The sequence below is a fragment of the Chrysochloris asiatica genome, unplaced genomic scaffold (assembly GCF_000296735.1).
Source record: "Chrysochloris asiatica unplaced genomic scaffold, ChrAsi1.0 scaffold00059, whole genome shotgun sequence".
Taxonomy (NCBI): Eukaryota; Metazoa; Chordata; class Mammalia; order Afrosoricida; family Chrysochloridae; genus Chrysochloris; species Chrysochloris asiatica.
This window is the reverse complement of record NW_006408577.1, coordinates 13,109,765-13,167,294: the sequence shown is the minus strand read 5'-3', so window position 1 is coordinate 13,167,294 and position 57,530 is coordinate 13,109,765. Positions and strand designations below refer to the sequence as shown.

Below are 57,530 nucleotides of genomic sequence, written 5' to 3'. Positions count from 1 at the left end.
TTTTCAATAACCTCATATGGATGCAAAAGCTGGACAGTGAACAAGGAAGATCGTAGAAGAATTGATGCCTTTGAGTTGTGGTATTGGAGAAGAATACTGAAAGTGCCATGGACTGCCAAAAGAACCAATAGATCTGTTTTGGAAGAAGGACAACCAGAGTGCTCCTTGGAGGCCAAGATGGCTAAATTTCGTCTCTCATACTTTGTACATATTGTCAGGAGGGAACAGTCGCTGGAGAAGGATGTCATGCTGGGTAAGACGGAGGGTCAGAGAAAGAAAGGAAGACCCACAACGAGATGGATCAGCCAGGTGGCATCATTGATGGTGCCAAGTGTGGCAGCTGTAGTAAGGTTGGCCCAGGATCGGACATTGTTTCATTCTGCTGTGCATGGGGTCACCATAAGTCGGTTCCGACTCCATGGCACCTGACATCAACAACAATAACAATAGTGACCCCATGCACAATAACAAAACACTGTATGGTCCTGTGCCATCGTCACAACTGTTGTTATGTTTGAGCCCATTATTGCTTCCACAGTATCAATCCATCTCATTGGGTGTCTTCCTTTTTTTTTTTTTTGTTGAACCTCAACTTTACCAAGCATGTTGTCCTTCTCCAGGGACTGGTACCTCCTGATAACATGAACAAAATATGAGAAATTGAATCTTGCTATCCTGGCTTCTAAGGAGCATTCTGAATGTCCTCCTGTCAATACAGATTGATTTGCTTTTCTGTCAATCCATAGTACTTTTAATATTTTTCTCAAACACCATGTTTCAAATGCATTGATTCTTCTGCTATCTTACTGATTCATTGTCCCACTCTCACATGCAGTCCTCAAACTCATATCTTTTCTTTTAAAAAGAAATAAACAGTTCTTTTGTATCAGATTTGCCTAATACAATATGTTGATAGATTTTTTGACTGTTACTTTCTTGAGTGTTGATTGTGGATCCAGACAAAATGAAGTCTTTCACAACTTCAATCTTTTCTCCATTTATAATGATGGTATTTTGCCACATCCGGCAATGGCTATTCCTTGCGACACACACAGAGAGAGTAAACCCGAGTAGAGGAAACAGGAGATTAGAAAAAGAGCAAGACACAAGACACAAAAGAGTTAAGTAAAGTTGGGACCAGGTGAGACACAGTGACTAACCATTTAGAAGTGGTCTACCTCTCTTTCCTGTATGTCAGTCTGTAAACTCTGTGGAAACCTGTTTACCATGGATGACCCTATTGGTATTAAATGTATCAGTAACATAACTTCCAATTCACAACACACAACACAATACTACAAACTGACAGATGAGTGGGTGCTAACTAGCCAGCAACAAATATATTATTGAGTTAACCTGTCTGTAGCCAACCACTGATCACGGAGACATGTTTTTAATCACATAGTTTTGGGAATAAACCTATGCAGATATTAACTGGAACTCTAGTAATGCTTTTTGACTTACTCTCCTCGTACACTAGTAACAAATAGCATAAACCAACTTTTACTGACCTAAGTACAAATGTAATTTATAGATTTTCTCTTAAATTCAGAGAAACACATAAACAGAATCAAATGCTAGGCATTCTGAACCACCTTCAGAGTGATGCCCCAGAATCAGCCTGGTGAAGTGATCATTAATAAGAGGAATTAAATGCTATTTCTGCCACTACTGATTGAACTTTTATTTTTGAAATCCAGCTATTGTTGCCCCTACTACAGCTGTAAACACACACAAAAAATTGGTTCTCTTTTCTCCTTGTTCTCTGAATCATTACCATAGGCATTATAGGAGGAAAAATTATTCCTCCAAATGCATACATATCTTAATCCCTGGAAGCTGTGAGAATATTATATTATATATCAAGGAGAAATTAAGACTGCAAATAGAATTGAGGTTGCTCATCATCTGACTTTAAAATAGGAAGGTTATCTGGACATCAAGTATATTTGCAGGAAATTCAGGATTTCCATAACTAACCTGTATTAGGAAACAAATAAAACTGAGCAAACATTTTAGTTGTAACTGCAAGAACATGAGCTACTGATATGGCCATTATAATATTGATTATTCATATATGTATATTATATGAATATTTTACATATGTTGTTGTTTTTGTTAAATGCCATCAAGTTGATTCTGACTCATGGGGACACTGTATAGGGTTTCCAAGGAGTTACTGGTGAGTTTGAACTGCCAAACTTCTGATACAAATTGACCTTGTAGACCAGTGTTTATCCTACAGTGATACCCTAGGATATTTTATATATTTGTTGTTGTTGTTGTTAAGTGCTGTTGAGTTGGTTTCCACTCATAGTGACCCTGTATAGGGTTTCTGAGGAGCAGTTGGTGAGTTTTAACCATGTACCTTGCCGTTCAAACTGACCTTATTCCTGATTGAAATCACATGGATCTACATAACGGATAGAGGGAAGAAAGAGGGTTAGTGTCAGGTGATGTAATGTGACACTCAACTGACCACTGCTGATTTTTAAGTTAAAGGGGTCCTAAGTCCAAGAAAGTGGGCAGCCTCTTGGAAAAGGCAAGATGTCATATTCCTTTTTACAACCTCTAGAAAGGAATGCAGGTTTACTGACACATTCACCCTAGCCCAGGGACCCACTTCAGACTTCGGATCTCCAGAAATACCAAATAGTAGATGTTTTAGTAACTTGTTTATAGTAACTTGTTACAGCAGCAATAGAAAACTAATAAAACTATCAGCACATTGAATCTATTACGTATGAGTTATGGATTGATTTGTGTTCCTTAAAATGATTTGTTGAAGTCCTGATCCCCAGGACTTGTGAATGCAACTTTATTTGTAAATAGGGTCATTGTAGATATAATTCATTAATATGAGGTTCTGAGATCCCTAACTAATATGACTGGTGTGCTTATAAGAACAGAGCAAAAAATGCCACGTGAAGACACAAGGACATATACAAAGAAAGATGGCCATGCAGAAGGGGAGACAATGACTGGAGTGATGCATCTATAAATCAAAGAACTCCCAGTAATGTGGTCACCAACAGAGTTAGGAAGAGTCAAGACAGGATTCTGCCCAAATCCTCAAATGGAACGTGGCCCTACTGACATCTTAATTTCAGACTTTTAGCCTCCCAAACTCGGAGAGAATAAACTTGTTTTGTTGTTTTAAATCATTTCATTTATGATACCTTGTTACGGAAACCCTAGGAAATTAATATAGTGTTTGGTTCTGATTTGTCAGATTTAAGAGTAACATGCCTAAACCCAAATTGTAAAACCTATGTATGACCCTTGTGGCTTCTAATCCAAATCGAGACTCCCTGACAGAATTTCTTAAGATTTCCATGGTTGTCAGCAAACAAATCGAAACAAGGAAGTAAATCAAACAAACGTACACATTTTAACTATAGCTTATTCATTAATTTGAATATTGTTGTTATGTGCCGTTGAGTCGATTCCGACTCATAGCGACCCTGTACAGGGTTTCCGAGGCTGTAAATCTTTACGGGAGCAGAAAGCCTCATCTTTCTCCCAAGGAACAGCTGGTAGTTTCGACTTTGCGCGGTTTGCAGCCCGACTCGTAACACTACGCTGTTAGACTACAATAATATTAGATCTATATATACTAAATAAGCTACCCTCTATCTAAATTAAAATGGAAAGAGAATATATTTCATGTATTTCCCTTTGTCTAAAATAAAACTCAAACTGATCAAATTTGTTAATTCATACTATTGACTATGGAGTCCTGGTGCAGACTGCTAAACACAAGGCTGGCAGTTCAAACTCACCAGTTGTCCCTTGGAAACCCTATACAGAGTTGCTATGAGTTGGAGAACTGACTCGACTCACTTAATAATAACGGAGCTTTGGTAGTGTAGTGGTTATGAATGGGGCTGTGAACCTTAAGGCCAGCAGTTCGAAACTACCAGCCGCTCCGCGGGAGAAAGATGAGGCTTTCTGCTCCCGTAAAGATTTACAGCCTCCGAAACCCTGTACAGGGTCACTATGGGTCGGAACCGACTCAACGGCACTTAACAACAACAACAATTGTGTGGTGCTATAGGATACACACTGGACTGAAAGTCCCAAGGTCAGCTGTTCAAACCTACCAGCTGCTCCTCAGAAACCCTACATAGAGTTGCTATGGGTCAGCATCTACTCAACAGTACTTAGCAACAACAATTGGTCAGTAGTTATTTCTCTCTCGTGTGTGTGTATGTGTATATACATGAAATGCTTCTTTGAAACTGCTAACATTGGTATCCTCTGGGTTAGAGGCTAAGTGGATTAGAGTTTTGACAACTGACTGATAGGATTTGTATTCTTGTTATTATTTCTAACAATATATGGAATGGATGAATTTCTCTCTATATAAAGCCAAATGTGCAAGACCTTACTATTTTTATTTATAGTAACTCAAGATTAAGAATATAGTGGTGGAGAAATAGCTGATCCAAGAAAATAGTGAGCCAGTGTATGGTTATGGTAGACTAAGCCTAAATTTATAAAAATTCTTAGTATTGGCTTGTTTTGGCAGACCCAATTGATTTCATGATAAATTGTGAGTTATCTTTGTCTCTGATTACTCCCCTTTTGAGAAAACCTTTATTATTCTATATAATAGTATATATATGTATGTATGTGTGTGTGTATTGTTATTGTTGTTAAGTGCCATCGAGTCGGTTCCAACCCATAGCGACCCTGTATAGGGTTTCCAAGGAGCGACTGGTGAGCTTGAACCACCGACCTTGTAGTTCAATCGCTTTTGCAGTCTGGTGCTTTAACCCACAGCACCACACCAAGACTCTGTGATGTGGAGTCAGTTCTGACTCATAGCGACCCTACCCAGAGTTTCCAAGGCTGTAAATCTTTACGGGAGCAGAAAGCCTCATCTTTCACTCGTGGAACTGCTGGTAGTTTTGAACTGCTGACCTTGAGGTTTGCAGCCTGATTCGTAACCACTATGCTACCGAGCTCCATATATATATAATTTATTATGCTACCATTTTCAAACGTTCCCCTTTTCCAACAGAATACCCTCAGTTTCCAATATGTATTAAGCATTCCATTAAGTATGACCTAGAAAAAGCTACATGGTTCTCCAGTGAATATTATCTCTAATCTAAACATAGGTTATTCCCCTAATGCATCTGAGCATTACAAATTTCATATATTAGAATTCAATATGGTTGTCAAGAAAGTTCCTAAGGTTCTTAAGCCCCTTCCAAGACTAAGACTCAATGGGAATATACTAGCAGACATGTGCTCTGACTGGGACCACGTTGGCTAGCGATAAGGGGAAGGGAGGGAAAAACAGCAATGAAGCTGTGAGCTAAGCCCTACCATGTTCAATAGACTTCTATGAACCCGGGTGGAGACCTGATTGTCCAGCAGTATGGCAAGACCTGGGAACTCTTGGGCCCAGAGTCAATGACATAGCCACAGAGTACTAGAGTGGAGAGTGAAGTGTCCAGGTGATAAAACGAGAGGGCATATGTACAAGAACACCCATACTTGCAGATAATACCCTCTTGACCTGGTTTCAATGGCTGAATTATCAGTACTCAACTAGAAGAAAAAAGAAAAGGAAAAAAAGAGTAATCTGATACAATTTGATGACGTTGACCTACACTTACGGATGCAGTAGCTCAAAAGAGGGAACAAATATTTACAGTGAGGATCATTCCCACACCCTCCACACACAGAGTAGACAGGTATGGGCAACTTGGATGGGGGTACTACAAAGGCAAGAAGTGACTGGCTTACAAGCTTTCAATAGGTAGCCTGGATTCAGAGGGAATGGAGGAAGGTAGAATCTCCACAGAGTAGTATCCAGTCTGTCTGGCGGGGCTGATGAAAGGAGATGGGGATGGTGCTCATGTGGCACAATCGTGAATAATTGCTATCAGGACTCACTGTGAGGGTTGGAAATGGAAAGGTAGATATTTTGTATCAAAAGGAGGGGAGTGGTTGACTTTGCAGTCCAAGAGCAGAAGCCCCGGCACTATCAAGGGAGAAAAGAGGAGTGCTGGACCCTACCCAAAGAAACACTGACACCAGAGGTGGAGGCAGAGATGATGTAATGGAGAGATGGAGCAACTGGGGACTTTAGAACCAGAGAGGGAGAGGGGCTGTGTGCTGATGACCAGTGGGCAAGCTTGCGGTGTATACCCTTTGGTTGCTTGATGATGCATTGAGGAGATTGTAACCATGGCAATGAAACAATATAGGATAGGATGGTATAAAGTTAATGTTCTCCCATGTAAACTATTACATAATTCATAATAAAACATTAAAAAAAAAAAAAAAAAGAAAGTGGCTAAGGTTCTTGAGTGTAGACGTGCATTTGTTAAATCTATGAAAATGACAAAAAACAGGAATGTTTCATTATGATATTTTATTATGGGTGTCTGTAAGAAAAAAGATCAACAACCACATACAAGTTTACAAAGTTTCAAATTTCAACACATTCTCCATGTTATTGTGACAAATGCATAATTTGTTTTGTTTTGTTGTTGTTGACTTTTGCAGAATGAAGAGAGTACTCTGAAGTGGCATGCCAATCAAACTTTTTTACAGGAGACATGCATGAACATGTGCACCTATATTTGAATGCAAGTCAACAATTCTGATCTAGAGTTTTAAAAGTGAAAGGAAATTAGCACCAAAACATGTGTCTCTAAAGTCTTCCCAGATATTGGTAATCTTGACCAGCAATGACAGGAAAAGAGAGAAGCACCTTAAAAGTATTTGCTATCCAAGACTAAAATAATTAAATTCTTGCACTACCCTCTAGCCTTTTCCCCTACCATTATTTTAGGAAATAAATCAATGAAATTCAAAATGCTGGCAACTTATACAATTTTTTTTGTTCTTTTGGGACTCAGAATTCATCTGTACTTCTGACCAGGTTGAGGTAGTTGAAACAGGGAGGTCTTTAAAATTTCATGTTTGACTATTCAGAATGAATGGTTATCTTTTATTAGTGAGCATAGTCATTGCTCCACAGATGGGCTAGGATTCAAATAATGTAACACAGTGTTTTTATAAGAGTGTTGAAGTTTATTTATTATAGCACCATTGAGACATTTTGAAATTGGAATTGGTAAAAAAATAGAACAAAAAGCATTTGAATTGTGTTTGGTGTAACAGCAAAAAAAAAAAAAAAAAAAATCCTTTTTTCTCAAATTATATTTTTTCCAAAAATTTTGGAAATAAATAACTGGCATTTAGTTGGTTACTTGTACTGGTTGACAAGATTAGAACAAGAGGAACACATATGGAGTGTGAAATTTTTTGCTGGGTTTTCAGATAGAGTTTAGTTTATAAAAAGCAAACAGGGCCAACGTCCACACCGAACTCTTGATCAGGACCACCAATATCATAGGGTGCAATGTCTATAATAGGTAGTCTCATAGCCTTGCGTGTTCGATATTCGAAGACTGTTTTGCCCCATTCCCCAGTGTGTTTCTGTAAAAAAAAACAGAAAATGTAAGTAATAATTACATTATAATTACTTAAGCAGTTGCTCTGACTGGAAAGTAAAAAAAAAAAAAAAAAAGTGCTGTTCTAGAGAAGTTGCCAGCTTGCCATACCTATTTTCCATACATATAAGGATTGTATTCAAAGCTGTAATTCTTCAATATGGCAAATCATGTTATTAACTAAAAGACCTTGTGGCATTTTAAAATGCAACAGGGTAATCAACATAGGCTAGATCATTTTAGAAATGTCTGAGTCACATCAGTACTATAGCCACTTTCCTAAGAAGTGATTGTTCACTCACAATGGGATATTAAAAGTGACTTTCCCGTCTGGCCCAAAATAGCAGAGCATTGATATGAATTTAATCTCTAAAATTAAATTAAAATTTTAATTAATTAAATTTTTGATCTCACTAAAAATTTAAAGCCACATGGAATCCATCCAGATTCCTGATTATTTGGTAAAGTCTGTATTATGGATTTAAATTTCAATTGCTTTAATTTCAATTGGTTTTCATCTGGAGGCAGGTCAACATGGGTGAAGAAAATGTATACTCAATCAGAAATTGCATCAATATGTTTTCAGTAGAATGCTATTTTGAATAATCAAAATCAAAGATTAAGAACCCTATCAAAATCAAAGTATTCATTATATAAATGATTTATTTGGCTGTTTATCAAAAGCATATTATCCTAATCTTTTTATTACTGCTTAAAATATTTATTTTTTCAAGGAATATTTTCTTTCTTTCCTAAATATTTAACATTATTTCTAAACACATAATATAAGTTTTCCCTTCGTGTGTCTACCATCTTTTACTCATAGAAGAGATTCTTTTCTCTTGAGACATGAATTACTCATAAAAGGCACTATTGTTTGTTTATATATGTCTTACATATCTCCTATACTTTTAACTTTTCCATGTGTGCCAGCAAATTTTTATAAAATAGAATAAAGCTTAATTCTCAGAAAATAGCATAATTCATAATTCTGATCTTCAAAGATATTCAGGGATTCCACAGATGGATTGGAGGGACCTCTTAATCTTCAGATGTGATTTTTATTTATATTTGTATATGATTAGTTTCTCTTAAAACAAACATGAGAGGATACATAGCTCTTGCCAGATCCTTAAAGAATTTCAAAGTTATGACAATTTAAGATCTACTGTTTACTTTTTGTGAACAAGTAGATTCTGCAACCCTCTTATATGTGTTTTTCAAAATAGTTTTATTAAACTAGAAATTCTAACTTCATTAAGAATTATGTTTATAAAAATGTTGTTACTTACAGTGCAACCATCCTCCAGAACTGTGTATGTGAATTTGCTACTTCCTTCAGCTTTAAATTCTCCTTCATTTGACCCCATCAGCTTCAGGGCTTTCTTTACATTCCCATTGGCCTGATCCATGTATGCAATGCTATTCTTACAGTGGTAGGTAATGTTCTGGGAGGCTTTGCTTGAGAGAAGTCGGAGGAATGCAAGCTGGACATCAAGTATATCTTCAGGAAGTTCAGGATTGCCATAACTAAACTGTAATAGGGAACAAATAAAGCTTGATCAAACATTTTAGTTGTAACTGCAAGAATATGAGTTACTGATATGGCCATTATAATATTGATTATTCACAGGCTTTAGATATGAATATTTTACATATGTTGTTGTTATTGTTAAGTGACTTCAAGTTGGTTCCGACACATAGCGACCCTGTTTCCAAGGAGTGGCTGGTGAGTTTGAACTGCCGACCTTGTGGTACAAACCGACCTTTGTGGTACAAATGGACCAGTGCTTAGCCTAAAGCAACACTCTTGGATATTTTATATGTAAGTTGTTGTTAAGTGCCGTCGAGTTGGTTTCCACTCATAGTGACCCTGTATGGAGTTTCCGAGGAACTGCTGGTCAGTTTTAACCACCTACCTTGTGGTTCAAACCAACATTATGGTCAAGTACTTATCCTACAGCACCACACCGAGACTCCATAATATATTTTAGTCACATGTATAAACTATCATATTAGAATAGATAGGCTTTAATAATTAAAATAAAAGTGTTGGAATGTAAAGTATAATTTAATCTAGCTTTACTTTTAACAATAGACAAAGCACCTTGAGTAGGTACAGAATAGGGGTTCTGAGTAGCAGCTGTTGGGTTTGAACCACTAACCTGCAGAGAGCAATTCAGTGCTTATTCTTAGCAGCACACCTACTAAAGTGTAGTTAAGTGAATATATACAATCACCTGACTCATATTAATTAACTTAGCTTTTTGATGAATAAATAGGAGAAGCAACAAAAATCATGTAAATCAGGATGATGTAGCTAAATACATTATTTTTCACCTGAAATCCACCAGCCATGGTCTCTCCAAACCAAATGTGTTTCTTCTCAGTACCAGATTCTGACCACCAGTTCTTACGTGGAACATTCAAAGGACTGGCATTTATGCATGTTTCCCCAGTTTCCATATTACAGAATACTTTGATAGCATCCAACTTGCAACCTTGGTTAGGATCAACCCAATATTCTCCTGAATTGTTACAAAACAGAAAATGGTAATTGGTTATAAAATACAGTAATCAGATTTGGATCTGAATGATTTTGTTTGTTGACCTGTTAAGGTATTCATCAAGTTGATTGTTAATATATTTGTCATTCAGATGTTTATAAATTATATCATTATACAGAAGTATTTTCAGGTGGAATTGGTGAAGTATTAAACACTAGCTATAATAATTAGAAAGCATAAAAATAAAAATAACATTTTGACTTTGAGCACTAATGATATATTAAGCTAAGACATTTTGAATGGCATACAGTATTTTCTTTTTTTTTAAAAAGATGACTTACTAGTCTAACCTGGATTTATATAAAAATGTCTAACCATAAAATTTCTGTATTTAATGGTTATCCTCTATCTTAACTTCCAGAACTTACTCAATGAAAAAACAATGTTCCCTGTGAAGGCACTTGAAAGTTTGAAATAATCTTGCCTTTAAAATAGAATTAATCCCATATATGCAAACCTCTAGACTATTAGACTATTGTATATAATGTTATGCAATACTCTGGCATTTTCCAGTGAACTGCCAATTAATTTGAAAAAAAAACAAAAACAGAAAGAATTTAGATCAACATTTAAATTGTAAATTGTGCTTGCCTTATATTCCATATATATCTAGTATAGGTTGTTTTATTAGTCACGTAACTGTATGATAATCTTCATACCAAACTGAATTGTGCTAACATTGCTATAAAATTATATTTACATTTTTCTGTATCTGTAATCTTTTAAGTTAGTTATACGACATTTTTAGTTCACTAGCAAAGCTCACTTTTTAAAATACTGCCAAGCAGTTTCAATTTAACATACAAAAAGTATTATTCCTGTTAGAAAATACTTCCATTCTTAGAAAAAGTTTTCTCTTCCTCAAATTATACTATAAGCAGCTCTCTCTGTAATTCTGTTGCCATGAGCATGAAAGACTCCCCAACCTACCACTCTGGAGTTCAGGATGACAGAATTTCAGGTCTCTGCAGTTCCGAGCAGGGTTTTTGCGAGAGCCATCAGGGCTAATGAGGTTTTCTATTTGCCCATTAATTGATTTGAGTGAAGACATAATCTCTTCAGTGTTGATTTTCAAATCCATTGGGTCATCTCCATAATATGGGGAAAACCCACCAGCCTTTTCACCTCCAACACCAGAGATGGCAGCAGCACCACCACAGCATGGCCCAGGGGCCCCAGGAGGTCCAGGAGGGCCTGGTTGTCCTGGATGGCCAGGGGAGCCCTAGGAAGGGTAAGAACATCCATCACCGAGGTGTACTTGTTTGGTCTCCACCAAAAGAATGTTTGTTATCACAAGAGAATGCATTAAACATGTTGTTGTATAGATTTATTTTATTTGGATTTTTATGTGATCAAATGATAATTTACAATAACTTTAATTTGCTACCATGAAATTAGTAGTGCTCTATTATATAGGAGTAAGAGATGTAAGCTCACAAATTTTATTCTATCAGATTTTCCTTTTGTATAAATGCAAATAATTCATGAAGCACAGTTCTAAAGCTGCCATGGCTCAAAAGATAACACCAGGATCTCTAGATTTTGACCCCAGAATCTAGCTTTGTTTCTTTGAGCTTTTCATTTCACTTATTTGTGTGTCAGTTGCCATGTGTATAATCTGGGATGATAACTTCTATGCCATTTATCCCATAGGGTTGATTAGGATGCTATTAGGGGTGATAGTATCAGTAGTATAATAGGAATCATGGATGCTGTTTGAGAGGCAAAATACACTACATAAATGCAAAACATTATGATTCTCATTCCAGCTTTAAATGTCTTCTTTTGTGAGATCAACATTGATCTAGCTGATTTGGTTAACTGACAAGAATACTACTAGTATTGTCATTGCTGTTAAGTGCCATTGAGTTGGTTCCAACTTATAGTAACACTGTATAGGGTTTCTGAGGCTTTAAACCTTTTCTGGAGCAGAAAGCCTCATCTTTCTCCCATGGAATGACTGGTAGTTTGGAACTGCTGACCTAGAGGTTAGTAGCCTAACTTATAATCGCTATGCTACCAGAGTTCCTTTTACATATATTTATAAATATATATATTTGCCTATTGTCACACTGTGGTAGACAAAGTCCCAGTGTGGTCATTGTTCATTTTCTAAATCAAATCAGGTAATTATACTATATAGAACTCAACATCTAAAGTTTAAAATGCGGCACAGTGATTCTAAACATTTGAAACAAATTGAATACACATATTTATCAGTGATGCCTTACCTCTGACCCTCTTTCACCCCTATTACCCCGAGGTCCTGGTGGTCCAATGGGACCTGGATGTCCACTTGTTCCGTCTTTGCCAGGGGAGCCACCGGGTCCAACAGGTCCCTAGGAAATTATCACGATATTACAATGCTAGAATATATTCCTAAATGCAAACATTTGAAAATGTGGACATCCCAGTTTCTTTCTGTGGTACTTACTCTGGGGCCTGCAGGTCCTGGACTACCAATTGCACCTTGGTGACCAGAAGGACCCTGGAAGGAAAGGAATTGTGACTATGAGTAATTTTCCTTACTTTCATGAGTAAAAATTTTTTGAACAATTTGAAGTTGTTGTTGCTATTAGGTGCTGTGACATCAGTTCCATAGTGACCCTGGATAGGGTTTCTGAGGTTATAAATCTTTTGTAGGACCAGAAAGCCTCATCTTTCTCCCATGGAGCAGCTGGTGAACTTGAACTACCAACTTTGTGGTCAACAATCCAGTGTTTATCCTACAGAGCCAGAGTATTCTGTTCAACAGTTTGTTATTGTTGTTAAGTGTCCTTGAATCGGTTCCAATTCATGGTGACCCTGTATAGGGTTTCCAAGGAGTGGCTTCTTGTTGTTTTTGTTAAGTGCCATAGAGTCGGTACCGAATCATAGTGACCCCCTACAGGGTTTCTGAGGAGCAGCTGGTGAGCTTGAACTGTAGACCTTTCCGCTCAAACCGACCTTGCAGTTCAGTGCATTACCCTGCAGCGCCATACCAGGAAATCATATATTCAGGATATGATTAAGAAACATAGAAATTATGATGACATATGGTTTCCTCTTTTCCTCAACCTTCTCATTGTCTTATGCCAACTGTTTTTTCAAATTAACCTTCTATCCCATTTTGCATCTCTTCTAGCATATATATTTGTTGTTGTTAAGCACAGGTTCAGACTCAAGGTAACCCTGTAACAGGAGTTCTGAGAAGTTGCTGGTCGGTTGGAACTACAGACCTTGCAGTTAGCAGTCCAGTTCTTATCAAAATTCCTGTTGTTCCTAAAATCTCTATAGTGTACAAATCAGGCAACTAGTTGCCTAATTAATTAGTTAATAGGCATTGTAGAGGGCTTTCTGACAAAATGGGTGTACTTACTGGAGACCCTGGTGCACCCGGAGCGCCAGGCAATCCTCGGTGTCCTTTGATGCCATTAAAACCACGTTCACCTGTTTCCCCTTTATCACCACGTGGACCTTGAGGACCCTTTAGAAATACATTTTAAATTAAAGTCATACACATATGAGCACAATGGAAAAATAACATTGATGTAAAAACTGTGCCATTTTTATGGTATTTTATTGACTAGAAATCAATATCAGCATATACTTTGTACATAGAATAATAAATATGGTTTTTGTAGTTGTTTGATTTTTGACAGTTAAAAGCATAGGATATCAATTAGTAATGTTTATATGACTGTCCAGAAGAATTTTTAGACCTTAAATTACTTTCTCAATCATCAAGGGAAGTTTAAATTCTATTCCATAGTGAAAGCATTTTGTCATCCCCCTTTCCTGAATATGCCAGAAAACAAAACATTCCCTACCCCTTAGGATGAGTTTAAAAAACAAAAACTTACAGCAGGACCTCGGGAACCAGCAGGACCTGGAGCCCCAGATGGACCAGCTGGGCCCTAAAACGAAAACAAATGAACAAAATGATAAACTCACATAGAAGTGTGTTATTTGTTGACAAAATTTTATTTTCAAAAGTTAATAATTTTGTTGTGATTGAATTATATATAATATGCATATTATTTAGAATTGTAATAGTTGGAATTTATTTTCTCATTCACAATCCTTTCCCTATTTATATTTTCCCAGAATTCTAAACAGGTAAACTGAATAAAAGGCCTAATAACTCACCCTTGCATTTATCTAGGTAATAGAAATTTGATATGATTAATAGTGTTTTAAATTTTAGTAATGAACTCTTCATTGACCACCACCAGAAAATTATAATATATTCTTTGTTGCCATAGTTGCTTAAGAAATGACTAGTATAAAAACTACAAAACAAAAAATAGCAGTTCTTATGTTTAGCATCTCTGACAGTCTATCTTTTATTTACTAATCTCTTTACTGAGGAAAATATTCAAGAAAGGTAGTTATATTAGAACTTACAGACTCTCCTCTTTCACCACCCTTTCCAGCTGGACCAACAGGACCTGGTGGGCCTGGATGACCAGGAGAACCTGGAACACCAGGAGGACCACTTTCACCACGATCACCCTGTAGGCAAAGTTACAGATCAAATATAAATTTGGTGAGCAGTCATTACTTTAATTGGATGACTCTTTTGTATATATGGTTGCTATACCTTGGTACCAGGAGATCCATCTCGACCTGGAAGGCCATCTGATCCAGGGTTTCCCTAAAAATGGGGAAAGAAATCAAACTCTTTGAAACTATGAATTCTCAATGGAGGCAATATTATCCTGAAGAGAATACAATTTGGGTTTTGGTGGGAGGGGTGGTGAAAATTCATAGCTATTACAATGATGTGTGGCCCTTAAAAGGGTAACAGTATCCAAACCACTTACAATATATAGCTGCAGTCCTAAAATTTTATGGAATAGGAGAAGTGATTAAGAAAAAAGGTCTAAAAGAACTCCTTGTTGGTAAGTACCATCAAGTCACTCTAACTCATAATGACCTTAGGGAGGGTTTCTGAAAAGGGGCTGTTGGATTTGAACCACTGACCTTGTGGTTAGCAGTCCAGTGTTTATCTTACACTGAATCCCCAGAACTCCAAATAACTCCTTAATGGGGAGATAACTAATACATTGTGTGAAACAATCATCTAAGATGATAATTGTTAAGTGTCTTCAAGTCAATTCTCACTCACTCATAGTGAGCTTTCCACACTAATTTGTTTCCCTACTTAGCTAGAGGCCATATTCTTCTCCTTCTCCTGTATTGTTCATTCAATAAATACTAATGATCATGCACATTTAAGGCTATTCTAAGTTGTAATTAAAAGAACATCTATTATTTAGCAAAGAAAGGGGAATTTTGGCATGTAGCATTATTTACCCTCTTAGAAATTAAGATCCCCCTAATTAACCTCTACTTAAGAAAATGTTCAAATTTTAACTGACTGGCAGGACATTTATTAAGAGGTAGGACTTACATCTCTTCCAGGTTCGCCTGATGTACCAGCCAGACCAGGAAGACCCTGAGGGCCAGGAGGACCACGTTCTCCATTGATACCACTGGGCCCTGGTTTCCCATTTTCACCCTGTATAGAAAGAAATGAAATAAATTTTGCTTTAGTTTAAAAAATACATTTGTATGGCATTATCCGATGTCTTTATTTTTCAGGGAAATACCTTTTCTTCAATTTTGTTTGAATTTATTACCAAAACTATCACTACTATGCTAGAAAATCTTTTCAGAAACAAGGATTTTTTATAATTTGCCAAGTGATTTTGCACACCAAAATTCTGGGTAATCTTATTTAGAATACATTATAATAGGAGATGTGTAAGTGGTGCTGTGATTGTGTGTCATGAAGTCAGTTCTGACTCTTAGCAACCCTGTTTCGGAGGCTCTAAATCATTACGGAAACAGAAAGCCTCATCTTTCTGTTTCTGTAACGATTTAGTTCTCAAGCTGCTGACCTTGAGATTAGCAGCTTGACTTGTAACCACCAAGCTACCAGATATGTGTAAGTACACATTTATAATAATAGACACTGTAAGAAAAAAATAATGCTAAGCATTCATAAAACTATAGATTTATGTTACTCATTTGAGTTAGGTTTCATGGAACATTTGGATCTATCTGAAGAATACATATTTACTTCGTGTTGTTGTTAAGTGCCATGGGCTCAGTTCAGACTCATAGCGACCCTGTACAGGATTTCTGAAGAGCAGCTTCAGAAATAGCTATGAGTTTTCACCACCCCTCCCACCAAAACCCAGGTGGGTTTGAATTGAACTGAATTGAATACATTGAAATGTTGATTTCCAATTTCATTATAATATCTTACATTTTATTGAAACAGGTTCTCAAAATGTCCAAATGACAATCCTAGTGAAAAGCATGATTGTTATTACCTCACTTGCTAAATGGGCATTTAAGATACTAATCACTAAGATATTATTGTAATATTACTTAAAGAAAATCAATTATGTAAAATGACTTGAGTTGATGGATAAGTGGCATCAGTTAGAGGCATTTATAATTCAATGTTGTTGTTTAGTGCTGTGGAGTCAGTTCTGACTCATAGAGACACTGTGTAGGGTTTCTGAGGCTTTAAATCTTTGCAGAAGTAGCCTTATCTTTCTTCAGCTATAATTCGATATGACACTATGGCTTTTCCCTTTGATACCAGCAGTCAACAAGCTGAAGTATGGCCACAAGTTTCCTGATAGAGGTTTTAGAGATAGCAAGATGGCTTTCTCTAATATTAATTTGTCTGTGTTATATTCAACAGAGTCCTGGTATGGTGCTGCAGGATAAGCACTGGAACTACCAATCACAAGGTTGGCAGTTCATATCTACCAGCCACTCCTTGGAAATCCTGTATAGGGTTGACTCAAGTTGGAATCAACTCGATAGCACTTAATAGCAGCAAATTCAAGATTGGCCTAAGATGTCCACTGTTTTCATGAGCTGGAGACATTTAATAAAAGCCTTTGGATAATTTACATCTATGGCAGGAAAACCTGTTCATTACATGCTTGATATAGTCAATGATCTCTGAAGACTATCAGCAGAAACAAGAATCCAATGAAAATGACTACACTTACCTTGATGCCTTGTGGGCCAACATTTCCTCTAGCACCTGGTGTGCCTGGTAGTCCTACAAAACCCCGTGGTCCAACAGTCCCTGAAAGTCCAAGTGGGCCTGGAGCTCCCTGTGGTGACAAATAATGATGTCTTAGCTTTTCTTTACATGACTATATTTTCCTCTACAGAATTTGTGATTTAAAAAAAAAAAAAAAAAAAAAAGTATTGTCAATCCATAGAGCAATGAAGGTCCTCACCGGTGGGCCTTGAGCACCAGGTGATCCTTTTTCACCTGGCTGACCAGCATCACCTTTGGGTCCAGCTGCTCCAGGGTGTCCAGGAGCACCACTGTTACCAGCAGGACCTGGGGGCCCATCTTTGCCCGGAGCACCACTGTTGCCTGGAGGTCCTGGGCTACCCTGAAAACAGATGTTGCAAAATTGAGTATTTTATGATGAAAATGTGATTTTATTTCTCCTACCTTTTATCTACTTTTAACAAATTTTATCAAGGCTTTAGTGAAGAGATAGGTATAAAGGTGTATGTTTCTAACCCTATGCATATATGAATGCTCTTTCTGAAACATATTAATTAATGGGGGAAAAAAGCACTTACACTATTACCAGGAGGACCAGGAGGACCACGGGCACCAGGGAAGCCAGTAGCACCCTGTGAAATGATAATACTTTGTTTGAATTTTAAAAGTTAAGTAGAACAAATAACTATCCACTAAACTCTAAATATAAGAAATATGGTATGGTTTGTATTCTACTTTGGAATCATTTATGGTTTGTTTTTCTCTTTTAAAATTATATAAATCATATATTACTGAGTGAATATCACTTTGTGTTCATTTTAGGGCTCTAGTGTCTTAAAAGTAATTTAATACCGGTTAATATCAACAAGTGCTTTTCAATACTAGTTAAAGAGAGTCAGTACTTACAGGACCACCGGGACTACCACGTTCACCTTTGACTCCTTGAGGACCAGGAGGACCCTAAATGACATGTGAGGGGGGAAAATAAGTTCTATAAAAATGCACACACAAATTTGGAAATGCTTTAAAAATTTGAAAAACAGTACTTTTATGACTTAAGTGAGGTTATAGCTAGATAGCTAGAATGGAGAAGGAAACTCAGAAGTGTATTATTGTGAAGATTGTATTCTTGCCACCATGCTAAACAATCTCAGTGTGAAATATTGTTAACCCTGAGCACTTTCCATTAGAAGGCTGAGAGAGCAAGCACACTTACCGCAGGTCCAGCACCTCCAGTGGGTCCTGCAATTCCGGGAGGACCTCCTTCTCCTTTTTCACCAGGAGCACCTCTTTCTCCTTTAGCACCAGGCTCACCATTTTGTCCCTGCAGTCAGAAACAGCAGCACCTTGTCAGTTGGCACCCTTGACTTATCATTATTTTTCTTCAGAAGATAGAATGCTTCAGAAACATGGACAATGAAGTAAGGAAAGAAGACTCACTGAAGACATGACAAAACAAAGTTCATCCGAATATTTCCATGGAAAAAGAAAACTAGCAATCAACTGTAATGTATGTATTATTTGTCACAGGGAGAAAGATTCTCCAAAGTTTATGCATTTGAAAATCAACCCAAAACAAACAAGTTGCCTTCTAGCTGATTCCCACTCATGGTGACCCCACACACGTCTGTGAAAAACTGTGTTGCATAGGGTTTGCACCAGTAAATTCATTTAAGAAAAATATGGCTTATAGAAAATTTTAGTTATATTATTTTATTACTAAAGAACTTTACAGTGCTGTTTAAAACTCATTACCTACACATAAAGGCAGATCAGGCATCTTTTATGGAGGAAGAATAAGGGTAAAGAAATAGATTCAAGGCAGGTCCAGAACTGACACTTAACTAATGAAAGATGATAATTCTGGACTATGTAACACACATGCTTCAATGTTCAGACTTACAGGAGCACCAGGGAAGCCAGCAGGTCCTGGAGGTCCAAGTTCACCTCTCTCACCCTGCAGAAACATGTCCTTGTTAGTCACACTGAGCACACATCATCTCACATAGCACATCATCTTTTCCTTTAGTCAAGAAATGTACAAAGTTAACAAATATAAGTTACAGTTTAACTTTTGAAGACTTCATTTGACAACAAATTATAGAATTGAAAACACCAAAGCCATTTATTCCTTCTACCTCTCATCTTACTTACAAGAAAAACAGTTTGATAACTGTGAAGTGACTAACTTCTAAAAATAAAATATCTTTAAATATGGCTAGAGTACATTGCAAAATCAATCAATTAATTAAAAGAATATTAACTACATATCTGTCCTTAAGTCTCAATGTCCTGAAGACAAAGAATTTTAAATCTAGACATAACTATAAGCACAGATCCTTTGCATTGAAGAAATATTTATTTACAAATATATATAGCTTATACAATTTTTATGCTTTCTTTTTAGGAGTTGAATAGTAAAGAAAGCATGATTTAATATTCTCTTTGGTGAATTTTTGATAGAAGAAAATTAACTTTTCCTTGCATGCCATATGGTCCCTAAAAAAAGTTCTCCAAATTTGAGGTTTAGGGAATCCTAAATCAGAACTGCTAAGGACAGAAACCTGAGTAGCTTCTGTTGGGGTGGGTTTAAAGGAACATGTTGAAAATGTCTTTCACACTTACAGGGCCACCACGAGGTCCCATTGGACCTGGAATTCCAGGACCACCACTTTCACCCTGGAAGAGAGAACAAGAATTAACATTATGGCTACTGTCTGGCATCTAACAAGCCAAAGACATTTTCTTTCCATTTTGCTTCCTTAGTAGTAAACATTACCTTATCTCCATTCTGTCCAGGTGGGCCAGGGGGACCAATGGGACCAACAGGACCCTAAAGAGAAGAGAAATATCATTTTAATATTGAATATTAGGAGCATCATTTTTCATATTAACTAAATAGAAATACATAGATATATTATTCATCTATTAAAATTACAAATAGGATTTTCCCCCCAGCTTGAATGATAAATACTTACTCTGAGAATAAATAATATAGAATTTATGTAAGATTGCATAAATATCATTGTGAAAGACAGTAGAATTCAGCAGCAATTTATTGATTTTTCTCTCTGTTCAGAATTAATTTTTTAAAAACTATTTTTAAAAATTGTTTTGCTCCACTCTTGATCATTCTTCAAAATGCTTCAATAATCCAGTTAAAGCACTACTACATGGGCATTTTTAATATTAAAGTTTTACTTATATTTCATAATTGAAATATTAGGCATCATTTTCTCTTTTTTTTATTGGGATGATGACTTATGGATCTAACCTTTCAGAAGTATTAATTAATTTCTCTAAGACAATTGTAATCAGTATAATAGGCATAAAATGGCTTGATTATCATGTTTCTTTGCTATAGTCCTACCAAGAAAATGTTTAATAATGTGAATATAAATGATTAAAATGTGATAGTTATTTTTTAATTTTTAGTTTTGAAATAGTTATAGAAATAAATATACAGGGAAGTCCTCTGGACCCTTCCCATAGCTTCCCCAATGTTAAATGTTAACAAAAAAACTAAAGTATCAAAATCAAGAAAATGGTATATTTCTGGAGTTTATTCAGATTTCATGCGTTGTACATACACTTATTTGTGTGTGTACCTGTAGCCTTACACAATTTTATCACAGGTGTGCCTGAGCATAACTATCACAATAATCAAGTACTCAACTGAACAATCACTACAAGGCTCCTTTGTGTCAGACCTTTATAGTCAAGCGAACTACTTTTTCTCTATCCTTAGACCCTAACAACTACTAATCTATTTTAGATCTCTAAAATTGACCTAGTTTATGAACATGAATGGTACACAATTGCACATTATGTCTTCTTTGAAGTCTGGCTCTTTTTTTTTTTTTCCTCAGAATAATTTCCTCAAGGTTATACAAGCTGTTGGATGTATAAATAGTCCATTTACTTTCATTGCTAAGTAATATTCCCTGGTATGGATGTATCACAAGATTACAGTGTCTTTGATAATAAATAGCATCTTAATGAACCAGACTGACTATCTTGGATTTTAATGACTCCTTATGACTTTATCTTGTAACCTTCATCTTGTTTTGAGATTTTTCCATTCCTAGATCACTATCAAACTATCAACTGAGAGATATAAACCAGGTATTTTAACAATCAAGACATGTGGGTCTTTTTAACAACCAAAGGTGATAAACTATGATCTAATTTATCAGTATTGTTTTAAATATAAAACAGTTGAGGTAATATAAAATAGTTGAGGTAACAATTGAGGTAGTAAGTAGTGTTTTATATGTAAAACAGTTTAGGTAACAGTTGAAGCCTGTTTCTCTTCAATGTAAATGTGTAGATACTCACCCTTGGGCCATCTTTCCCGGGAGCACCATCAGCACCTGAGCTGCCTGGTTCACCCTGTCCACAAAACCCAAAGTAATAGGATTATATTGTTACTGTCGGGTACCATTAAGTTGATTTTGACTCATAATGACCCCATGTGACAAAGTAGAGCTACCCCATAGGGTTTTGGGGCTTTAAGGGAGCCAATCACCAGATTTTCTTCTATGAGGCTGCTTGGTAGATTTGAACTGCCAAAGTTTTGATTAGCAGTCCATTTTCTTAGCCCTTGTTTCAGCAAGATTATAAGAAAATTATTTTGTTGTAGTTGTTAAGTGCCATCGAGTCGGTTCTGACTTATAGCAACCCTGTATAGGGTTTCCAAGGAATGGCTGGTGAGTTTGAACTGCCGACCTTGTGGTTCAAACTGACCTTGTGGTCCAGTGCTTTATCTTATAGCACCACACCAGGACTCCAGTAAGATTATAAACATATTCTATTAAAACCTGCCAAGTTGAGCAGTCCTTAAGATTTGCTGTGATGAACTAGTCATTCTGACAATTACTCTAAGAATACATTCCAGATTTCATAGAGCATAAAAAATAATTTTGAAAATTGATGACTTCCCAGTAGAGTATCTTCCCTTTAACCTATAAAGTCTGTTTTATTACCCAATAAGGAGAAAACAAGTCAGTACCTTGTCGCCTTTTGGACCTGAACCTCCAGGGCCTCCTCTTTCACCAGGCATCCCTTGAATACCAGGAGACCCAGGAGGACCAGCTGCCCCAGGAGTACCAGAAGGACCCTTAAATGAAAGGCAAAATATTAATCACAATAAGAATATGTTATACATTTTCTAAAATTGATATTAATTGAATTATGTGCAGTTACCTTTCCTCCTTCGGGACCAGGGGGGCCAACTCCACCTCTAGCTCCTGGGGTTCCTGGGGGTCCAGGAGCTCCACGTTCACCAGGGGCACCAGAGTCACCCTGTAGTAGGAAAATCCAGTAGCCACATTAGAAAAACTAAAGCATTAAAACAAAACAATAACACTTCAAGATGTATTATTTTGATGAGGGAAACTATGTTCCCAATGTTTATTTATGAACAGTTTGGATATTATTATAGTTATTAAAGAGCATATGGTTCACTTATTGGAAGAAACTTAAAAGAACTTATCTAATCAAGGAAACTTTAATTTCTTGTCTCCTATTTATCTTTGAAGCATTTACTATTATTTAATTCACAAGGGTGAATATTTTAAAGTTTTTTTACCAAAAGTTTTTCTTTTACAAAATTAGTACAATGCCATGATTTTCTATTTGAAAATTTCAGGCTCATAATAGATTCTATGGTGTTTATTGATGTCATAGAATTAGATTTTTCCTATTGAAGTAAATTTAATGGTTTGGAAATGTCTTTCAGTTTTCTTAAGTGTATTCACCAAACCATTGCAATGGTGCTTTTCTAAAGTGAGGATTTTGGTTTCATATAATAAGTATGTGTCACTAACAAAATTCTCTATACTTTGCTAAAGAAATTAGAGAATGGATTTAATGGCTTACCTTGCCTCCTGGAGTTCCAGGTGAACCAACGTCACCCTTTGGACCCTGAGAGATAAGCATTATATAATTAAATCTATGTAAGAATTCATGCTATAAAAATAAAAATGTAAGCAAAATGCACAGTTGACCTGTTTGCATATAATACAATTTTTCAAATATTGAAAGTAAATATCTTTCTTTAGTTACTTTTATTTTATGGTAAAACTGAAAATATCTGTGTAACAGTTACTCTTTAAATATTTCTTCTTTGTTTTGATAATGAACATTTCAATACTAAATGTTAAAACTCAGATACTATGGCAAGAGGAAACACAAAAGCTAATAATTAATAAATGATTACTACTCATTTTCCTGGTTGTTGAGTTTTGAAAAATGTGTGCAACTTACTGCTTCACCGGGTTTTCCGTTCTCTCCTGGGGGGCCACCAGGACCAGGCAAGCCCTACAAAAAAAAATCACGTTTGTACTGTATAATCACTCCAATCACTGTTAACCAGAAAACTTCTTAGATGTAAACAAGTTTCTACAACTGAGTATTTAATGGTTTTGGGGGTCTCTTTTAGGGATAGAAAAGTTGTGCTACTCAGAATTCAATCACAGAGACATGATAACCAAATCTTATAAAGCTATAGCCATTTTACTTTTTTCTTCCTGTTGCTGTTTTTAAAAATGAATGAATTAACCTAGCAAGATGAATTTAGTTATGTGAATTTATATTGCAATAAAACATCAAGAGAAAGCATATTAGTCTAATCAATTCTTTTAAACAGTATTAATGACATGGAAGATAGCTTTTAACAGTGTCCACCATTTTAATTCAAGATGAAATGTAAACTTAAAACATTAAGCTTAAGTAAATAGTAATCTAGTAGTATAACAACAAATTTGAACACTCAGCTAAGGCAACAAATAATGATAATAAAAGAAAGTATTCAGTTGTCTGATAAAAGAAGGTCCTAATATACATTAAAAAAAATCAGTCCTTACTTGTAATCCAGCTGGACCAGGGGGTCCTGTTTCTCCTTTGTCACCAGATGGTCCCTATGTAGAGAGGTAGGATGAGATGCTCCATTATCCACTGTATTTTCATATTTAATCTGTGCCACTTTCATGGCAGCACACCCATTTCTGAACTTTAAAAGTAATGGTGTGAAGAAGGGTTGTAGGAATGCTACAATGCAGACATGCACAACGCGAATTGAAATAAAGCTAGAATTTAGTTAACTAAGTAAATAAGCTTGCTTTGAAATTGGCTTGGTGATCAATAGTGATATAGTTTCCAAAATTATATAATTTTTGAAGTCTGCACCTTACCCTGTGTCTACCCTACATTTATCTCTGTTTTATGTGAATATACTTACCATTGGTCCTGGGGGACCATGAGGTCCAGTTTCACCATTTTTTCCAGCAGGACCCTAAAGTGAAAGAACAGTTAGAGAAGTAGAGGTAATAAAGGTAACAGATAAATCATATGTTTAGAGATCAGTGAGTACATTTTGTTGTTGTTTAGTGCTGTTGACTAAAAATACATTTATGAGAGCTATGTACCTGAGGTCCAGGTCCTCCAGGGCCACCCCGCTCACCATTCTTGCCAGGAGCACCCTAAAGGAGAAGCATCCAATATTTATGCATTCCCAAGAGTAAATCATGAATCATACTGTTCCCGCATATTTTTCATCTGCCTCCTCCACACATACACATACAGCTACAACTAAATACTGTTTTCTAGAGGTTGTTAGTGTTGTTGATTGCCATCCAACTGATTCTGACTCATGGGAAGTTTTAAAGCTAAACCTATGTAAATATCTCAGAATTCCCAAAAATGTATTTCAGTTCCCTTTTCACTGGCATTTTCATTTTCATATATTTTTCTGCTTCTTGAGGAGAGATCAAGTTTTGGCCAAATCTGCATTTCAATATGTAAATTAAAAAGTTTTTTTCTCTATAATTGTGTATCTAAGAAATTTATGAAGTAACTCACATCATTTCCTTTAGGACCAGGGAAACCCATGACACCAGGCTGACCTCGGGGACCAGATGGACCTGGAGGACCTGGTCTGCCACTTTCTCCTTGACTTCCCTAATAAGAAAAAAGTCACATTAATAAAGGTTTAGTAAAGATCTGACAAAAATACACAAATTACATACATACATGCAGTCTGTATTTCATTAAGTCTGTGAAATGAAATGTTTTAAAGTACATACTGGAGGTCCTGGTTTCCCATCACTGCCTGGGCCTCCTGGGCTTCCGGGCATGCCCTGTATTAAAAAAGTCAGTCAGTAAGTTGATTAATATTATCTCTTTAAAAAAAAATTGTACTGAAAAAATTTTTGTTTTGAGATTTTCACTTACATGTGCAACCCCATATTTTCATATATTGTCTTATGTTTATCAAATGTCTTCATCAAGTGCTCTACTTTCTGTTCTTTATTCATCTATTCTAGTTTGTTTTCTTTAAATAATTTTGTTTGTTTTGTTTTTAACCTTACAAAGGTATAGTCTGACAAGTTATCTTTGATCCTCCTTCATTCACTTTAATCCTTACAATATGAAAATGTCTTTCAAGCAAATGATTTAACACACCCTCATTCCTGGACCTCCGGGTTGACCATCTCGGCCTGGTTCTCCACTAACTCCTCTTGTCCCTGCAGGACCTGGACCACCACGTTCCCCAGCAGGCCCCTATGTGTTGAAATAAATGAATGGATATTTAAAATAGGTTTTATTGACCTAGACATTGACAACCTTTATAATAAAAGAACTTCATTTTTTCTTAAAGAGTGTTGGTGTGTAGCTAACATGATAGGTATAAATGACAGTTATCTATTAGCTTAAAGAGTGTTGGTGTGTAGCTAACATGATAGGTATAAATGACAGTTATCTATTAGCTTGTATTGCCATAGTAGACAAATCTTAAGAGGACTACAATGAATATCTTATGCTTTGGAAAAAACATTATTTAGTTGGCTTAACAACATATGTCTGTGCATATAAAAGTTAAATATCTACTTATGATATAGACTCATATTTGCATATCACTTTAGAGTTTTCAAGAACTTTTAGATATTTTTATATATGTATTCTTTCAATGATGCTAAGATAAATACTTCCTAAATGGCATGTAAGTTACAGGATTTTGAGAGCTTGGCTTACTTTAGTTATAAAGACAGGAAAATGAATGACCAAAGTTGGAAACATTGTTTTACTTAGGAATTTTGTTTTCTAAACTATGATGTATGTCTTTCAGAAATTAAAGGTTTCATTCATAGGAAACTTTATAGAATAAAGTGTTAACTTGTTGCAGTTACAATTAGGAAAATGGAAAATAAAGTTATCTACCTTTTCTCCTGGAAGGCCGTTTGCTCCAGGAGGTCCTCGGAATCCAGGGGCACCCTGAGGATAATGAGAGCCATGTATTTGATTCCAAAGTATTCAAAGTTTTCCATGATTCTTGAGTAGCATTATACTAGAATTCGTTTAAAGCAATAGTTGGGCTTAGATACTCATCTTGAGATAAATTATAGTTGACTGAAGGTGGCATTTATAAGGATGACAGTGATTTTGTTTTTCTGTTAGATGCCTCCATGGAAACATACCCTTTCTCCTGCAGATCCTGGAAGTCCATTTGCACCAGGCTCTCCAGGAGAACCGTCTTTGCCATCTTCACCCTTAGGCCCTGGAATACCTGGAGAACCAGCTTCCCCCTAAGAAAGGATGTCACAATAGAGGGATAATGACTGAACTTGATTGCAAGAATGTTTTCATGTTTACTTCCTAATTATATGTTTCATTTTTCTAAGAGATAAGGACATCTGGTGGGGAGGATTACTTACGCGTTCACCACGTTGTCCTGGTTCTCCTTTGGCACCATTCTTACCCGGTTCACCCTAAGTGAAATGAAATTTGGGCTCAAAACAGGTAAGAAAGATGAATGAAATTATCCCCAGTAATATGTTTCATTTACAGAAACAGAGTGAAAATAATTATAAATTCAACAGAACATGAGGAAAATAATGGCAATTGTTTTTCTTCTTGTAGGAATTAAGCCACATCTTTTATGTACTTATTTATTAATATGAAAAATGAACCACAAAGTTTGGAATATGACCAATATAACATAGAAACATGAATAATGAGGAATAACATTTATCCTCCAAACCACCCTGCATCTTTTAGGCATCAAAGGAAAAATAGGCAACTTACTGCACCACCACGAAGTCCAGGAACACCATTAGTACCAGCTGGTCCTGGAGGACCCCTAGGTCCAATCAGTCCTGGAGCTCCAGGAATGCCAGAAGGACCCTAAAAATAACCCAGTAACACTAACATTAGCCACACTTGACTTCTGAATGCTTAACTTGAGCATTGCAAGTCTATCATTAGGCAAAATAAAAAGGAAACCATGAATGTATGTGTGGACACATACCATTTCACCTTTACCACCAGGACTACCATTACTCCCAGGGGGGCCCTATGGGAAAGAAGACCATATCAATAATAATGCAAGTAGCACACACATATTTGAAGTTGTTTACGTGTTGGTAAGAAATTTACTAGTGAATAAAATGCTTTCTAGAAAGTGGGTGGTTTCTCCAGCTATAAAAATAATGGCAAAGAGATTTATCATTGTCTGAATACAGTAAAGGTGCTATGCACTTGGTTTACATTGTTAATCAATAAATTAATAAGAGATATTTTTGGTCATTTCTTCCCTTAATTATTATGACTGGCAGTTAGTTCAGGGAATGTTTTACAGTGTCTGATAACTTTTCCATCCTCCACTTTATTCTGTGTCAAATAAGCATAAAATTCATAAATTCAAGATGTATAAACCTCAAAACTGACCACTTTTTAGTTTAAATCAGATCAGTATTTATCAGTTAGTAGAATCATTGCAGCACACTTATCAATATGTATTTTTAAGTAGATCATTTTAACTACCAGCAGCAGTAAAACATATGCTGCCTAAGTGTAGATCCATTCTCACTCTCAGCTGACTATGTGCTACTTACAGGAGGCCCTTGAGCACCAGCGTGTCCCTGAGGTCCAGGTTCTCCTCTTTGTCCAGGAGAACCACTTGAACCAGGAGACCCTGCAGGTCCAACTTCACCCTAAGAAATAAAACCTTAAGAAGTCACTTTCTTTTGCCACTTCAAATCACTAAACCAGCTTACTCTTCAGTCTTGTTTAAACCCATTTCTCCCAAAGGCTGAAGTAGTATGACTATATTCTGTAACTGAAGTGAGGAATCATTAATCAAGAGGGCAGAGAAAACTGACAAATACAAAAACTGTTTTGGGGCTTCAAAACATATGTGGAAAATTCCATTTATCCAAAAACTTTGTGGTCCCCTTGTATGTGTATGTGCTTTGCAATTTTCTCCACTTCCTAAAAAGAAGAGGACAGTCAGGAGAGCTGAATGCTTATAACACCAGCTTTCAAATCAAGAACAAGGTTTTAAAGATCTTTATAGATTAAAACATCATTTAGACTGGCAAGAAAAAATCATTATCACGAAGCAATTCACTATTCTTTTATTGTTTATAAGATATCATATTATATTCTTCTATAAAGAAATAAAAATTTATGACCACGGAGTCAATTCCCACTAATAGTGACCCTGCAGAGTAGAAGTGCTCCATAGGGTTTATCTTTAAGGGTTGTAATCTTGACAGAAGCAAACTGCCACATAGGTCTCCCACACATCAGCTGGTGGGTTTGAACTGCTGATCTTTCGGTTAGCAGTGGAATGCTTTAGCTACAGCACCACCAGGGCTCCTATCCTACTATGTTATCGTTGTTGTTAAGTGCCCTCGAGTGGGTTCCAACCCATTGCAACCCTGTATAGGGTTTTCGAGGAGCAGCTGGGGGGTTTGAACCACCAACCTTGTGGTTAAATCACCCTTGCAGTTGAGTGCTTATCCAACAACCACACCAGTACTCCATCCTTCTATGGAAACATATACTTACCTTAGCACCAGGGGAACCAGGGAATCCCGCTGTTCCAGGAGGACCAGGGGGGCCCTGCAAAGTTAAATGCAATTTAAAGAGCCCTTAATATAAATTAAAACTCACCCATACATAAAACAGAAGGCATTTGTGCACATTAATTTTGCAGAATATCCAAACCCATTACTATCAAGTTGATTCTGACACATTGCTACTCCAAAGGACAGATAAGAACTGTCCCATCGCGTTTCCAAGGCTCTAATCTTTTTTTGGAAGTGGACTGTCAGATCTTTCTCCTGGCAGTAATCAATTGTTCATGGATGACTATTGTTTGGAAAAATAATGTGCAAAATAAAAAGAGTGAAATATAAAGTTAGAAAATACGAGTTTCCAATGACATTTGTCATTAGTTCTATAATTTTGTGTAGGTAACTTAGTCCTGAGCATTTGTGCTCTCCTTTATTAAATAAAGATAACATTATGATTTATTTTTCAGAGATGTTTAAATTTTCATATCCAATATTGGATACTAACTAGTATTGTAAGCACCATACAGGTGTTAACAATTAGTCAAGCATGTTTAGGAGTATCAGAGTCTAGATTTTGTTTATGGGGTCAGTACCAGTTGCAATCGAGTATTTATTGACAATGTTGAGTGTATGTTCTATTGTTGTTGTTGTTGTTAAGTACTGTGGAGTCAGGTCTGACTCACAGGGACCCTGGACAGGGTTTCCGAGGTTGTAAATCTTTACGGGAGCAGAAAGCCTCATCTTTCTCCTGTGGAGCAGCTGGTAGTTTTGAACTGCTGACCTTAAGGTTCGCAGCCCGATTCGTAACCACTACACTACCAGAGCTTCTTGTATGTTCTATAACCATATGTGTATATATATAGAGAGAGGAATCTAAGATATATATAGATTCCACAATGAACAATCTCTCATTACCCTAGAGCAAATTAGGGTTAGCTAAAATGTTACTTACCGGTTGGCCATCACTACCTCGAGCACCATCATTGCCTCGAGACCCCTAAAAAGAGAAGTTTGTTTCAAATATTTTCTTAATTCTGACAGATTTATCACAGTTAAAATTCTGACTAACATTCTGAGTCAATTAAATTGAAATTTTCTGAGGAATATTAAAATCTGATTTTTAGAGTCAGATTATAAAAATTCTTATCTAGACAGTAATATTCTAAAGTATGTGCATTAGATTCGGTATTAAAGAACTGAATGTGAATTATGGTTTTACTAACATATGCAAATAAAAAAATTTAAAAGATACTAATTATAAAACATATATGTTTTTCCCTATAATTATGGCCAAAATTATATGACTCTGCATATATTTTTATAGAAAGAACATTGTCCTGCAGACTTTCACAGTTTGGAGATACAGCTGAGGGGTCTATATTTGCCACTCAAGTTGTGTCATTGGTCAACTTCGGTGATGATACTCACTGCAGCTCCAGGAAGCCCAGGTCGTCCCCGTTCACCAGGAGTTCCTCTTGGACCCTGGAAAATAAAACCAAAAGTAGAGTTTTACTTTAAAGCCTGTAAGAGCATGATTTGTGAAGAGGGATGTGATCAGTAAAACTGAAAACTGTATGTATGGAGGGAAGGATAATTACCATTGGTCCAGGAGACCCATTTTCACCAGGAAGACCATTTTCACCCTAGATAAATAAAATATTCTATTATTTCATGTAATAAGACAAGTATTTTTATAGATTTTAGACACATATTATGAATATTATGGAGCTTCACGTAAAAGTACATTTTAACCACTCAAAATTCTGTTCACACTTTATTTTAATTTCTGCATCTTAAAATTTTGAGAATAAATCAGGTGATCAATGGCCCTCTCTGAGATGTTCAATATCAATTTAGCTTCCATGGAAGCTTTTGACTCTATCAGTCATCATTATTCATCTTCTAGAGGCAAAATTCAGGTAATTTCAGAAAATGTTTAACTCCAAAATATGAATCTTAAATAAATTAATACAATTTGTAAAGGAACTAATTTATGAAAAGATTTTTTCTTGTGATTTACCTTTAACCCAGGAGCACCTGTATCACCCTTTTCTCCATTCCGTCCATCAAAGCCCTATGAAATGCATGAGGATAGTAAAAATTATTACAATAGGTTAATCATCCAGATGGCTTAATAAACTTTGCACTGAATTTTTCATACATAGTTTTTACCACCCAGCAAAATTTTTAACTTTGACTTAAGTAATTTAAAAAAATTTTTAAGTTCACTGAAGATATTTGACATTTATGTAACTGCAAAAAGATATGAATTAGTTGGAAAGTATAAGTTCAACTAGGAAATTACTTTAACTATAGAATAAGAAACATCAGCTTCAAATATTTTATTTCAATTAAGTTGCTAGATATTTGGGCAATTGGTTGAGTCTACTTAATGTTTTAGAATAGAATAAAGCTGCAAGACTTAATAAAAAAGCAGCATTATTAATAATGTTTTCATTGTTTCTGGTAATGATGATAAGAAAACTGTTATACTTTGTCAAAGATTTCCATACATTTCAGTACAAAGTTAGTTCGATCATTTTGCATAGAACAGGTAATTGGTTTGTTAAAAATATAAAATCGATAGACTTATTGCACATCTGTTCAAAGATGTTGTTGTTGTTATGTACCGTGGAGTTGGTTCCGACCCATAGCGACCGTGTACAGGGTTTCCGAGGTTGTAAATCTTTATGGGAGCAGAAAGCCTCATCTTTCTCTTGCAGAGCAGCTGGTAGTTTTGAACTGCTGACCGTGAGATTAGCAGCCGATTCGTAACCACTACGCTACCAGAGCTCCTTCAAAGATTCAAAAATTACCATTAGCTAAATGTCAACATATTTTTGAATCACGGAAAATTGGGTGTGAGAATCAACCATTCTGAGGACATTCTGAATTGTCTAGTGAAATTGTCTAGGCAAATAAAGATAGGCAAATGGGACAGATTCTAATCAATGTAGAAAGCGCTACTTACTCTGTGTCCTTTCATACCAGGGAATCCAGGCATGCCGGCAGGACCTTTGATACCCTAAAAATAATTAATAGAAAAAATATTAACTACCTTCAAACAGAATCAAAATCTAGTATCAAAATGATTTCTAAATTTTATTGTATAATAAATTTCAACTAAGGTAATTGCGATTGTTCCAGCTAATTCATTGGATGCTGAAGACTTACCGGAGGTCCAGGCAGGCCTCGCTCTCCAGGTCTTCCTGGTCTACCTGATTCTCCCTAAGTGAAGAAATAGAGATACATAGGTGCTTGTGTATGAAAAAATATAGACAATTAAGGAACTAATCACTTTACATTTTTCTAGACAATGCCTACTCAAAATAGTTGGACTAAAGGTACAATAGAAGAAAAGTACATCGTACAAGGAATGAGGGCTTCTCCCATCTTGGAATAAACTTATAAAGAGATAATGTGGATGTCTCTCCTCACTAATACATTATAACTATCCCTCAACCCAGTGAGAAGAATTTGCTATTGTAAATTAAATGTGAAAGATTCAATTGTTGTTGTTATGTGCTGTGGAGTCGATTCCGACTCATAGCGACCCTGCACAGGGTTTCCAAGGCTGTTAATCTTTATGGGAGCAGAACGCCTTATTTGCAAAATATTAAAAATCCTTAAGCGTTTTCAACTTCATAAGATAGTAATATTAGTTTTTTCCTTATAATAAGCAGAGAGAAGAAACTTATTTCTGCCCTAGTAAGTGTCTGACTAAATCTTCTCAAGATAATTATGAAGCACATTTGGGAATTCTATTAGTCTAGAATTCAATAAATGGCATATCTACTATGAATATATTGTACATATATTCAAAAATGAATATGAGCTAAAATGTTGTTAAGGCAATGACAATTTTTAACTAAGGTTTTCTCTTTGAAATTCTGGCAAATAGTAACTATTGGTTTGAATATTCCAAGCTGAACTTTGTTGTATCTGCATTCAATCCTTAAAAACTTACATCTTTTCCAGCAGGACCAGGTGCACCTAAACTACCAGGAGGACCTGGAGGGCCCTGAAAAGAAGGAAATAATTAAAACATGCAACAGCAACATCAAAACAAAAAACAAATACATTTTTAACTTTTTCTGCCACATCAAGACTTTATTATATATTATGTGTATTCTTGGAAGGAATCTTTTTTAGAAAAATATTTTCAATGATCATCATGAAAATGAGAGAGTTAATATTATACCTAGATTATATCTAATATTTACTGCCTGTTATTACTTACTGCAGGACCAGCTTGTCCATTTTCACCAGGGGGCCCTTGGTATCCTGGAGAACCCTAGAGGATTGAATAATAGGTTAATATTTGAAGGCAACATAATTGCCTAATGGTCATGTACATCATTAAGGCAGTAAGAAATCAGGGTACTCTGCTAGTGTAGATAGCTGATTTGATTGCACTTTGCAGATTGACCTATTTTTCTTTTCCTAACCAGAATAAAGTTAATCTATTCCAATCCACTCCATTGTATTACATTACACTGAAAATGATTTGTTTTGAACTTGAAGTTATATAACAATTAAACATGTGGCTTACTATGAGCAAGCTTTTAATTGCTAATGGTTGTTAATGGAAGGACATTCAAACAGAATTTTAGCATCTTTAAAGGAATGATCAGTTTTTGGGTTAGGGCTTATCTAATTATTTGTAACTATCCATGTTGGGAAAGGAAAAATTAAAATAGGAATTCATAATAACTGTATTTATACAATATGCATGAAGAAGAAAACAGCACTAAGGACCATACTTACAGGGGAGCCAGGATGGCCAGAAATACCAGGAGGACCAGGAGGGCCTGGGGGACCCTGGAATGTAAATTTGAAAGGTAAATGCATTTGAAGTATGTTTTATTCATGCATCAAGGAGATGTCTCTGTTTAGGATTGATATTGGCATCTTAAAAAGAGAATAATTTATTTCATTACTTTATAACTATTCATGAATACGTAGTTTTGTGAGCTCTAAATTAAAATTTCACATAACCAGTTAAAATTACTGCTAAGAAATTGTTAAAAATATTTTTTTTGATTTGAATAACCTCAAAAGATGGCTTCAAAATATGAAAATATCAGTACAAAGTGATACAAGAATCTCTGCAATATTAGGGTGATACTGGTATTGGTGAAGAACCAATGTTTACTAGGAAAACTCATAGCAAAAAATGTTGATTTGCTTACTAAAAAGAAAATCCCATTATCCAATTTTCTCTAAGAGTGATATAAATGAATCAAAATGCATAAATATATTGATACAGATGTTACAGAGTTACATGAGCATGAAAATTTCATAAATAGAATCATGGCAATTTCAAGTCGTTGTTTAGAAATAGAGATTAAAGTAAAAAATACTTTCAGTGTTTTAGTATGTTATTTATAAATTCTGATAATAAATGAATAAAACAGTGATTTATAACTAAATATTATCTTGTAATCTCTTCTTTGATGTCAAAATGTGGTATCTTTATGTATTTATTTGGTTTAGTTTGGTGTGTTCTCAATGGATAGCTGAATGAAAAAAACATAATCCATAATGAGATTATAGCCAGGTTAATCCCAATGTTCACCTAGATTAATAGAATTCTCTTGGGTTTGAAAGATATACATAAAAAATTTACAGCCTCTAAATCAATAGAGGTTTATAAAGTTTTCTCTTTCTAGTTTAATTCACAGTAATTTTAAGCTACTTTTGTCAGTTGTACCTAATAGCTAAAGTTTTATCCTAGTACTTTTAGAAATCACAAACATGAGACCCAATTATCTTGACAGTTATCCTTCATATCCTAGAGAATCCAGTACAACTACCATGCTTTCATATATATGTACATAACTGTTACATGTAATGCAAAATTTCACCTGCCACTTCATCACTCTTCCAGAGAGGTTGTGCTCTAACATGGCTCATTGACATGGGATACCATGCTTCATGTGCATGCACACAGGTTAAAATGGTTTTTGATATTTTCTTCTATCAAAATTTTCATTCCATCAAAAAGTTAGTCAAATTTTCACCAAAAGAAATCCTTCATATACTATGTGAGCATCTGCCTTATAAGGTAAATGGATTTAATGACTCAGGGAATTCAAGAACTATGTATTTGATTTGAAGATTGGAAGTGAGACAGATTGTTATACTGGCTATTCATCACGTGGATGGGTATCTAGAAAGCAGCATTTAATACATGAAAAGGCATCAAGAAAGGCTTCTGAAAAGCTTAGTTGAATAAAAAGAAAAGTAGAAACCAAAAATAAATTTTAGTTTAAAAGTAAGGACTGTATAAGAGTGTGAGATCTAGCATGAAGGCTGATGGGTCCCCAGAATACAGAGGTGGAGTGTCAAACCAGTCATGAAACAAGAGGTGGTAAGCAAATAATGAGTTAGGAGAGAAAATGGAACATGATAATGTCACCACTTTGGCGGGGGGGCATAATCTCAACAATTTTGTATTCCTAAAAGAATCATCAACCAATATTTAACAGACTTGAAGGTTAATAAATACTCTAAAACACTGAGAAACATTTGTACATACAGCTGGCCCAGGATAGCCTCCTATTCCTCCTCCTCCACCAGCCTTGACATCATATGAATCAAACTGAGGAGAATAGTTCTGTAGCAAAGAGACCAGAGAGAAACAAACATATTAGCATGTAGCTCATAGTTCTTTTCAAAATAATTTAGAAGTACAATACCTACTATTCACTGATAGTTTCTACATGACAGAGGATGTGATATGTATTGGATACATTATGTATCTTGGTTATTCTGTTTATTTGCAGCTTTGGATATTAGATATCATAAAGAAACACAAGTCTTTCAAGTAACTCTATGCAGTGATAATTCTAAATAATTTGTTCTTACTGCTACTTAAACAACCATTTCTAAGCAATGCCTTTTACATTGAAAACATAGAAACATAATCTGTTTGAGCTTTGAAGGAACTTTGATATTATATAATGTAACCTTGTCATTTAGAAAACAAATGGAGAAGTTAAATGACTTTCCCAACTGCTTACTGACCTAAATGAATTCTATGTTCCATAACTTTTGATTGTTATGATTCACCTTAAAATAAAAATTCTCAAAGACAATATGCACAATAATGACTGAAATGCTTATAGGATTTTTTGGAACTTATTTTATTTTGAATGCTGGGACTAGTGGTGGATATTCTCTCTCTCTCTCTCTCTCTCTCTCTCTCTCTCTCTGTCTCTCTCTCTTCGTATTGGAGTAAGAATAAGCTAGATGATATCCTTCACTTCTTGTTTAATGGATTTTTAAAAGACATTTTATTATAACCATGTGTTTTCTGATTCATCCTGAATTCATGCAGCACAAATTTACTTGTATTTATGTTTTTATGATAAGTAAGCTGATTGCCATGCTATGCAGGAGGAGTAGGAAGTATGTGCCCTGAAATCTTATCAAAGCAATGGTACAGGTAAGAATACTGCTGTTGACTTGAACTCAGCAAAGAATGTCCATAGTTTTTCAACTGCCCATTGTCCAAACTTTCAAGTCTTTGCCAGTGGAGTTGAAGAGGAAGTAGGGAACAGTTGCAATGATTTCTAAATTCTCTAGGTTATTTCTTTTGGGAGTTGAAAGTGTATTTCTCAAACATGGTACATATGTTTTATGTCTTTGAGAAGATGGAAATTTTAGGATTTGGCAGTATCTTTGCATTATGAAGGAAAATGAACATTTATACAGCATTTAGTACCTGACATATATAAGCACTAAATTATAATTTATTAAAGCCTAAAACAAGAGACCAGATGAAGGAAATCCACAAATGTAATATGCAATATAATCTAACTAAAGAAAAGAAGATGAACTAGGTAGTTTTATACAGGTGGTATTTTACTTCTGGAATTGATTACCTGACCACCGGGAGGACATGATTGACAGATTCCAGGGGCACCGGGAGAACCAGGGGAACCTGGTTGTCCAGGAATACCAGGGTCACCATTTCTCCCAGGAATACCAGGAGGACCCTAAAAACAAACAAACAAAAATCAGAGAGTAAAATAAATAAATCAGTGAGAAGCTCTGGTAATTCAGGATCATTATCAGTGTGTGGCTTCCCTTCTTGGTAAGAGGAAGAATCACTGTTTAAGTGACATATTTTCTTGGGAGCAAATATATTTTATCTAACTCATGAGAATAAATTAATTGCAATTTATCATTTTCAAGGAGTCCTGAAGACACAATGGTTAAAATGTTGGGATGATAACTAAAAGGCTGGTGGTTCAAACACCCGAGTTGCTTTGCAGAAGAAAGCTAAGGCTGTGGGTTTCCATGAAGATTTACATTCATCTTCAGAAGCTCTGGGGAGCAGCTCCACTCTGTTCCGTAGGGGAACTCTGAGACTTGACAGTAGTGGGTTCGGTTTGGGTTTTCTTATTGTTGTTTCCTTTTGACTTTTATTTTCACACTGATTATGAAGATGAAAAAATTTGATGAAGCTTGGGAAACTGGAATCTTTACATGTACAAATAAGGACTCTGTCATTTTATGCCTTTATTTAAATATGTGATATGAAAGAAAATGTATCAATCCTGAAAGTTCAAATCTGGGAAGGATATGACAAGAAAAAAAACAAAACAAAACAAAAAAATCACAACAAACTACTGCAAGAATAGCCCACATGCATTTAATTTCATTAAAGAATCTTTACTTACTGGATCTCCCTTGGGACCTTGAACACCTTGACCATTAGTAGGGCGAGTAGGCTAATAGAAATGGAAAAGACGCACATTAAAATAGACATAGGAATAACTTTCCCATCAAGTTTGGCCCAATTTAAGTATTTATTTCTTAATCCAAATCACATTTAATTCCTAGTTTTAAATAGGAACTTTCATCTTTTACTTGTAATATCAGTGTAACTGTTTGGTAGACACGACTTTATGTTTTCTGTCAAGCTGTTAATGACCAAGAATAACTGAACAGTGGATATTTTTACAATAAAGAATCCATTTGTAAGCATGGAGAACCAAATAATTCCTAAAATTTATTACATACTATCTGATATTTATTACACCACATGATGTTTTACATTGTCCATCTTCTTGCTGTGTGTGTGAGTCCATCTCTTGACTCTACCAGATTTCTCACAGGAAAGATGGGCATATTGCTCAAAAGCTAGACATGCTATTTTTGATGTCATTGTTGTTCCAATAAGTGAGACAATAAAATTGGGTCAGTAGCCCTAGCTATCTCTATTCTGAATGCTAGCTGGTAGCCCAAATTAGCTCTTCTTTTTAACATTTAAAAATACACAGGGAAACAAAATTAGGTGCAAATTATTATAGTATATTTCTGTTCATATTCGTTCTAGATTTCAATAGAACTGAAAGTGTACCTCAAATAGCCATCTTTTGCCTAAGTTTTTCTTCTTAGTTTTGAAATTAAACATTTGCCAAAGGAAATGTAAAGTTTGCATTATTACATTTTCCTGAACGATAAGGCTCTTTAGACTATGAAACACTAGAAGCATTTAAGCAATGATGTTTATATTAATTATATCACTGGAGGCAATTTAAACTAAAGCTATTTTCCCCAATGTATTTGGACATTTCATTAAGAAATAAAATATCATATTCAGCAAAACTTTTACTCAAAAGGATGATATTTCCCAAATGAAAGTGATGATTAAGAGATACATTAGCAATTGTTGTTGTTGTTTTTATGTGCCAATTGGAGTCGTTTCCGACTCACAGCGACTTTGCTTACATTACTCTAAATACCTATTGAATTATTTATAAGTAAATAAGACAAGGCAATGAAAGAATGAATTGAGCCAAAGATTGTTACACAGCCTAAGTATGATATTGAAGCTATCCATGTGAATATGCAATATTTGCATATTTGCATTTAAACATTTCAAAGTAACTTACAGGTATTGGTGGCTGTGGGCAAACTGCGCAACATTCTCCAAACGGAATCTCTGGGTTCGGGCAATCTAATATCTGTTCATCACACATTATTTCATCACAGAGAACAGCTCCTGAGTCACAGACGCATATTTGGCATGGTTCTGGCTTCCAGACATCTCTATCGGCATAAGCCTGACCAAGATGGGAGCATCCTCCGGTAACGACTGGAGAAGAAATGAGATGACATGACATTTTCTGATGTTTATCTAAAATGTGATTTATATTATGCTGTGGTGACTATGTTCAATGGCTATCCAAGAATAAGTCTCTTTTAAATTAGAAAACTGGCGAATCTTGTCTATCAGTTTGCCAGTCTAAGAATGCATGGACAAAAATAAATCTCTTACTTCTTGGATAAGAGTTTAAACATTCTACCTCGAATATTCATTTAAGGAATGAAGAATAAGCTCTTTTAAAGATTCAGTTGTGTATGTTTGGATCTCTTTGTTTTAAGCAGAAAGTGTGGATATTCATTTTCACAAGCCTTTCTAAAGCATTGTCTATATCTTTTAGAATATATCATATTTCTTGGAAACTTTAAGAGATTAGAGCTATTATTTAAGAACTTGCAGCACAAAGCCTGAGTGTGAACTTAGGCTTTGACCATACACAAACCATATTTTCAAGCTTAGCAATCCAATGCAGAGTTATTTTAGAACAAATATTTTCTTCTTCTTTTCCGTAAACTATGATGGTGGTGGTGGTTATGTGCTGTGGAGTTGGTCCCAACTTGCAGCGACCCTGTATAGAGTTTCTAATGCTGTAAATCTTTAGGGGATCAGAAAGCCTCATCTGTCTTCCACGGAACAGCTGGTAGTTTCGAACTGCTGACCTTGAGGTTGGCAGCCTAAATCGTAACCGCTACGATAGTTAAAAAATGCTCAAAATCCCAAACCTATTTATTAAATATATCAAATATTAGTATGCCGTAGAAACAGTTTTGAGGTACCAATAGGAGTCCTGGTGTAGTGCTATGTTAATGAGTTGGATTGCAAGGTCGGTTTGAACACAAAGGTCGGTGGTTCAAGCTCACCAGCAGCTCCTTGGAAACCCTACACAGGATCGCTTTGAGTCGAAACCGACTTTACGCATTTAACAACATGTTGTTGTTGTTAAGTACTGTTGAGTCCATTCTGACCCATAGCGACCCTGTGTAGGGTTTCCAAGGAGCAGCTGCTGAGCTTGAACTGCTGACCTTGCAGTTTAAACTACTTTGCAATATAGGTGAGTTAATTTTGTTTAATAAGAACTTAATACTCATTAACATCACACAAGTACTTAAACATGCACTTGTTGATTGTACAGTTGAAGAGTAGCCTTTCTACCTAACTGCTATGTTTTGCTTTAACTGTAGATGGGATCATTAAATAAAAAAGATGAGTTTGCCACTATGAAGAGTTTCTGGGTTTTATTAACCTAGTTGAGAAATTCAGGGGAAGACTAAGCTACTCTTGGCAGCATAAAAATTATTTCCAGATTTTCCTGGGAAAACTGTAACAAAGCTTGTTGCATGTATTGAATGTTACTATGAGCTCTGTTGAGTATTAGTAGGTCAACACACTGCAGTTTATTTAGTGTATTGTAGATCCCTAGTGATATGAAGAGTTTTCTAAATCACAAAAAAAGAAGAAAAGAAAAAGAATTTTGTTTCTTAAAAAATTAGAAAAACAGAAAACAAAGCAAATATTGGCAAGGAATAAGTAAAAATAATAGGAAAAAATATGAATCATTACTTACCAAGCATACTTGTGGCTTAACATGGTAAAAAATTTTACTTCAACTAAGCCTTGCCTCCTAATTATATGTTAGGTACTGAAATATCAGCAGCTATTAACAATGAATCAGCTTAGGGTTTGCCAACATAAAACCTGGTCTCAATTCACAAAGTATTAGCTGTGGATTGTGGTTAAATACAACTTTAGTTCTTAAAGATTACTGTGATAGCTTACCAGTAATTGAATAAACAATGTTTCTAAACATCTGCACAAATGTTTGCAAACAATAAATGATATATACTAGTCAGTATTTTTATATTTTTTTGAGACAGTAATATTTGATTTTCTCAAAACCAACATCTTTGTAATGTCTGCTGAAGGCATTCTGCTTAGGAGGAAGCAAGTAGTTTGTGTTGCCTTGTAGCCAACACTTTGTGTTGCCTTGTAGCCAAATGGTCTTCAAGTGGGTCCTGAGATTTTCCATCTGGTTATTACATACAGTCATGGCAATTGCTTTTTAAAACTCCTGCTTGAATCTTCTCTGAATGGTTTAAAATTTTAGCTGGTTTGTAAAATTCATGAAGGGAAAAAAAAAAAAAAAAGAATCTATAGAGAACCAAAACCGCCACAACTTTAGTGACTTTGTACAACATCTCAATTGATCCAGGGAGTTTAAAAGTCCATTTAAACTCTGGGTTGCAATTTCCTAATGTGATTTACAGCTAATAAAAGAGATCAAGATGGCTTTATTGCAGTTCCAAATAGTCCAAAGATGATCTGTTTATGTAGTAAAATTTTTCTAGTTCCTTTCCATGTTTGACACAGATAGGTTAGAACATTGGAAAGGAATATTGTCTAAGTTTTTATAAGAGCAATCCTTTATACTTCAGTGGACATAAAAGTCGAATATCAAAATGCATACTTTAGTGCAAGTTAAGTGGATTTTTGAATCATGCAATGGAAGATGTATTTAAGAAAGAACAAATATTTTCTTTCATAGTACTATAAGCAGTGATAATATCAGAGGGTCTAGGCATGAAAATCATTTGTTCTATAAGGAGAACTGAAATCTTATATTTAAAAACCACATCTATTGATTTGAGGAAAAAGACTGAACGTTTAATAACGTGAATGATTGTTTGTTGTTGTTAAGTACCGTGGAGTCAGTTTTCTTTAGTAAGTTGAAATGCTATGCATTTATTGACCTTTGTTTTGGTTCCTTAAAATTAATCTTCTTAAAAAAATCTCTAAATAAAATTTATAAGAAATGTTCCTGCAGATTCGCTTTAGATCAATAATTTGAACCCATTAATAATCTGAACTATGAACTTTCCCCACTCCTAAAATACTACTAGTTCTTCATCTTCCTTTAGTTCTCCATCTCTGTGAATTGGGAATCTTTCTATGTTTATACAGTACCTGTGTCATTAAAAAATGAGCTGCTGAAAACTGATGGCAAATGAGGAATTAGTTAAATTCAAGCATCTCATTAAAAAATATCTACTCTTCCTATGTTCCTAATATGCCTTGAAATTAATATAAGCCTTTGATATCCTGTACATTCAACTTCCTGAGCTATGTCTCCTGAAAGAGTCATCACAATACTGTTGTTGTTGTTAAATGCCACTGAGTTGGTTCCAACCCATAGAGACCCTGTATAGGATTTCCAAGGAGCGGTTGGGAAGCTTGAACAACCGACCTTGCAGTTCAAACTGGCTTTGCAGCCCAGCACATTAACCTTGTGGTCATTAAAAAAAAAAAAAGAAAGAAAATGAAAACACTGTACATCATGATATAAAACATTTTCCTTTTGCTCTATTGTTTTTTAAAAAAGAGGACAATATTGACTTATAAAAAGTTATATGACTTTATTAGAATTATTAAATTGTTGCTTAGCCTCTCATTTTCAAATGTTATTATAAATCATATATACAATTATTAGTATTATTATTTTTAACACAGAGACCTTCTCATGAAGGCTGAGTTATTTTAGTATAGGTCTCTCTTTTTTAAGATTCCTATATTCTTAGGGTGTGGTGCTGTAGGATAAGCACTGGACCTTAATGTCTGTTTGATCTGCAGTGTGGCGGTTTAGACCCACCAGTCGCTCCTCAGAAGCCCTATACAGGATAGCTATGAGTTGGAACCAACTCTACAGCAGTTAACAACAGCAGCAATCCTTTGTAGCCTTTAGAAATGGAATACAAAATGGAGTTCAGAAATAATTGTCATCTCACATTACTCCCTTCTTTTCTTAGATATTTGGATTGTGGAACAGTTTAGATAAGTGTTACATTAAAATATCTATTAAATTAATATTAAATAAAAGGTAAAGGTAGTGTAGTGGTTACGAATTGGCCTGCTACCCTCAGGGTCCGCAGTTCGAAACTACCAGCTGTTCCGCGGGAGAAAGATGAGGCTTTCTGCTCCCATAAGACTTTACAGCCTTGGAAACCCTGTACAGGGTCGCTATGAGTCGGAACTGACTCCACGGCATAAAACAAAAACAATCTTATTTTTATTACTAAACAAAGTGATAGATTTTTGATTACTTCTTTTGTTTTTGTTGTTTAAACTAAATTTTATTCTAACCTGCAAATAATTTAAAACTGAAATTCAAATATCATTTTATGTTTTGTTCCTTATCGCAAAATCCAGTTTTGAAATAAATTTATTTGTGGTCACACGAGTGATTAATTGGACTAAATCATCTCCAGGCTGGGGGGGCGCCCTAAATTAAAAAACTAAATGAAGACAACACATGATATAGTCAACCCTTACCTTCTTTCATTTCCCAGTTCTGTGTTCTTGAATTTTACAGAGAAATGAAAGCAATTACATAATCTTGTATTTTCAGATGTGTTTAAAGCATTCTTTTTTGTGTCATTTTTGTTATCATTCTTCAAATGTTAACATGTTGATTTTTTAGACTTTTGTTGCTGTGATTAAAAAATAAAGCAGAGCTTGTTTTGGGGTCTTGGTGTGGCGCTGTGGGTTAATGCGCCACACTGCAAAGTCGTTTGAACTTCAAGGTCGGCGGTTCAAGCTCACCAGAAGCTCCTTGGAAACCCTACACACTATGAGTCGGAACTGACTCTATGGCACTTAACAATAACATGCTTGTCTTGGGACCAGTTTTAGTGTAATATAATATATTCCCTAAGATAGTCACATTTTAAGTTTATCTTCTATGACAATTTAAGTGTTGTTGTTTTTTTTTTTTTCATTTTCTCTTTTTGTTGAATTATTTAGGGAAAGGTGTTCTTTAATCCGAAAATCTAAAAATAGGTGAAGTAAGTTATTATAACAGTATTTTCTCATTATATTAGAAAGTTCAGTATTCTGCAGTTGAGTGTATAGAGTTCACATGAAGTATGTTTGACTTTTAAATAATACTAATGAATGGTAAACAAACATTTTTATTAGATATTCTTTTACATATGAGTTTGTTGTTGTTGTTAAGTGCCATTGAGTTGATTCTGACCCATAGTGACCCTGTATAGGATTTCCAAGGAGCAGCTGGTGAGCTTGAACCACCAACCTTACAGTTCAAATGACTTTGCAGTCTGACGCATTAGGCCACAGTGCCACACCAGTAGGAATACCTTAAAATACATTAGATGAGTTAACAAAAAGGCCTCTGAAGGATATGTTTGTAGGCCTATATAAGTTAATATTTAAAATTTTAAAGAACTATTTTGCATGAACATGGTTGCTGTTTCTTCTGCTGTCGAGTTGGTTTCCAGTCATAGCAATCCTGTATACGATTTCCAAGGAGCGACTGGTGGGCTTGAACTACTAACCTTGAGATTCAAACTGACTTTGCAGGCGAATGCTTATCTTACAGTGACAAACCAAAACTATTTTGCAAGAATATGGTAGATTCTGCTTATTCTTGTCCCCACCATAAGCAAAATAAAACAAAAAATTATGAATCACCATTTCTAGGTGTCTGTTTTATTTTCAGAGATATACGATTTTAAAATTTTAGTAATTAACATTTTAGTTATTAATATTTTATCCTGCCCAAATGAAAAATAGAACACTTGAAATCTTTTCTATCCAGTAGTCATCCATTGCATCTGTAATGCAATATGATTCATGACCAATGATAAGAACAGTGAAGAAAATATACTTGCGCTATTCCATTATGTTGTTGTTGTTGTTGTTGTTATGTGCCGTGGAGTCGGTTCCGACTCACAACGACCCTGTACAGGGTTTCCAAGGCTGTAAATCTTTATGGGAGCAGAAAGCCTCATCTTTTTCCCGCGGAAAAGTTTCGAACTGCCGACCTTGAGGTTAGCAGCCCACTAGGCTAAAATCCTTAAATTTTACACTTAACAAGCAAAAGCTTAAACTTCCTTTCTTTATTATTACATCATTGCTGAGGCTGTTGTTGTTATTTGCCATTGAGTTAATTGGCACTTATGATGACCCATATTTAAGTCCTTTAATTTCTTCTTTACAGTAATTTTGCTTGACAATATTAGTAAAACTAATACTAGGCAGAACTTGCATAGTACCTCCCTGTTATAGGATCTCAGCGCTTCATACATCTATCTTATTTAATCCTCCTAGTAGCCCAAAGAGGTAGTGTTATCATAATTCTAATTTTATAGGTGAAGAATCTCAGAAACAGAGAGGGCAAATAATTTTCCCGAGGTTAAATGGTAAGGGGTAAAGCTAAGATTTGAACTTCGGAAGGCTGTTTCTAGAGTTAATCATCTTAAAAAGTACATTTTATCCCTTTTCTGCTGTGCCAAGGCTGTGTAGGACTAAAGAGGCCAACTTCAAAACTTTGTCACAATATTGATTGTATGCATTGCAAGGTTAGGATAAGAGTCTAGAAAGGTTGGTTTTAAAGTAAAATAACACTTTTAGACAATATATCTTCTTTATCTGATCTCAAAACAGGAAGAAAGCATCTGTTGTTGGGTTCTGTTGACAAAAGTTATATTCTGTTGTTTATTTTTTCTAACCTTATGGGACCGAGTTATATCTGCAAGGCTGTCCTAACAACTACCAGACCACAAGTATGATTAAAGGTAACTCTGAGAACCAGTATGCATGTTACTATATACAGAGAAATAAAATTCTAACAACAACAAAAACAACCCACAAATGAAACAGATAAAATGCTTCTATATGTTAAGGATGTCTCATAAGAAATTAATTTTCAGAAAATATAGATATGAAATGATTCATACTAATAAACTTGTAACTTCATTATGGTGTGGCGCTGTGAGTTAATGCACTGGACTGCAAAGTCAGTGGTTCAAGCTCTAGGAAATCCTATAGAGGGTCGCTATGAGTTGGAACCCACTCAACAGCACTTAACAAAAACAGCAGCAACAATAAATTTGTAAATTCACTAGACCTTCTAAGTTTGGACAGTATATATATATATATATATATATATATATATATACATACATACTGTGAAGATCCAAACAATGTTTCCATGATTTCAATTAACTTGAGAAGTGCATTTATGTGTACCAACCTCCATAACAAATCTGCAAAAAACAAAAATTTCAGAAATAATAAATGTTGTATTTTACTTTATATAAGTACTGCAGTAGAAACTTTCCAATGTTGGTTTTCAAAATAAATTTTCCTTTCAAAATTTTGTGGATTCTTGGTCTTTGATTTCTATATCTTTTGGAGATTTTAACTTTCACTACTCTTCTTTGAACTTTTCATTTTCTTACATTTTAAAGGCAGTTTTTGACCTCAGTAATGGAAAATACCAGGGTTTTATTAGTTAATCAGAAAGGAATCTACTTCAGCTGTGTTTTCATTAGACACAGAAATTCTGGTGGTTAATGTAACTCCCCTAGCTGCAGTTAACAAATGATTTGTGTAAGAAGAGCTATCTCATTTTTTCCGTTGTCATCTTGAGAAGAAACATGCAAGTTTTTCCTTTTGAAAATTCAGAATCTTTTTTTAAACTGTAAAATCTTAAGAACTTTTATTTATTTATTTATTTAGTTGCGTGTGGAAAACAATGGACTGATCTTTTTCCCTAGGGACGTACATTTTATAAGAAACAGTCCAGTGAGATGTTTCCAGAATCATAGTAGATTTGGAAACTTTACAAATATTCCCCATGCCCAGCTAGGAAACATCTTTCATCTTCAAAGCTTTAACTCTTAAGCAATTCACTTTAATCACTTCAAGGTGGTGAAACCATTTGATGTTATAAAATAAAAGAAACGGGCAACATAAATCTTTGGAACTTTGCACAAAAGAGGAGTCATCCAGATGGAAACCATGCAATTTCAGTAGATGGCACTCTTCTCTCCAAGTGACAGCTCACAGCTGGCATGAGACTAGATGAGGAGCAGTGGCCTCTCTGTGGATCTATCCTTTTAGTATCAACCAAACTCTTGGCAAACTCACAATCAATGTTTTCTTGCTTTCTTTCCTTTTTTAAAAAAATTAGTCTGTAGATAAGACATCAACCCCGGAATCTAAATTAGCTGAAAGGCTTATAATCATAGTCTTTCCTTCTTTCCCAGAATTATTCCAGTGGTTTTGTTGTCTTTCAAAGCTAAGATATTTAATTCCAGAATTTAATCAGAGTTTTTATGTACTTACTGGTTAGTTATATCACCTGATACAAAATACTTCTGAAGTGCTAAGGAATATAAGGCATCATAAATGAAAAACACAAAATGTTGTATTGATAATACTTTATTTACTTACAATTTATGTAATCACAGAACTGGTGATGATTCTGGTTGTCATAAATTTCTTAACCTCTCTTTTTTTTAAAAAAAAAAAAAAAAGGTTTACCAATTCAAAATTGAAAATGAAACAAAAATATCTACCCCTTTATTAACTTTGTAAATGCATTACCTCATGTGATTTCTAGAACAATATACAGTTTCTCCTTTTAATGAGAAATAGTTACAAAAATAAGAAAATTCAGATACTAATGAGTCTAATGCATGTTTTGTGTTCTCTAGTTACCCAAAGCTTAACAGAATTTATTTATTTATTTTTATAAGTGTCTTACCTATAACACTGAATTCTTGTTAGATGACTAACAGTAAATATCTGAGCAATTATGTTTTATCTCTTCTTAAAAGTACCATTGCTTCTAATTATATGCTACATTTTGCCCTATTAGCTCATATGTTGAATTGTGAGGGGGACACAATTAGAAAGTCTGAATGTTACGTGATTGTTTGCTGATTCTCTATTCAAGCATAATCAAACAAGTAATGAAAAACTATTCCCTGAGTCCATTTAAAATTTTGTAATTCCCAGACAAGTAAAGGCCCACAGTTTACTTGTCTAAGAATTACTGTGGAATTTGTGGAATTATCGGTGTAGTGAAATAGAGAAGTCATAACATTAGAACATATTTAATTAAAATAAAATTCCTCTTCCTGCCCTAATGAAGCTATATTCCTTAGTAATATCTATCTTAGACATCATTTATCCAATAAGAAATGAATAACATGCCTAGAGGGCTACCCTTAGAGACTTGAAAAATATTTTTTAAACCTCGTATATAGAATTTTGAAAGCTATCATTATGCTCAATTATTACCAAAATAGTCTTTGCATGTTGTTGCTATTGTCTGTGTGTGTGTCTGATACATATTATTTCCATAGGAGAATGGCACTTAATACTCAAATTCACACATCTGCCATTTAAAACTACACTTTAAAATGCTATGTAATCTAGCTATGCAGCTTTAATATTGGTATTCATGATGGGAAAGGTTATTTACTGTGAGCCACTAGGTGGCGATACCTTATGCTTAAAAATTGGCATGTTTTACACCAGGACGGACTGTTTATCAACTACAGGAAATACAGCATATATTGAGTTTCTCCTTTGGTGGAATAAAAGACACAATTAGAACTTTCACAAATTTGTGAAAAGATCAAAATGCTTCAGAAAACTTTTTTGAGTAGAATTGATTGTTCGTAAAGCTGTGCTCTTTCTCTCTGGGGCTATTAGGGCAAATACAAGAACCCCCAGCACAGAACTCTCTATGTGACTGTTCTCAATGTACTGTATATGTAATCATCATATGTAACCTCCTCAATACTTGGCTTCCCACTGAATTTTCTTGTAAAATCCCACAGGGGAAAAAAAAAAAAAAGTACTATCTAAAACACCAGGCCTCCTAGTGTGACATTGAGTCCTAGTGTGGTGCTGTGGATTAATGTGCTGGAATGCAAAGTCAGTTTGAATCACAAGGTTAGTGGTTCAAGCTCACCAACTGCTCCTCAGAAACCCTAAACAGGGTCAATATGGGTCAGAACCGACTCTATGGCACACAGCAACATCTAAAACACATAAACTGTTTTGCTTTGTTTTCATGACAGACAAAAACAAACTACATTTCTTTTTTAACTTAAAAGTACATGAATGTATCAGCAAAATATCATGGATATCTATTATTTTCTGTAGCAAGATAGAAATGGCGGGGGAACTTATGTAACATAAAGATAATACAGGTATGCATTTCTTTTTTTTTTTTTTTTTTTTTTCTTTCTAAAGTTGGATTAGAGAAGAAACATAATCATCGTGGCAATAAATTACAGCAAGACATTAAGTAACTGCAAACATTGGGAAGTAAAAGCCAAATTTAATATGTTTTTTTTTTAATAAATGGGAAATTAGGAGAATTTAGTAGTCTAACAAAAGTTAAAAGTCTTGACTGGGATGCAGGGAGGTAGTCATTTGATATCCTAACCAAAGATTGGGCATTGTTACATTTTCTTATGAAACAAGACAGGGCAGGGAAGGAGTCATAAAAGTGGAAGGAGAGCTGAGTGTTCTACAGAAAAGAAAGGGGAGAAAGCAAAAGGTAAGAAGAAAGAAAAGAGATGGAGATACAAGGAAAATGGAGGAAAGTAGTGATGGGGGAAGAAAAGCGAGAGGAGGGAAGATGAAGAAAAATGGGCTTACTAGGAAGAGGGTGGGGTGGTAAGTGAAGGAAAGAAAAGGAGGAGGAGTTCCAAAGAAGCCAAAAGGGGTGGAGAGATGAGGAGGAGGGGGGAGAAAGCCTAGAATTCTTTTATGGCCCTGGGCTGAACATGACTCTGAAGCAATGCCATTAGGTCTCCCTCCCACTCCTTACATAGAATACCTGTGAGAACATCATAGATCATTGATATACATATGTTTTGAAACCTTATTCTCCTGTACAATAAAGTTTTGCAAAAGGTTTAGCTCTAAAAATATAAACATTTTTAATTACGTACAAATAGAAAATGAAATGGTGTGTGATGATTTGAATTTAGCATTTATATATTTATTTATACGAAGATTTTACTTCAATTTTCCCAGTATTTTCATGCCTCAGCAGGATTTTACAGATATAATGAGACAAAGGGGTTTTAGGGAAATTAGAACATGAGAAGCAGTACTTATACAAATTAGAAAATACATCAAATCCACTGTTGAAGTCAAATAGGACTAACACCTTTATCTTGCTTGCACAACAGTAAAAATATTCCTATTAAAATTATATTCATAAAAATATACTGTTAACGCAAGTACAGTTAAAATATAGAAAATGCAGAAATTACTATACTATTAGTAACTTATAATTAGAAAATATGCATTAATAAACGATGGAAATGTTAGGAACATAATAGACAGGAATAAGGAAACATTTCTAGCAGTTTGAATGCATTTTTTTTTAAGTGTTGACAGTTATCTTGTTGACACTATGAAGAAATATATTTAATTATCCTAATAATTCTTAGTATTTTCCTTTAGATTATTTTAAAAGCACACTATTTAAAAACACGTTATCTTACAGGGGAAACAATGCTTAGAATTCTACCCTCACAAAGCATGCAGCATACAAAGGAGAACATAAAAGTATTGCAAGAGCCCAATAACTTCCAGACTTCCTAGGGAAGCATTCCAACATGTTAACAATCCAGGAAGGGAGTTTTAAAAAAGCCATATTAAAAGTTTCCAGAGCCTTTAACAAGAAAACAAGTTAGTACAAGAACATTTTTCTTAGACACCCAGGGAACTTTAAAACACACAAATGATAATATTCTTTTTAAACAAATGTAAAAAGCACAATTATGATTTATTCAATGTTTGCACAATTGCACCTTAGAGAGGATTTCATCTTCTAGGAAACTGATTTCCCCCTTTCTACCTATTTGTAAGAAGTAAAGACAAAAAGCCTCCTAAAATTCTTGAAATCAGTACCTACTCACCTTCTTGGGTCTGTTGTGCCAAAATAACAGTGGGATGAAGCAGAGCAAGAAGTAGCCAGGTCCCCTTTTGCACAAAGCTCATCATGTCTAAATATCAGACATGAGACTCTTTGTGCAAAAAGGAGAAAAGAAAAGCAGTTCAAAGTAGCACCATCAGTTGTTCCCTGCCCTTCAGCACCGGGCCCGTCATAAAACTCAGCCACTGAGATTGCTTTGCTTTGGCCTTAAATAGGAAAAAGTTTGGCTTCTCTCACTTTCCAGCCCCTTTCTGAAATATGAGAGCAGCACCCTTCCCCTTAGCAGTAAAAGAAATGATTAATATTTCTTTTTCCCTTATAGAAGACACAACCCACAAAGCAAGAAAAGCTGCACATCTGGAGCTTGTGTGTGTCTGCTTATGTATAAGTTTGCTACATATTTTAGTCTTTTATGTATGTGGGTGTATGTGTGAATGTAAATTATGAATATATATTGAAATGCCCTTCCTTATTGTGCTTTAATATAAGAATTAGATATATGTAGTTTTTATTTTCCCCCATAATATTATACTCACAATACTATAAAAGTTTGAGAAATTACTTGATGTCCATTTCTTGGGCATGACTATGTGCAAAAAATCTTCCTAGAAGATTTTTATATTGGTGCTTTGCCAGAATCCACTCAATTTAAATAGGAAATTGTAAGAGATTAACTGGAAGAAAAGCCTCTGTTTGTCTCTTTCACCCATCCACCCTCCCTAGATCATGGGCACTGAATTTCTAGCAAATGCCAAAAGGCTAAGTATCTGAGCTATGCCAAAATGGCACCCTAAAAGCTAGATACTTATCTATAATTGTTTCCATTTCACATAAGTCAAAGAGAAATTTCCAATTTGTATGTTGCTTATGAAAGTCGGAACAGATCTTTCTAGAGAAAAGCCTGCCTTTGCATGTCTTGGTTTTATAAGAAACTGGAAGAGACTTATCACAAAGAATGGCAAAAAAAAAAAAAAAAAAAAAAGAGTTGTTGAGTAACCTCCTATTAATTTTAAATTTACAGTGACTCCATGTGACAGAATAGAACGACCCCAGAGGGTTCTCTAGATTATCATTTTTATAGGAGCAGATCACCAGATATTTATCCCTTGGAGCTAGTGGGAAGGCTTAAAGTGCCAACTTTTTGTTTAGTATCTGAGTTCCTTAAACAATAAATAAACAAGAAAGACAAGAAAATATTCACATTTTACCTGAATTACTATAAATGTTTCTAAATTTAGACCTTCAAATGTATACTTTCCAGTTACACACTCCATAGCTTTTCTATGTATTTCTGGAACATAGGAGCAGATTTTTGGTCATATTTGAAAGAGAAGAAGAGATCATTTTGTATGTTGTTTTCGATAAATCTCAGCAGGAAAAATATGCTTGTGCACATCCTGGTAATCAGAATCTTTTTTAAAACTCTAACCATTAATTCATAATCACTTCATTATCTCTACTTTCTATCACAAGTCTTTTAATTCCAGTCAAATTGATCTGCATTGATTTTTCCATGTATAACTTAAGAATGTCCATCTTCATGCATGTGGATGCTCTCCATATTCCACCAATTCATGGAAGTCAGTTCTCTAAAACCCAACTCAAAACTTCCCTCCTTACAGAGACTGTTTTCTTTGAGGCGGGTTTTGCCTTTTACTTTTTCCCAATTCATGTTCCTCTATTTCTACTCAATTGATGTCACATGTATTTTCCCAGTTGTGCATCTATTCAGTAAGCATGAGCTGACAGTGGTGTGCTTGCTTTCCTTGTATGCCTAGTTGCAAGGAGCATAAGCCAAGATATTCCAATGAGGATGACAGGAAAAGGAAAATTATCTGATGCAGGAAAGGGGAACTAGTTGGACCAATTTGTGCATCTTCTGACTTTTAGATTGAAAGTCATTTCTTACATACACTTACATTGAGTAATTTCTCTTATTATATTAGATGATCAATAAAAGTTGAAAATTATTAAATTTACTTACTGAACTTGTTTTCCAGCATGAAATTTGGATTGGCATAGTGGCAGCGGCAATGGGTTCAAGCATCGCAAAGATTGTGAGATTGATGCAGGACAGGGCAGTGTTTTGTTCTATTGTGCATAGGGTCGCTATGAGTCAGTACTGACTCGATAGCACATAACAACAAAATATATAAATATTTAGGATACTATATGTATATAAAATGAACTCCTGGTGTGGCTCTGTGGGCTGATGTATCAGACTACAAAGCTGTTTGAAATGCAAGGTTGGTGGTTCAAGCTCACCAGCTGCTCCTTGGAAACCCTATACGGGGTCACTATGGGTTGGAACTGATTCAACGGCACTTAACAACAACAACAATATGTATAATAATTTCTATTGCATTTTTTGGTAAACATTTTTATTTAATTAGTCATTCAAAGAAAAATCTTACAAGAAAAAAAAATCATGTATAATGCATTTAAGGAAAGTTAGCTAATATCTTATAAAATATTTTATAAAATACTGTTTAAATTTTAGATATTCATGACAAACAAGGAGAACTCATACTCCAAATTTTGTGATTCTCCATTTTTTGCTACTACAAGCAAATTTGAAGGTCTTAACATCAAGATCCTTCGCATTCTATGCCCCAGTTCCTATTCTTCCTCCTCATGTAAAAAGTAATTTTTGATACAATTAGATGAATCTAAGCTGATGTCATGATTAAGTGAAACACACACACTGGTGAATCCTATTATACTATCCAGAAGCTGATAGTAATCTTAACACACATATCTTCTATACTTTCCTGCTTTCACTGATATTTACCAGGACACACAGACATGCCATTTTGGTCTCTGGATTTCATTTGGAGTTTTAACACAAATCTAAACAGCTAAAGCACTGATTAATCTGGCTCCTTTTTCAGCAAAGAGAGTGACTGGAAAGATGAACTAAAACAAGGGAGTGGCAGATTATCAACCCAAAAATGCAAATCTTTTCCAGTTCAATGGAAAATGGAGCTTGGGAGAGATTCACAAGCACAGCTGTGATTAACTCAGTAGGCCAGTGAATGTCAGCAGTGCTCTCTATAACAGCAATAAGAAAATCAATTATCTCCCTCATGAAAAACAAATGAAAGAACAGTATTTCAAGCACTTTCTCTTCTTCTCTTTTACTCTGTTATTCTCTTCCTGTTACATTACTTTATGGATGTAATTTTTTTAAGCTAAAGAGATGCTCTGTTTTTATGAACATTATCTATATGCTGTCAGATTACCAATTGAAACTGTACCTCTGACAATATTCACTTAAAAATAAGGAATCCACACTCCCACCCCCTTGATACACAGGGTTGACAGGGATGGGCAACTTAGACATTGGCTACCCAAAATGGGGATGCCTAAAGAGGAAGACCCCCAACAAGATGGATTGGCCAGGTGGCAGCATCGATGGACTCAAGGGTGGCAACAGTAGTGAGGTTGGCCCAGGATCGGGCAGTGTTTTGTTCTGTTGTGCACAAGGTCGCTATGGGTTGGTATTGACTCGATGGCACCTAACAACAACAACAACATAAAGGCAAGAAGTGACTGGCTTATAAGCTTTCAAGAGTGAGCAGGGGAAGGTAGAATCACCACTGAATGATTTCCAATCTGTTGGGCCTGGGCTGGCAAAAGGAAATGGAGATAAGACTCTTGTGGTGTAAAAGTGAATAATTGCCATCAGGACTGACTGTGAGGGTAGGAAATATAGAGGTAGATGTTTTTTGAAAAAGGAGGTGAGTGATGGATTTTGCAGCCCAGGAGCAGAGGTCCCTGGGACCATCAAGTGAGAAGAACAGAGATTAGGACCCTACCCAGAGAGGCAGTGATGCCAGCAATGGAGACAGAGACGATAACGTGGACTGATGGAGCAGCTGGGGACACTGGACTCAGGGAAGGAGAATGGCTATGGGTTGGTGGCTAGGGGGCGGGCCTGTGTGGTATACCCTTTGGTTATTTGATGATACATGGAGGGGATTGTAATCATTGCAATGAAACGAAATACAATAGGATGAGCGTAAAGCTGATGTTCTACCACGTAAACATCACAATAAAAACTTCAAAACAAAACAAAACAAAAAAAACCGGGATCCATAGTAGAATTGAAGGACATCATGCTTGGCAAAGTGGAGGGTCAGGGAAAAAGAGGAAGACCTCCATTAAGATGGACTGGCACAGTGACAGAGCAATGGGGGTCAAGTGTAGAAACTGTGAGGATGGCCCAGGATCGGGCAGTGTTTGGTTATGTTGTGCAATGTATCTCTATGAGTCAGAACCATATCAACTGCACCTAACAACAATAGTAGAATTTCAAACTATATTAGGATCCTTTTTAAAGTGTTCAAGAGCAAAAGATACCAATTTGAGAACTAAGGTGCAACTGACCCAGGCCATAGTATTTTCAGTTGCCTCATTTGCTTATGAAAGTTGGACAATGAGTAAGGAATACCATAGAAGAATTGATGCGTTTGCTGAAGAAAAATATTAAAACTTCCATGGGCTGCCAGAAGGATAAACAGGGTGTTTTTTTTTAGAAGAAAGAGTCAGAATTCTCCTTAGAAGTCAAGATACCAAGACTTCATCTTTCATACTTTGGACATATTATCAAGAGGGACCAGTCCTTGATGAAGGACATCATGCTTTGTAAATTCATCAAAACAGAGGAAAATGCCCCACAAGATGAATTGATATGGTGGAAGCAATAATGGGCTCAAAAGTAACAGCAACCGTGAGGATGGTACAGCACTGGGCAGTGTTTCATTGTTGTACATAGAGACACTGTGAGGCGGAATTGACTTGATGCACCTAACAAAAACAAAGTATGTTATTTTTTGTATCCTTTGTTATTAAACCTGAGATCCTAAATTTTTAGCTTTATATTTGCCATCTGAAAATTACCTCAAGAACAGGAAAGAAAGTTCAGAGAGGTTACACACCTCTCAAAATTACTCACTGAAATTGCAATTAAATACAATGGGTGTTCATAAAATTCATGAAAAAATGTCCATTATCTTTCAATCCCATTGTTCCAAACACATTTTGAAGCCCCATTCTAGGACATTTTCCAAATATACTTTGCTATGTTTTCCATTTGATTTGCTCATTAATAATGGTACCCGTTGCCACTGAGTCCATTACAACTCATAGTGACCACTTAGGACAGGATTGAACTATCCCATAGAGTTTCTAAGACTGGAATCTTAACGGAAGTAGGCTGCCACATTTCTATGACTTGGCTGGTAGATTTGAAACCACTGACAGTTCCATTAGCAACCAATTACTTAACCCACTGTACCACCAGGTTTCCTTTCTAATTATGAAACTGATATTTGTATGCAATTTAGGGATTGGGTGAATACAAATTTCACCATTGTTCTAATGTGAAATTGTGAAAAGGATGCATGTTGTTGTCAGGTGCCATTTGTTGAGTTGGTACCGACCCAAAGTAACCTTATGCACAGCAGAATGAAACACTGTGCAATTCTGGGCCAAACTCACTACTGTTGCCACGCTTGAGTCCATCGATGCTGCCACTTGGCCAATTCATCTCGTTGAGGGTCTTCCTCTTTTTCTCTGATCCTCCACCTTACCAAACATAATATCCTTCTCCAGTGACTGGTTCCTCCTGACAACATGTCCGAAGTATGAGAGACGAAGTTTGGCTATCTTGGCCTCCAAGGAGTACTTTGGCTGTACTTCTTCCAAAACAGAACTATTGGTTCTTTTGGCAGTCCATGGTACTTTCAAGAGTCTTCTCCAACACCATAACTCAAAAGAATCAATTCTTCAACGGTCTTCCTTATTCACTGCCCAGCTTTCACATGCATATGATGTTATTAAAAATACCATGGCTTGGATCAGGCGCACCTTATTCCTCAAGAGGACATCTTTGCTCTTCAACACTTTAAAACAGTCTTGTGAAGCATATTTGCCTAATGCAATAAGTCATTTGATTTTTTGACTGTTTCTTCCATGAGTGTTGATAGTTGACCCCAAAAGAATGAAGTCCTTGACCACTTCAATCTTTTCTCCCTTGATAAGAATGCTGTTTATTGGTCCAGTGGTGAGGATTTTTGTTTACTTTACATTGAAATGCAATCCATACTGAAGGCTATGCTCTTTGATCTTCATCAGTAAGTATTTTAAGTCCTCTTCACTTTCAGCAAGCAAGGTTGTATCATATATCATATCGCAGCTTGTTAATGAGTCTTCCTCCAATCCTGATGTCATGTTTTTCTTTATAGAACACAGCTTCTTGGATGATTTGCTCAGCATACAGGTTGAATATGTATGGTGAAAGCATACAACCTTGTCTCACACCTTTCTTTATTTTTAAACCTTTCAGTGTTCCCACATTTTGTTCAAACAACTGCTTGTAAGTCCAGGTACAGATTCCTCATGAGCACAATTAAGTGTTCCAGAATACTCATACTTTGCGATGTTGTCCATAGCTTGTCATGATCTACACAATCGAAAGCCTTTGCGTAGTCAATAAAGCACAGGTAAACATCTTTCTATTCTCTAATTTCAGCCAAGACCCATAGGATATCAGCAATGTTATCCCTTATTCCATGGCCTCCTGTGAATCCAGCTTGAACCTCTGGAAGTTCTCTGTCAATGCATGCTTGCAGCCGTTTCGGTATTACCTTTAGCAAAACTTTACTTGCATGGGATATCAAAGAGATTGTCCGATGATTTCC

The 57,530-nt window shown here is 35.5% G+C and overlaps 1 protein-coding gene across 1 annotated transcript; it reads right to left on the bottom strand.

Moving 5' to 3' along the window:
- Positions 1–6,376: 6,376 nt before the first annotated feature.
- COL3A1 (collagen, type III, alpha 1) lies at positions 6,377–51,010 on the bottom strand. The gene is made up of 51 exons (XM_006864035.1): positions 50,810–51,010; positions 38,848–39,050; positions 37,630–37,680; positions 36,829–36,942; positions 35,481–35,558; positions 33,707–33,760; positions 33,180–33,233; positions 32,907–32,960; positions 32,114–32,167; positions 31,911–31,964; positions 30,960–31,013; positions 30,538–30,582; positions 30,368–30,421; positions 29,892–29,936; positions 28,932–28,985; positions 27,974–28,072; positions 27,388–27,432; positions 27,165–27,263; positions 26,795–26,848; positions 26,558–26,665; positions 26,301–26,354; positions 25,545–25,643; positions 25,166–25,219; positions 24,942–25,040; positions 24,509–24,562; positions 24,322–24,375; positions 23,948–24,001; positions 23,349–23,402; positions 22,962–23,006; positions 22,287–22,385; positions 22,093–22,200; positions 21,420–21,473; positions 19,861–19,914; positions 19,707–19,760; positions 18,985–19,038; positions 18,298–18,405; positions 17,988–18,041; positions 17,660–17,713; positions 17,302–17,463; positions 17,065–17,172; positions 15,441–15,548; positions 14,628–14,681; positions 14,432–14,539; positions 13,888–13,941; positions 13,404–13,511; positions 12,480–12,533; positions 12,277–12,384; positions 10,976–11,267; positions 9,819–10,006; positions 8,771–9,013; positions 6,377–7,464 (listed from the first exon to the last, which is right to left on the bottom strand). Exons 1-51 carry the CDS (start codon positions 50,892–50,894, stop codon positions 7,318–7,320), a joined length of 4,398 nt encoding a protein of 1,465 aa, XP_006864097.1. The 5' UTR covers positions 50,895–51,010; the 3' UTR covers positions 6,377–7,317.
- Positions 51,011–57,530: the final 6,520 nt, after the last annotated feature.

What these genes read in the sequence shown, in the direction of transcription:
- COL3A1 (XM_006864035.1), bottom strand. Translation starts at nt 50,894, where the DNA reads ATGATGAGCTTTGTGCAAAAGGGGACCTGGCTACTTCTTGCTCTGCTT. An exon ending in GAGGCCTGCCTGGACCTCCG is followed by an intron (nt 31,965 to 32,113) that starts GTAAGTCTTCAG and finishes AATTATTTTTAG; the next exon opens with GGTATCAAAGGTCCTGCCGG. An exon ending in CTGGGCTTCCTGGAGCTGCA is followed by an intron (nt 29,937 to 30,367) that starts GTGAGTATCATC and finishes TTCTCTTTTTAG; the next exon opens with GGGTCTCGAGGCAATGATGG.